This window comes from Lactuca serriola, chromosome 8 (genome assembly GCF_051521515.1).
Source record: "Lactuca serriola cultivar US96UC23 chromosome 8, Lser_US96UC23_V15, whole genome shotgun sequence".
Lineage (NCBI taxonomy): Eukaryota > Viridiplantae > Streptophyta > Magnoliopsida > Asterales > Asteraceae > Lactuca > Lactuca serriola.
This window is the reverse complement of record NC_136415.1, coordinates 321,587,877-321,659,194: the sequence shown is the minus strand read 5'-3', so window position 1 is coordinate 321,659,194 and position 71,318 is coordinate 321,587,877. Positions and strand designations below refer to the sequence as shown.

At 40.8% G+C, this 71,318-nt stretch overlaps 4 protein-coding genes, 3 non-coding genes and 1 pseudogene across 9 annotated transcripts; 3 read left to right on the top strand and 5 right to left on the bottom strand.

The window, feature by feature from the left end:
* Window positions 1-29,792: 29,792 nt before the first annotated feature.
* On the top strand, window positions 29,793-30,446 carry LOC145068275 (secreted RxLR effector protein 161 pseudogene; annotated as a pseudogene).
* A 5,840-nt stretch (window positions 30,447-36,286) lies between these two features.
* On the top strand, window positions 36,287-37,839 carry LOC145068274 (uncharacterized). Its single transcript, XM_079015227.1, has 4 exons — window positions 36,287-36,336; window positions 36,420-36,896; window positions 37,009-37,750; window positions 37,807-37,839. Exons 1-4 carry the CDS (start codon window positions 36,287-36,289, stop codon window positions 37,837-37,839), a joined length of 1,302 nt encoding a protein of 433 aa, XP_078871353.1.
* A 27-nt stretch (window positions 37,840-37,866) lies between these two features.
* LOC145068272 (uncharacterized) lies at window positions 37,867-39,692 on the bottom strand. Its single transcript, XM_079015226.1, has 2 exons — window positions 39,643-39,692; window positions 37,867-39,559 (listed from the first exon to the last, which is right to left on the bottom strand). The coding sequence occupies exons 1-2, from the start codon at window positions 39,690-39,692 to the stop codon at window positions 37,867-37,869; spliced, it is 1,743 nt and encodes a 580-aa protein (XP_078871352.1).
* Window positions 39,693-41,712: 2,020 nt separating this feature from the next.
* TRNAQ-UUG (transfer RNA glutamine (anticodon UUG)) lies at window positions 41,713-41,784 on the bottom strand. The gene has a single exon. It is a non-coding gene; the product is annotated as a tRNA-Gln (tRNA).
* A 100-nt stretch (window positions 41,785-41,884) lies between these two features.
* TRNAQ-UUG (transfer RNA glutamine (anticodon UUG)) lies at window positions 41,885-41,956 on the bottom strand. The gene has a single exon. It is a non-coding gene; the product is annotated as a tRNA-Gln (tRNA).
* Window positions 41,957-42,022: 66 nt separating this feature from the next.
* Window positions 42,023-42,093, bottom strand: TRNAG-GCC (transfer RNA glycine (anticodon GCC)). The gene has a single exon. It is a non-coding gene; the product is annotated as a tRNA-Gly (tRNA).
* Window positions 42,094-42,730: 637 nt separating this feature from the next.
* On the bottom strand, window positions 42,731-49,175 carry LOC145071250 (Pentatricopeptide repeat (PPR-like) superfamily protein). Of its 2 annotated transcripts, none has more exons than XM_079018164.1 (4): window positions 49,040-49,175; window positions 46,157-48,592; window positions 45,544-45,924; window positions 42,731-43,176 (listed from the first exon to the last, which is right to left on the bottom strand). In XM_079018164.1, the coding sequence occupies exon 2, from the start codon at window positions 48,486-48,488 to the stop codon at window positions 46,218-46,220; it is 2,271 nt and encodes a 756-aa protein (XP_078874290.1). In that variant the 5' UTR covers window positions 48,489-48,592; window positions 49,040-49,175; the 3' UTR covers window positions 42,731-43,176; window positions 45,544-45,924; window positions 46,157-46,217. The 2 variants fall into 2 exon arrangements, with proteins under 2 accessions (XP_078874290.1, XP_078874288.1); XM_079018162.1 differs by having other exon boundaries at window positions 42,731-43,161.
* On the top strand, window positions 43,217-45,997 carry LOC145071252 (HIPL1 protein-like). 2 transcript variants are annotated; one of them, XM_079018166.1, is made up of 7 exons: window positions 43,217-43,393; window positions 43,545-43,702; window positions 43,817-44,623; window positions 44,702-44,918; window positions 44,995-45,161; window positions 45,230-45,462; window positions 45,540-45,997. In XM_079018166.1, the coding sequence occupies exons 1-7, from the start codon at window positions 43,306-43,308 to the stop codon at window positions 45,928-45,930; spliced, it is 2,061 nt and encodes a 686-aa protein (XP_078874292.1). In that variant the 5' UTR covers window positions 43,217-43,305; the 3' UTR covers window positions 45,931-45,997. The 2 variants fall into 2 exon arrangements, with proteins under 2 accessions (XP_078874292.1, XP_078874291.1); XM_079018165.1 differs by having other exon boundaries at window positions 43,219-43,393; window positions 44,992-45,161.
* Window positions 49,176-71,318: the final 22,143 nt, after the last annotated feature.

The following is a 71,318-nucleotide window of genomic DNA, read 5'->3' as shown; positions in this document are numbered from 1 at the left end:
TCTGGCTGAGCCATGTAAACATCCTCAGCCAACTTCCCATTAAGGAAAGCGGTCTTGACATCCATTTGCCAAATCTCATTATCATGAAATGCGGCAATCGCTAGCATCACTCTAATAGATTTTATCTTCGCAACTGGTGAGAAGGTCTCGTCATAGTCAACTCCGGGAGTTTGAGTAAAGCCCTTCGCAACCAATCGCGCTTTATATGTGTGTACGTTTCCATCCATGTCGGTCTTCTTCTTGAAGATCCATTTGCACCCAACGGTCTTACGTCCGGGCACATTATCAACCAAATTCCAGACTTGGTTCTCATACATGGATTGGATCTTGTTATCCATTGCCTCTTTCCATTTTGCAGACTCCGGACCTGCCATGGCTTCCTTATAGCTATTAGGTTCATCAAGATTTATTAGTGTACCATCATTTATATACGTGTCCCCTTCGATAGTAATATGAAAACCATAAAACTGGGGATGAACTCTAACTCTATCGGAACGTCTAAGAGGTAAGGACTCGTCAATAGGTTCAACCGGAGTTTCCTCCTCGGGTTGAGTGCCAGCGGTAGAGGTTCCGTCATCTATCGACTCTTGAATCTCTTCAAGCTCGATTTGCCTCCCACTGTCTCCTTGGCCTATGAGTTCTCGCTCTCGGAAAACTCCTCTCCTCGCAACAAAGACAACATTGTCCTTCGGTCTATAGAAGAGATATCCAAAGGGTTTCTGTGGGTAGCTGATGAAAACGCATCGCTCACTTCGAGGTTCGAGCTTGTCGTGAGTATCTCGTCTTACGAAAGCCTCGCAACCCCAAACCTTGATATGTGCCAACGAGGGAGCTTTCCCTGTCCACATCTCGTGAGGTGTTTTAGCAACCTTCTTAGTAGGGACTCGGTTAAGGATATGGGCGGCAGTCTCTAAGGCATACCCCCAAAAAGAGATAGGTAGCGAATCACGACTCATCATAGAGCGAACCATATCTAATAAGGTTCGATTACGCCTTTCTGCCACACCATTCAACTGCGGTGTCCTAGGAGGCGTCAATTGTGAAACTACTCCACACTCCTTGAGATAATCGTGGAATTCAAGACTTAGGTACTCTCCTCCTCGATCGGATCGAAGCATCTTGATTTTCCTGCCCAATTGATTCTCCACTTCATTCTTGAACTCTTTGAACTTTTCAAAGGTTTCTGACTTTTGCTTGATTAAATAGATATACCCGTATCTACTATAATCATCGGTAAAAGTCACGTAGAAGCGGTTCCCATCCTTCGTGGTTGATCTAAACGGTCCACATACATCGGTATGTATTAGGTCCAATAGACCCTCACCCCTTTCACACGTACTCGTGAAGGGTGATTTAGTCATCTTTCCAAGCAAACAAGATTTGCACGTGTCATCTTCCCTAAGGTCGAATGACTCCAACACTCCATCCTTTTGGAGTTGGGCTATGCGTTTCTTGTTGACATGTCCAAGACGACAATGCCACAAGGATGCTTTATCCATACTAGTGGAAGAATCTATGTTCAAAAAATCATTTCCTAAGTTATCAACAATCATAACAGTTTCATAAATTCCATTACATGGTATAGCTTCAAAGTAAAAGACACCATTTAGATAAGCCAAAATAGAACCATTCTCATTATTAAAAGAAAATTTAAAACCTTGTCTATATAAACCATGAAATGAAATGATGTTTCTAGCCATTTCTGGCGAATAGAAACAATTGTTCAAATCTAAACATAAATTATTCCTAAGCACTAAAGAATACACTCCAATCTTGGTCACAGACGACGATCTTCTGTTCCCCATGATTACATTGATCCTTCCTTGCTCCACATCCCTACTTCTTCTTAGTCCCTGCACATTAGAACAAATGTGGTAACCACAACCGGTATCAAGAACCCAAGAAATAGCATGATTAGAATCGTTAGATTTAATTGTGTATATACCTGCGAAAGATGGCTTGATCTTTCCTTCCTTGATGGCTTGCAGGTACTCTGGGCAGCTTCTCTTCCAATGTCCTATCTTGTGGCGGTGGTGGCACTCTGCCTCCTTAGGGTTAGGGCAGGGCTTAGCGGGATCAACTTTGGTCCCACTAGAAGAGGCACCATCTCGGGCTTTAACCTTGTGATAGTTCTTAGACGAAGCCTTCCTCTTCTTTCCCTTTCCTCGACCAATAGCCAAGACAGGAGTAGCAGGTGGATTGGGAGTTGGTGCAACAGACTTGTCTTTGAAGTTGCTCTCAGCGACCCTCAAGAGACCTTGGAGTTTGCTTAGGGTGACCTCCTCTTTGTTCATGTGGTAGGTCATCCTAAATTGATTTTACATCGGAGGCAAAGAGTGAAGCACCATGTCGATCGCCAAGTCTTCCCCAAAGTCAACATTTAACTTGCGAAGGCGGTCGACATACCTTTGCATCTTTTGCAGGTGCACGGTAAGAGATTCTCCATGACCCATCTTAGCGGAAATCATGTTAGTGAAAATCTCATAACGCTCTTGTCTCGCATTCTGGTGGTATCTCTCCAATAAGTCTTGATGCATCTCGTACGGGTACATGTCCTCATAGGACTTTTGGAATTCGGAGTTCATGGTGGCTATCATGATGCAATGTACCTTCGTTGCATCTCGCTCATGAGTTTCAAAAGCGGTAATTTCAGCCGGAGTAGCGATTTCAGGGTTGATCTTCTCGAGCTTCTCATCGAGGACATACTCCTTATCCTCATAGCGAGCAATGGTGCGAATGTATCTTATCCATTCGCTAAAGTTCGTTCCATCGAAGGTGACCTTTTGGCAAAGGCTCATCAACGTGAAAGAACTAGCAGCAACGTTGTTTGCATTTGACATCTACAAAAAGGAAAAGGACAAAGATAGATTAGAATAAGAATCCCTAATTATCACCCAATAAGAAAAATTAGGGCTAGGATCCAACAATAACATTTACATATTAGAAAAGGGATGCCGTAATCTAAGATGCAAATAAATTGAAGGTAAGTGAATGACGATTCACTAATTCTCCACCATAAAAACTAACTATAAGTCCTAAATGTATTGAGAATTCATAGGTTCGGATGAGATTCATTGAAACTATTCAATGGCATGTTTAAATCTCGATATGCCCCTCTTGTTTGTGACTGGGATACCGAGGATCACAAAGCGGGTGTGAATTACCATGCAAATTCACATGGTGCCTTCATTGTAACGATCACCTATTCGATGTGCCGGTAAACCACACACGCTCCATCGAACTATGATAAACAATGAATCACCCTTTGCCACCTTTGCTTAGAATCAATTAGTGTGCCGGTAAACCACACACGCTCCACTAACTTCTTTGCAAGGGTGCAAAGTGTAATTTCATGGGATTGCATCAATTCACTTTTCTTAAAGTAACTAAGATTGGGAAATTTTTAAAAAAATGTGTAGTTACTTTGTATTACTTATTATATTTTTAATGAGAGGATGAGGTTGCCCTATCCTACCCGTTCGGCTAACGACCCTCCACCGATCAAGCAAGCGGTGGGTGTGACTGTACACCCATTAAGCGCCATTTTATAGGCCGCAACCTTATACCCACCTTATAGATTGGCTTCGTGAATGAGGCCTACTAACGGTAAGACTAGCATTTTAGTTATACATATATATATATATATATATATATATATATATATATATATATATATATATATATATATATATATATTATTCTTGTAATATTATATTAGTATAGGGTTGTATTTTAAACCTTTTTAAAATCTAGTGTATGAAATTTAAATTGTCTAAATTAAAACTTTTAATCACAAATATAAATTTCAAAACTTGAGGACAAGTTTTAAACATTTAAAACATGGAGGATCAAATAAAAAATAATTTCAATTAACAATTAATTTCCTAATTATCTATATTTGATTTATTCAAGATTTCTTTCAAGATAATTACCAAAATAATCAAAATAATTAATTAATTATCATATAAGGAAATTAAATATTTTATTAGTTAATAAATATCTTTAATTAGATCAAGATAATAGTCATATATATCAAAAAATCGGATTAGGGTTGATCTAATATGATTAAGGTAAGTTTCCATAAGATAATTATGAAGAAATCCCGAATCTGGCCATTCCTGACGCTTGGACTCGCCGAGTGCACCAAGGGACTGGCCGAGTCCATGACTCAGAAACACAAAAATCGAATTTTGCAGTTAAGTTTCAAACAAATAAACAACAATTTAATGAAAACCAAGCTAGGCTCTGATACCACTGATGGGTTTTAGCCATAAGAACTTTCCTATGTGCGCATGCAAAACCCTAATGCTTGGATCTAGGCTTTCTAATTAAACATGCTTTGAATCCAAGACTTCTAATGACTATTTAGGAATAATAACAATGTTAAAACAAATCTAGAATCATACCTTTGAATTTCTTGTTGATCTTGTTGTCTTGGAGCTTCTAGAGTCACAATTGTCACTCCTCTAATGGCTTACAAACACCAAATAGCAAGGAGGATGATTTGGGAGAGAGGAGAGGGGAGGAAATCGTCCAGGGCTTCTCTACTTTTGGTGAAGTGTCGATTTCCTTATGACATAGGGTCTATTTATACTTGTAGACTCCTTAAGGGTTACAACCTAAACCCTAATTGGATAATCTTCTCTTAAAGCTATCCAAATCCATTGCTTAGATAACCCCTTGGACGATTTGAAGCTATCTCTAGCTTCTAGAATCCGTCCAATACATATCTATATGGATTTACAGTCTAAAGTTTAACTATCAAACAATTAACAGTTTATACCCTCTTATTTAATTAATCTCTTTAAGTCACCAAATTAATTCCAATTAATTCTATGACTTATGTTAATCAAATAACAATATATTATTCTTTATATTATTCTCATAATATATTAATAATATTTACTCTCTCTTAATAAATCATCCTATCAAGTTGCTATGGTGAAGGCAACCCAAAAGGACCATGCACCACCGAGTCAGATACTTGCCTAATATAGTTGCAGCCTTAGACACTATTCCAACAACACCTTCAAAGCCTTCTTTATTTCTCTAGAATCTCTCTCTAAGCCTTCCAAAGTCTAGGGTAACTCCCTAGCACGAGGCGGAAGCCCCGGAGCTCCCGACGGCTCTGAGAAAAAAAGATTTTCGGCTCGGAAACTCTGCCCCAGCGAAGCCCAGTTTTTAATAAAAATCTGTTGTAAGTGAGATACGTATACCATACTTTAAATATAGCTTATATATATATATATATATATATATATATATATATATATATATATAATATCGTTATAGGTAAGATTTATCAGTGATTCTGTGACATCCCGAAAATTTAGGGTAGAATCTGTAAACGGTCAGGTCACCGCGAACCTTTTCGTATCTTGATCGATAGAATTTTAATACATATTATAGTAAAAATATTTGTAAAAGTCAGAAAAATCAGACGTTCCAGACCAATTATGAGTGAAACTTTAAACGTAAATTCTCGGAGTTCAACAACTCGTAAAATTTATCCGTTCGTGTAACAGCCCGGAATTTCAAGTATTGTAATAATTATGATTTTGGGTGTTTTAAGAGGGGACTCGGCGAGTTGGAGCCCAGACTCGCCGAGTAGGATTGCGGATCTGGTCGCGGGTTCGCGACTGGACTCGACGAGTCCGGATATGGACTCGGCGAGTCTGCGTTGTTTAGCGAAAACCCTAACCGTTCAAGGATGGGACATATATAAGGGGCCTTATGGCCGTCATTGTTCACCCTAGTCCTGTGAGTGAAACCCTAATCCGATTGTGAGCACCTGGAGCAAGGAAGAAGACCATTATTGATCTTGGAAGTGTTATTTTGCAAGAAGAAGGAGGCTTGGTTAAGGGAACAACAGGAGAAGCCACATTCTGAGGATTGAGGACACAGAGCAACATTATTCAGGTAATAATTTCGAGTTAATCCCTTCTATGTCGATGTGTATATGGATTTAGGGTTTATTGAACCCTTTTGTGGCTAGATTGAGTGTCTCCTTAGTCCCCCAAGCGATTGGAACCTTTCATTGGGACCTTTGGAAGTCCAGAGTGTCCCATGCCTAAGCATTTCGGGAATAAATGGAGGTTTTGGATTGGAATCCTTATGCCTTAGGTCAAAATGTAAATTATGAGTCATGGGGTGTATTATGAGCACCGAAAGGAGGACCTTACGTGATGAACCAGTATAGGAAGGCCAGACCTATGAATTGTTGGAGCAGATCTGACCTTAGAAAGCAGTTTGAACGGTTGCATGGCATGGACTCGCCGAGTCCGATGAACAGACTCGGCGAGTAGCTTGAAGATTAACTGGGACTCGACGAGTTGTTCTTCAGACTCGGCGAGTTGAGTCGGGGTGGCCCCGTGATTCTTCCAGGAGGAACTCGTCGAGTCAAGGGGGATACTCGACGTGTAGAAAGGGAATCTTAGAGAATCGGTGAGTTGAGGACGAGTGGACTCAGAGTTGTTGAACTCGGGGTGATTCGGCGAGTTAGATCGCGGATTTAGTGAAGTTCGGAGTATGGGGACTCGGCGATTCATAGGGTTGACTCGGCGAGTAGGGTCAGTCAGGGGTTGACTTTGACCTTGTCCTTGACCAAGGGTTGACCAGTGGTTCCAGGGGTATTTTGGTAATTGTTGTTTATTGTTTGAGTTCAGTGCATTGGTGGCTGTCCAGAGGGGGAGATCGTATCAGTGATCGGAGCAGCTTGAGCCATCTGTTCAGTCGGCAGTTTCGAGGTGAGTTATCCTCACTATATCGCTAGGGTTTATGGCACCAAGGCCGACCCTTTTATCGGATGGAAATCCGGGTAGTTGTCATTACATGTTATGGGCCAGAAGGCATTGCTATGTGGACCGGAAGGTTATGGCCGGGAAAGGCGTATGTATGCATTTAGTATGTTGACTGATTCGTAGGGTAATGTTATGCTAGTGACCGGCTAGACCGGTATCTTGTTTAGAGTAATGCTATGATATGTGATTTGTTGATCGATTGTTGTCTGTGAACTGTTATATGAATATGTGTTATGATTGCTAGATCTGGGGTGTGATCCGATATGTAGGGTCGTCCTATGATTTGTTATGTTATGTATGCATTATATGTTATGGGCCGGAAGGCAATATGTTATGGGCCGGAAGGCAATATGTTGTGTTGTGGACCGGAAGGTCGGCGTGGGTAGGACCGGAAGGTTTACCCAGCAGGGACGGAAGTCCCCTGAGACACATGGACCGGAAGGTCGTGGCCTGGAAGGGCGTTTATGTGGTTGGTATTTTGGGGGTATCTCACTAAGCTTTCGGGCTTACAGTTGTGGTTTTATGTTTCAGGTTCTCAAGAGTCTGTGGCAAGGCAAAGGCGTGATCGTACCGTTCCTCGCGTTGATGTTTTATGATATGAACCTGGGAAAATACTCTGTTAAATAATGAATTGAAAACCTTTTGTAACAATGTTATTAAAATGAGTGGTTTTTGAAAAGTTTTAATTGTTTTGAAATTTTGGATGTTACAAGTTGGTATCAGAGCCTTGGTTTGAGTGAATTGGGGGTACATTCGTGTGACTCCAGTCTCAAATCGAGGAGGATTTTAAAAAGAGAAATTAAAATGGTTTTCAAATTTAGTAAAAGGAGGACGCAGAGGTACGATCAGCCGGAGCCAGTAAGTAACCCCAAGATACCATACATGATATTTGTTTTATTGAGCTTGATAGAACAGCATGCTAGAGTTAGGCTAGGGATCTTCAGGAATTCATGATAATGTTGCCTGATTTGTGATGCCTGTAGCCTAGGGTCCCTTGTGGGATATTCTCAGTGTTCCTCTAGTGGTGAGGGTTGATAATTGTTATGCATGTTCTCTAGGGTATTGTGGTAGTACTTCATACAAATATAGGTAGGTGTGGAAGGTAGTATGGGCCCGTACTACTGAAAGCACAGGACCCATACGCGTATCAGGGAAACCATGATCTCTAGGGTAGGGTTGCGAGAGTTGGATCCCAGGATTGTGAGAAGTGTCTGAGATTGCTATGGTGTCTTCGATATGGAGATTTCGAGGCATGATGATAGTGGATCCGGATCAGGGTCGGGAGCTGGAGAGCGAGTTCCAGGTGGATCGGTGCTGTCGGAGGTTATCGATCAGACGAGCACGAGCGAGCGGGATGCGAGGATTCGCGAGATCCTGCGTGATGGGGTTGCTGCATTGTTCCGGGCTGAGTTGCCGGAATTGTTTGGGTCGATCAAGACCACCATGATTGAGTATTTTGATGAGCGATATGCGGCTCTCGCAGAGACGGCTGCCGCGGTGGCTACAGCGGCTGTAGCAGCGGCAAGGGGAGGAGCTAGTCGGAGTTTTCAGTATCGGGACTTCTATTATACGAAGCCTCCCACGTTCGATGGAGTTCAGGACTCGATTGTTTCCATGAGATGGTTATCAGACGTGGAGGGGTGTTTCTTCACGAGTTTATGCCCTGCTGGTCAGAGGGTGAGGTGTGCTCTGGACCTATTGGGGCTCGGGGCGAAGGATTGGTGGAGATTGACCACGGAGTCATATTCCGATGCGCAGAGGGCTGCGGTTTCACGGGATTAGTTCAAAGAGATGTTCAGTACTCGCTATGTTCCGCGGGATGAGAGGGAGAGATTGGCTCGGGAGTTCCTTGAGCTGAAGCAGGATTCGGAGTCGGTGACTGAGATCACCAGGATGTGTATTGAGAGGGCGATGTTTTGCCCTGAGTTCGCTTCGGAGCAGGCTCAGGTGTCCCGATATCTGAGTATGCTCAAGGGGGATATCAGACAGTTCGTGTCTGCGCAGAGGTACGAGACCTTGTTGGAGTTGCAGGAGGCCGCCATGCGGCGTGAGTTAGAGGTTGAGTTGCAGTTGCGTGAGCTGAGGCAGGCTCTGAGGCAGTCGCAGCCGGCGCCGAAACGGTCCAGGACCGTTGATGTTAGAGTGGGAATCGGAGCGGCCACACTTGTGGGAAGTGTGGGAGGGGTCACACCGGAGTTTGTTGGTCCGGTGGTGCATGCCGCAAGTGCGGAAAGGAGGGGCACTATGCGCGGGATTGTCGGCAGTCAGTGCCGATTCGGGATTTGAGGATTTGTTATCATTGTCGGCAGGTTGGACACTTGAGGGTCAACTGTCCACAGCTTTCTGCAGGACCGGTGCATGCCCTAGCACCGGCCACCTTGAGGAGTCCAGGAGGAGGACAGGATGGAGCGGAGCCCCAAGGGCTCAGGGTCGTGCTTATCAGCTTGCAGCAGAGGGAGTCGGAGTAGTGCCGGAGGCAGCTGCGGGTATGTTGCTTTCTTGATGTCTTGTTATCTTACGGCGTATTGTTGGTGCTGGTATCTTTGTATGGAATTCGATGCGGTATTCATTCTTTTGCAGGTTGTGGGTTTGGTTATGGGTTATTGTTTGGGAATTCCGTTGGTTATCATTCGTGAGGGTTGATAGTGGAGATGCGGCACTGGGTTGAATGTCGGGTAGCATCTGCAGTCGTGGAGTGGATAATTGAAAGACCGGATTCTTTTGAGCGGATTGATCAGAGAGGAGATGTGTTTTGCTGAGGGTTGCTTATGCTTGTGGGAAGCAGTCAGTGTGTAAGTGTTCTCTTTGTGCGGGGTTGTTCTGGAAGGTCGTTAATGGCGATCGGTGGCTGTTAGTCAGTGCTTTAAGTGAGGGAGAATTGGAGAATTCTCCGGGAGATCGATGAGTATGTGAGGGTGCTTAGCTGTTGGGATTCAGCAGTGTTCTGTCAGCTCAGTGTATAGGCTGACAAGAGCGAGTGACGGGTATGCGGGGCGGGATACAGACCTAGGGCATTTGATTGTGGAGGCCTGGGAGTAGGCCGGGATCAAGTTTGAGTAGGTAACCGGGGTTATGCGATCAGAGTATTTGTATGCTTGATGTACGTGATGGGTTGAACTGCATTTATCCCACGCGATTTATGTTGTGCATGTTTCTAGAGTTGGAACCGGAAGGTTCCCAGAGTTAGAACCTGAGGGTTCGCAGAGATTGGGTGTACGGACCCACAGAGATATAGCCTCGAGTGGCTAGTGTGTGTTATGAGAGTCGGTCCAGTCACGCTGGAGACTCTGTTGGTATTGCTGGATCAGTTTGAGATTGCGGATTGTGTATGTTGCAGTGTGATTGCATTGGAAGGTCTGGCCCTGGGTTAGTGATCTTGTTTAGCTGAGGTAGTGATTTTGATGAGTGGAGAGAGTGCATGGGATTGAGAGCCCCTGCAATGAGAGCCAGAGTATGTGAATAGCGGTTACGCAAAAAGGGTGGTGCCGCTTGGGGCGAGCACCGTGGCACCGGTTGGGGTGGCATTATGGCCAAGAGGGTTCCTTGGGAAAAGGAAAAGAGAAAGGTGTGTAACTCCGAAGGGGAGTGCAAATTCACGAAAGTGAAAGCTGCAGAGCAGAGTTATGGTTAGAGTATTTCGAGTATGGTTTTGAGCATCGTGTTCGCGGCAGTAAAGTAGGAACTCATCCGGTTTGGGATGTCTGTTGAGGCTCAGAAGGGAGGCAGGGGGAGAGAGAATCTTGAATTTTCAGTGTGATTCTGATCAGGGTATAGGGTGGATATTAGTGGTTCATCCTGGGAGATGTTCGAGGATATCATCAGTGTATCGGGTCTTCCAACCTGTGGTGTAGGGGCTAGTTCAGCATGTGTATGTGATTGCAAGAGGAGAACTCATGAGAGTTGCTTTGGGAGTGAGAATGGGCCTCTCAGTCGGTCCGGAATGGACAAAGTGGGCTTTGGATCGGGGATCCGGTGGTTCATGGTTTCCTAACCCTTATGGGTCGAGTGATCGTTGAGATTCAGAGCAGAGTTGCATCTTGGGTAATTTTTGGTTACAGAGAGTGATGGGCAGTACAGAGATTGTGCTTCAGTCGATAGAGCAGATTCAGCAGGTTAGACAGAGGTTATTGACCGCCTAGAGTCGACAGAAAAGTTATGCAGTCAGACGCCGGTCCGAGCTTGAGTTTCAGGTCGACGACTTCGTACTCCTGAAGGTCTCTCCTTGGAAGGGAGTGATTCGATTCGGGAAGAGGGGAAAGTTGGGGTCCCGGTATATTGGGCCTTTTCGTGTGGTTGCGAGGGTAGGCCGGGTGGCCTACCGTTTGGAGTTGACAACGGAATTGAGACAGATCCATGACACTTTTCATGTGTCGAAATTAAGAAAGTGTATAGCCGATGAGACGGCAGTAGTTCCATTAGAGGACATTCAGGTGGATGCGAGCTTGAATTATGCCGAGAGACCAGTGGCCATCAAGGATCGGAAGATCAAGGTTCTGAGGAATAAGGAGATACCTCTAGTGTTAGTTCAGTGGCAGCATCGGAAGGGATCGGAAATGATCTGGGAGCCGGAGCGTGAGGTGCGGGAGCAGCATCCGGAGCTATTTTCAGAGTAAGACTTCGAGGGCGAAGTCTAGTCCTAGTGGGGGAGAGTTGTAACAGCCCGGAATTTCAAGTATTGTAATAATTATGATTTTGGGTGTTTTAAGAGGGGACTCGGCGAGTTGGAGCCCAGACTCGCCGAGTAGGATCGCGGATCTGGTCGCGGGTTCGCGACTGGACTCGACGAGTCCGGATATGGACTCGGCGAGTCTGCGTTGTTTAGCGAAAACCCTAACCGTTCAAGGATGGGACATATATAAGGGGCCTTATGGCCGTCATTGTTCACCCTAGTCCTGTGAGTGAAACCCTAATCCGATTGTGAGCACCTGGAGCAAGGAAGAAGACCATTATTGATCTTGGAAGTGTTATTTTGCAAGAAGAAGGAGGCTTGGTTAAGGGAACAACAGGAGAAGCCACATTCTGAGGATTGAGGACACAGAGCAACATTATTCAGGTAATAATTTCGAGTTAATCCCTTCTATGTCGATGTGTATATGGATTTAGGGTTTATTGAACCCTTTTGTGGCTAGATTGAGTGTCTCCTTAGTCCCCCAAGCGATTGGAACCTTTCATTGGGACCTTTGGAAGTCCAGAGTGTCCCATGCCTAAGCATTTCGGGAATAAATGGAGGTTTTGGATTGTAATCCTTATGCCTTAGGTCAAAATGTAAATTATGAGTCATGGGGTGTATTATGAGCACCGAAAGGAGGACCTTACGTGATGAACCAGTCTAGGAAGGCCAGACCTATGAATTGTCGGAGCAGATCTGACCTTAGAAAGCAGTTTGAACGGTTGCATGGCATGGACTCGCCGAGTCCGATGAACAGACTCGGCAAGTAGCTTGAAGATTAACTGGGACTCGACGAGTTGTTCTTCAGACTCGGCGAGTTGAGTCGGGGTGGCCCCGTGATTCTTCCAGGAGGAACTCGTCGAGTCAAGGGGGATACTCGACGTGTAGAAAGGGAATCTTAGAGAATCGGTGAGTTGAGGACGAGTGGACTCAGAGTTGTTGAACTCGGGGTGATTCGGCGAGTTAGATCGCGGATTTAGTGAAGTTCGGAGTATGGGGCTCGGCGATTCATAGGGTTGACTCGGCGAGTAGGGTCAGTCAGGGGTTGACTTTGACCTTGTCCTTGACCAAGGGTTGACCAGTGGTTCCAGGGGTATTTTGGTAATTGTTGTTTATTGTTTGAGTTCAGTGCATTGGTGGCTGTCCAGAGGGGGAGATCGTATCAGTGATCGGAGCAGCTTGAGCCATCTGTTCAGTCGGCAGTTTCGAGGTGAGTTATCCTCACTATATCGCTAGGGTTTATGGCACCAAGGCCGACCCTTTTATCGGATGGAAATCCGGGTAGTTGTCATTACATGTTATGGGCCAGAAGGCATTGCTATGTGGACCGGAAGGTTATGGCCTGGAAAGGCGTATGTATGCATTTAGTATGTTGACTGATTCGTAGGGTAATGTTATGCTAGTGACCGGCTAGACCGGTATCTTGTTTAGAGTAATGCTATGATATGTGATTTGTTGATCGATTGTTGTATGTGAACTGTTATATGAATATGTGTTATGATTGCTAGATCTGGGGTGTGATCCGATATGTAGGGTCGTCCTATGATTTGTTATGTTATGTATGCATTATATGTTATGGGCCGGAAGGCAATATGTTATGGGCCGGAAGCCAATATGTTGTGTTGTGGACCGGAAGGTCGGCGTGGGTAGGACCGGAAGGTTTACCCAGCAGGGACGGAAGTCCCCTGAGACACATGGACCGGAAGGTCGTGGCCTGGAAGGGCGTTTATGTGGTTGGTATTTTGGGGGTATCTCACTAAGCTTTCGGGCTTACAGTTGTGGTTTTATGTTTCAGGTTCTCAAGAGTCTGTGGCAAGGCAAAGGCGTGATCGTACCGTTCCTCGCGTTGATGTTTTATCATATGAACCTGGGAAAATACTCTGTTAAATAATGCATTGAAAACCTTTTGTAACAACGTTATTAAAATGAGTGGTTTTTGAAAAGTTTTAATTGTTTTGAAATTTTGGATGTTACAGTTCGGGGTTTTAGAATCTTTGAATTAAAATCTATCATCCCGTATTATCATAAAAATTTCCCAACATCGAAAATCGGACATGGAAAACAAAAATCGTTTATAAGACAAATTAATTGCCTAAGGAAATATTACAATTTTTTTGGTAAAGTAATAATAATAATAATAATAATAATAATAATAATAATAATTATAATAATAATAATAATAAACAAAAAAAATAAATAAAACCTGATGATAAGCTCTCTCTTACGTCTCTCTCCCCATATGTCTCTCTCCCATCCTTTTCTCCCTTTCTTCTACCTTGGACTTTAGTTGAAAGTCAAAAGTCAACTCACCACTCAAATGAAGAAACTGTAAAACTTCTTTCCCTCCTGATCAAAGTAATATACACGAAAATATATAGATTTCGTTTCTACACAATCCTCATCTTTCTTTGACTAATACACCATTAACACCACATCTCCTCCACCCTTAACCATCACACATCACCTTCCCTCTACATTCACAGCCTCACTCGATCCTTCTCCCTCCCTCCTCTCTTCTTTCTCTTGGTTTTAAACCTCTTATGTGGAGTCGTGAACCACTCTCAAAACACCATCCAACCTCATCCTACCTCCTACTCCCTCCCTCTCGACGACCTGCTGTTCATAAAACAAAGAAAGATACAAGAACCGCTAAGGGCTGCCACCTATTAGAATGAGAAGGGTAATTCAGTAATCTTTTATTTAGTATGCACGTTGTGTTAGGGAGAATAAATCAAAAGGCACATGGTACTGATTACCTGGTCTTTAGCTAGTTCAGTTAGTTCCTATTTTCATGCTAATTTTTTGTTTAAATAGCTTAGCTGTGTACGTGATTGAGATATCACTTTCCTTTCAATTTCAAGATAATAAAGAAAAGCCTTTCAAGCTTTGGCACACCCCTGTTTTGTCCAGATTACCAAAATAGACTAAACTTTCCAGTATTGCCCCTATCTCTATTTTTGTCCCCTGCATAGGTTACTTTCCTGTCCCTAGTTCCAGCTTTAGTATAAAGCTCCAACACTTGGTATCAAAGCAAATCCTGGTATATGCCCAAGTACCAGTCCCAAGAAGAAATGACAGGATCCAGTGGTAATGGCGAGAAAGATAGTCAGATCACTCTGCACTATCCCATGCTGTCAAAGACGAACTATGGAGCCTGGGCAATCAAAATGAAGGTGTTTATGCAGGCTCATGGTGTATGGGAGGCGGTGGAGCCCAGAAATGCAAACACAGCTGTTGACACAAAGAAAGATAAGATGGCGTTAGCAGCAATTTACCAGGGGATACCAGAAGATTTGTTGATGTCATTAGCTGAAAAGAAAACGGCCAAAGAGACATGGGAGGCTTTGAAAACAAGATTTGTAGGGGCAGACAGGGTAAGAACTGCAAGAATACAAACTCTAAAGGCTGAGTTTGAGTCACTCACCATGAAAGAATCGGAAGGAGTGGATGAGTTTGCTGCAAAAGTAGATAATCTTGTGAGTTCAATGCGCACCCTGGGTGATATGGTAGATGAAGCCTATGTGGTGAAGAAACTGCTTAGGGCGGTATCAACCAAATTTCTACAATTAGCCTCAACCCTAGAACTATTTGGAAATCTAGAAGAAATGACAGAAGAGGAAGTAATTGGAAGGTTAAAAGCACATGAAGAAAGAATGAAAGGCCATACCGAAAGTGATGATCGAAAACTCCTCTTAACACACCAAGAATGGGCATAGAGAAACAAGAAGAAAAGTGAAGGAGACTCCAAATACAAGTCGCAAAGAGGAGGGTTTGGTGGCTCACGAGGACGAGGCAGAGGCAGGGGAAGAGGTAGAGGTCGTGGGGGTCGTGGAAGAGGAGGCTCACGAGAAGGCAACAATGGGGCATCTAGCAGTAAAGATAAGAGCAACATTCAGTGCTACAACTGCCAGGAGCTTGGGCATTATGCAGCTGAATGCACAAACCCAAGAAAAGAAAGGGCCCATGAGAACCACCTCATACAAGAAGACAACGAACCTGCTCTTCTGCTGATGTCCCTGGAAAACAGACAAGAAAAGGGTGAGGTGTTATTAAATGAAGAAAATGTGCATCCGAAATTAAAAACAAAAGGTGAAGTGTCAAGTCAATCAAGGATATGGTACCTTGATACAGGGGCAAGTAATCATATGACCGGTGATGAAGGAAAGTTCCATAACCTGAACAAAGAAATACAAGGTTATGTTAAATTTGGAGATGAATCCAGGGTCCGAATCAAGGGTAAAGGGTCAATAGATTTTCAATGTAAGAATGGTGAAATAAGAAGACTGGAAGAGGTGTACTACATACCAGATCTATGCAGCAACATTATCAGTCTTGGGCAGTTGTCTGAAGGAGGAGATGAAATCAAGATAAAAGAGCCATTCTTGTGGGTCCATGATAAAGGTGGGAGATTGCTAATGAAGGTGCAGAAGTCTATAAATCGTCTCTACAAAATAGAGCTTGAAGAAGTTAATACAAGATGTTTAGTTGCTGAGATTAAAGACCCAACATGGCTATGGCACACAAGGTTAGGACATGTCAATTTTACCTCCTTAAAATTGATGGCTGATAGAAGTTTGATTGAGGGAATTCCCAAGATAGTGATCCCATCTAAACCCTGTGAAGGATGTCTCATGGGGAAGCAAAAAAGGTTCCCATTCCCCCACGTGTACAAGTTTTAAGGCAAAGAGAAAGTTAGAACTCGTACATGGAGATCTGTGTGGTCCGGTTTCACCACCAACACCAGCTGGGAACTGGTATTTTTTGCTATTGGTGGACGATTACAGCAGGGTAATGTGGGTATACCTGCTGAAAACAAAAGATGAGGCATTTCAGACTTTCAAAAAATTTAGAACAACAGTTGAAGTAGAGACAGGAGAGAAACTGAAGATGTTTAGAACAGATCGGGGAGGAGAATTTCTCTCAAATCAATTCACCAAGTATTGTGAAGAGACCGGAATCAACCGCCATTATACCTCACCCTACTCCCCACAACAGAATGGGGTTGTGGAGAGAAGGAATCGAACGGTGTTGGAAATAGCAAGAAGTTGTTTAAAAACGATGAAAGTACCTGATGTGTTATGGGGAGAAGCGGTGACCCACGATGTGTACATTCTGAATCGTCTGAGTTCAAAATCCCTCAAGGAATCCACACCGTATGAAATGTGGACCGGAAGGAAGCCGAATGTCGGTCACCTTCGAGTCTTTGGCTGTATCGCGCATATGAAGATAGCCAAGAATTACTTTAAGAAACTAGATGACAGAAGCAAGAGGGTAGTATATTTGGGAACAGAAAAAGGATCGAAAGCTCACAGGTTGTTGGATCCCGATACGGGATCGATATATGTCAGTAGGGATGTGGTGTTCGAAGAAGATCAAACCTGGAATTGGGGGGAGAAAGCCAAGATTAAAGCAATTCCAGGAATGACCTTCACGGTGGAAGGAATTGATTTCGACAACTTGGGTGAGACTGAAGTCAGAGACGACGAAGTGCAAGATGATGATAGTGATCCGGATCCATACACTCCTCAATATGGTGTTGGGTCAAGCGGGTCAACCAATTATAATGATCGGAGCGAAAGTGAACAATCCAACAACCCACCACAAGGAAGCCCACTTAGTACACAACCCGGCAGCCCACAAAGTGTTCAGCCCGTTTCACCAACAACTCCAACGACGCAAGTTACGTCCCCAAACACCGCCTCAAGCTCTACAGGAGGTGGCACTCCGAAAAGGTATCGACTACTTACAGAGCTATACGAGAATACTGAAGAAATACAACTACCTCCCGAAGATCTGATGATGATTCGCAACGAGGGAGAACCGAACTCATATCAAGAGGAGAAGATTAGAACCGAGTGGGTCAGTGCAATGAAGGAAGAGTTGGCATCAATTGAAAGAAATAAGACCTGGACCTTGGTTAATCTTCCAAAAGGGCGAAAAGCAATTGGCCTAAAATGGGTTTATAAGGTAAAAAGAGAACCGGATGGGAGAATCGCAAAGTACAAGGCGAGAATTGTAGCAAAGGGATATGTACAAAAATAGGGCATTGATTATGAGGAAGTGTTCGCTCCAGTGGCCAGAATCAAAACAGTACGTGTAATCCTGGCTCTTGCAGGATCAAGTGGATGGTGGGTGCATCACCTAGATGTGAAATCGGCCTTCTTGAATGGAAGGTTGAATGAAGAAGTGTATGTGTTGCAACCTGAAGGCTTCGAGAAAAAAGGAGAAGAAGGCAAGGTATACAAGCTCTCAAAGGCCCTGTATGGACTAAAACAAGCTCCCATAGCTTGGAATGCATGTCTAGATAAGTACTTAAAAAGCCTCGGGTTCACAAGGTGTTGTCAAGAATACTCTGTGTATACAAGAAATGTCACACCCCCGAACCAGACGGCGGAAACGTCCGGGGGCTGTCGTGACTCAATTGAATACCATAACATTGAATATATATGAAACATAACAACATTCGTCACCATTCATTAACATAATACAACCAGTAGCGTTTACATATCATACATTGTTTAAACATTACATTCCCCAAAAATTAATTTGTTCAATTCATACAAAAATAAACTGCAACCGTCACTGAATATGATTTCCCTTGATTCACTGGTTCCCTGAGAATACAAGTATTTTGAAAAACGTCAACATATGAAATGTTGGTGAGTTCATAAGTAGTGTTTGAAATCGAATGTTTGTATTGTTTGAAAAACCACCAGAAAATCCGATATTTTCTGAAAAGAAAAGCCTTTGAAAACATTTGTGAAGATCCATAGGTATGCTTGTTTGTTTCTATACTTGTAAAAAAAATGTTCATTTAAAATGTATGCATTTCAAATCTGTACGTATTGAAAACCCTAGGAAAACCCGATGTTCTCCTAGTTCCTTGAATTACGTGATGTTACATTGAAACCATTGCATAGCGTATAGTGTCAGTCCCAGGCGACGTTGGAAGGTTCTCGAGCAGGATTATTTACTACAAACCCGCGTTACACAAACGCCCAGTTTATAGTTATACTAACGAACCCGAAGGCGTCGTCAGTACTAATCGCGTTATCCAATCGCCCTGACTAGGTGTAGTCCCACATCCGAAGAGAAAGAGGTCACGAAGACCCCGGTAACTCCATTAGCCGGTTGGGGATAAAATGTACGAGGGGTCCCAGACCCGCCTCGCAAAAAGGCAGACTCCACTGGCGATACTAAAGGACCCTTGGGGACCAGTAGTCTACAGCCATTGAAAGTCCGGTTACGTCGTGTCGGATTGGTAGAACCCAACACTTCGTAAGATAGAGGTCTTCGGGCCTTAAGATCAGGTCATTGGGCTAGCTAGGCTCAACGAACAAGATTTTACACTTTTGGGGCCCAAAGATGGTGCGTAGACGTCTGTGCACACTCGCATGTATAGTGAATTCCAAATCGTTAGTTGTATGAATCGTAGTGTCGTAGTGTCATAGCGTCATAGGGTCGTAGTGTCATAGTGTCGTAGTGTTAGTAGTTTCGGATTTTATTGGTTCGAGACCGAACCAATTCGTTTAACAACGACTTTTGGTATTGTAGTGTATTGTATTTCGTCGATAGCCGCGATGCCATTATTTAATCAAATTGTGTATATTGAACTAGCCTTGAAATATTCCTGTTTTCAGCCCCTCATTATTTGTAAAATTTACATTTTCAACCCTTTTTATTAAATACTTCCCGGTTTGGTCCTTAAACTATTTTTCTTGACATTTTAACACCAAAAATTATTGAAATTAATATTTTTCAGCATATTTTTCATAGAAAACAGTTTAAGTCCCTGAAAATGCAATTTTCTCGGTTTTGGCCCTCCTTTTCGCAATTTTGACAATTTTGGCCCAAATTGGAAAATTTTTGCAACTTTGGTCCTTTTTAAATTTAAAAAGCATTTTAAACCTTTGAAAAGAATTTGGGACACTTATAGTCCACTGTTTTACAGAAATTCACAGTTTTGGCCCTCCAAAACAGAAAAATTCGCATAATGGGCCTCATTGGGCCGAAATTTTCATTTTTAGCCCATTAAGCTTGAAATTCATGTTTTTAGTCCTCTAATTAAGTGTAATTCCAGAAATAGTTTTATGGAAACTGTTTTGGCACACTTCATCCATCAGAATCTGTGAAATGTCAATTTGGGCCCTTAATTTTGTATTTTTCACATTTTTGGCCCAAAATTTGTGTTTTTAGCTTAAAGAAAATTGTTGCTAACCACTTAGCTATTTTTCTTGTAACACTTTATATGTAGAAATATATTTGAAGCTAAAATCATAAAACATAAGTTATATCTCGGTTTTGAGGGGTTTTATGGCTAGATCCAACATTAAAACACATAAAAGCATACATATAAGCATGGAAATCATACAAGGCATACAAAACACATATAGATCTACACTTTCACTTGTATTCCCCCCCCCCCCCCCCCCACAAAACTCATAAAAACAGAAAATAGGGGGTATGAAGCTCACCTTAGGGGGTAGTTTCGGTTCTTGAAGAAAGATTGGAAGAAATGAAGTGATTTTTGGCCTTTGCACTCCTTGATGAACTTTTCGAGTTTATGGGGTTTCTAGAGTGCAAGATCATGATTTTTGCATGGATTAGGAAAGGATTTTGATAACAAAAAGAATCTAAACCATAGATCCAAGCAAAACCTTACCTTAGATGATGATTTTTGTGGAAGATCTCCTTGAAAGCTTCTTGAAATCTCGAATTTATGGGGAGGAAATAAGAGAGTTTTCTTGAATGTTCTTTGAGGGAATTTGTGAAATGTGTGTGTGTGTTTGAGATGTGGCCGAGAGTGAGAGAGATAAGAAGAAGAAATGACTTTTGAAGTGATATGCATGGAGATATGGACTAAGGTGCATGGAAACATGTTGGGTAATAATGAGGTGGCAAGCAAATAGTCAACTCTTCCATTTCTCTTTGGGTGTGGGCCTTGGGCCGAGAATTTGAAAGAGGAAAGAAAAATTTGGGCTTTTTCCCCTTAAGCCCAAAATTAGAGTTAGTTAGGGTGTGTTTTATGCTTAAAAGAATGTAGTATGATTTTTCTATTTTTGATGAACTAGTTTAGGGTATTCATGGCTCAAAGCTTTTAAATTCATTTCATTATAGGTCCAACATGGCCCAAAATGTTGAAATAAATTAGTGTGGTTCCAATTAGAGCCCAATTAGGGTTCTAAGCCCATGATAGTCTAGTTAGAAGCTTATTGGTCCGTTTGGATCCAATAAGGAAGTTCTAGTCCAAAATAGACTTAACAAGAACTTCTAGGGTTTTCCAATTGTTTGATGACTACTTGTAGTACTTGTATGATGTATTTGATTGAAGTTTTTGATTCACATTTACTTGAATGTATAGATTACATAGCTCAAAATTTACAGTTGTGACATCATCCCCCCGTTAGAGGGAATTTCGTCCCGAAATTCTGTTTGAAAGCTAGATTTAAGAATGCTAGAATAGGTGAGGGTACTTCTGCTTCATTTGATCTTCGCGTTCCCACGTGAATTCTGGCCCACGCTTTGCGTTCCACCGTACCTTCACGATCGGGATGCGACTCTGCTTAGTACGCTTCACCTCCCTGTCCATGATTTCGATTGGCTCCTCGACGAACAGGAGATTCTCGTTGATTTCGATTTCGTCAAGAGGAATGACAAGGGTTTCATCTGATAGGCACTTTTTCAGATTAGAAACATGAAACACGGGGTGTACACCGTTTAGCTCCGCGGGTAGTTGTAGTCTGTATGCTACTGGACCTATTCGGGCGACGATTTCGAAAGGTCCAATGTATCGCGGGTTCAGCTTTCCCCGTTTTCCGAAACGTATAACCCCTTTCCAGGGTGAGACCTTCAACAATACTCGATCACCGACCTGGAATTCTAAGGGCTTTCGCCGTTTATCAGCGTAGCTCTTTTGCCGGTCACACGATGCCTGTAATCGAGCTTTGATCTGGACAATCTTTTCTGTGGTCTCGCGAATGATTTCCGGTCCTGTCATTGCCCTATCCGACGTATGTGTTCTTGCTAGCTGGGTGTCACCTACTTCAGCCCAACATAACGGTGATCTACATTTACGCCCGTACAGTGCTTCGAAAGGGGCCACCTTAATGCTCTAATGATAACTATTGTTATATGAAAACTCGATCAACGGTAGGTGGGTATCCCAAGACTTTCCGAAGTCTATCACACATGCACGAAGCATGTCTTCAAGCGTCTGAATGGTTCGTTCGCTTTGACCGTCCGTTTGTGGGTGATACGCGGTGCTCATATCAAGATGAGTTCCCATGGCCTTGTGGAGCGACTGCCAAAAGCGTGACGTGAACCTACTGTCCCTATCCGAGATGATAGATTTTGGCACTCCATGAAGTCTTACAATCTCTCGTAGGTACAAACGCGTCAGCCTCTCCATCTTGTAGGACTCTTTGATGGGCAGGAAATGGGTAGATTTCGTCAGTCGGTCGATTATTACCCATATGGTGTCCAATCCGTCCGACGTCTTGGGCAGCTTGGTCACGAAGTCCATAGAAATCCCCTCCCATTTCCACTCAGGGATTGCCGGTTGCTGTAACAATCCGGAAGGTTTCTGGTATTCCACTTTTACTTTGGCACACGTAAGGCACTTACTAACATAAGTTGCGATTTCCGCCTTCATGTTAGGCCACCAATAGTGCTGCTTAATGTCCAAATACATCTTGTCCGAACCAGGATGAATGGAGTATCATGTCTTGTGGGCTTCCTTCATAACGGTCTCCCTGAATCCTCCGATTTTTGGAACCCAAATACGGTTCATGAAGTAGTATACCCCATTCTCTTTGACTTCCAGGTTCTTCTCCATTCCGCGTAATGCCTCGCTAGTTCTATTTTCCGCTTTCATAGCCTCTGCCTGGACTGATGCAATTTGAGCGGTCAGATGAGACTGAATGGTTATCGAGTGCGTTTTCGTACGGCGATTTGTGTACTCCTTCCGACTTAATGCGTCAGCTACCACGTTGGCCTTGCCTGGATGGTACTTGATCTCGCATTCGTAGTCGTTTAACAACTCCACCCATCTTCGTTGTCTCATGTTCAGCTCCTTCTGATTCAAGATGTGCTGGAGGCTTTTGTGGTCTGTGAAGATGGTGCACTTTGTACCGTACAGGTAGTGCCTCCAAATTTTTAGGGCGAAGACCACGGCTCCCAGTTCTAGGTCATGGGTTGTGTAATTTACTTCGTGCGTCTTTAGTTGACGGGACGCATATGCTATCACTCTTCCACGTTGCATGAGAACGCAACCTAAGCCTTGATTTGACGCGTCACAGTAAACTACAAAATCTTCCGTTCCTTCGGGTAGAGATAGTACAGGAGCGCTACAAAGAGCTTGCTTCAAGGCTCGAAACGCAATCTCTTGTCGGTCTGTCCACTTGAATGGCACACTTTTTTGCGTAAGCAAGGTAAGTGGCTTGGCGACTTTAGAGAAGTTTTGGATGAATCTCCTATAGTAGCCTGCTAGGCCTAAGAACTGACGAATTTCGGTGGGCGTAGTCGGAGTTGCCCATCCTTCCACAGCTTTGACCTTAGAGGGATCCACATGAATTCCATCTTGGCTAACTACGTGACCTAGAAAATTCACGCTCCGTAGCCAAAACTCACACTTAGAGAGTTTGGCGTAAAGCCTTTCCGATCGCAGCGTTTCTAGGACTTGTCGGAGATGTTGGCCATGCTCCTCTTTGCTTCGAGAATAGACGAGGATGTCATCGATAAACACAATGACGAAGTTGTCCAAGAACGGTCGACAGATTCGGTTCATTAGGTCCATAAATGCGGCGGGTGCATTTGTTAGACCGAAGGGCATTACGACGAATTCATAATGTCCATAGCGGGTTCGGAAAGCGGTTTTAGGAATATCTTCTTCTCGGACCTTGAGTTGATGGTATCCGGACCGTAGATCTATTTTAGAAAAATAGCTAGCTCCTTGGAGCTGGTCGAATAGATCATCGATTCGCGGGAGTGGGTAGCGGTTTTTAACAGTGAGTTTATTCAACTCTCTGTAATCGATGCACATTCTGAAAGATCCGTCCTTCTTTTTGACAAAGAGCACCGGAGCTCCCCACGGCGAGTAGCTAGGTCGGATAAATCCCTTGTCCAGAAGCTCACTGAGTTGGCTGGACAATTCCTGCATTTCAGCAGGAGCCAGTCGATATGGTGATTTAGCGAGGGGAATTGCTCCTGGGACGAGGTCGATTCGGAACTCAACCTGTCTCTCTGGGGGTACTCCTGGAAGATCTTCAGGAAACACGTCCGGGAATTCACACGCTACCGGAATGTCTTGGATGTTAATTTCTTCTTTGGCCTTGTCTACTATGTGGGCCAAGAATGCTAAGTTGTTCTTTCGCAGATGTTTTTGTGCTTTGATGCACGAGATAAGATGAAGATTCGTGCTAGGTTTGTCTCCGTAAATTACTAGGGTTTCGTGATTCGGGAGACGAAGGCGAACGGCCTTCTCGTGGCACAAAATCTCAGCATGGTGGGGGCTTAACCAATCCATGCCGATAATCACATCGAAACTCCTAATTGACACTGGCATCAGATCTATTCGTAAGACGTGTTGGTTAAGGGTTAGGGTACATCCAGTGTAGATTTCCCTAGTGGATTCGGTCTTCCCATTGGCCATTTCCACCGTATAGGTTTCATTTAGCTTCTGGGGTTGTTGTTTTAATAAATGTTTAAACTTCTCGCTTACGAAACTTCGCTCCGCTCCGGTATCAAATAAGATGCATGCATAAGTGTGGTTTAGGAGGAACGTACCGGTCACAACTGCGGGGTCCTGAACTGCATCACTCTGACCCATAGTCAGCATTCTTCCTGCTCCTCTGTTTCCTGAGTTGTTGTTGTTAGGGCAATCTCGACGGAAATGTCCCGTCCTTCCACACCCAAAACAGGTGTGGCTAGGCCCTGCATTGTTGCCGCCGGCATTGGTGTTGTTGGTATTGCGGTGGTTGTTGTTGTTGTTCTGGTTGTTTCCCTGACTCTGGTTCTGAGAAGGATAAGTCCTGCAGAACCTTGCAGTGTGTCCCCTTCGGTTGCAACTGGTGCAATGGAACTCCCTACATTCTCCTTGGTGATGGAAACCGCACTTGTTGCATTTGGGAAGATTACCGGAATAGGGTCTTGAAGCATTTGAAGCAGCTGAGGCTGGAGCATGTGATGTGACTGGTACCGGCGCAGTGACAGCGTGAACTGCCACCGTTTGCTGCTTTTTAGAGGTCTCGGGACCCTGACGCCCCTTTCTCTTGTTGTTCCATCCTTTCTTACCATCACTCTCCTTTTTCTTCTCAGTCTCTACCGGTTTCTCGCCCTTTTTGTGGTTATGATCATATAGCCTCTTTGCCAATCTCTTCGCACTGTCAAAGGTTTCAGGGTTCGCAGCTATCACATTCCCTTGAATGGGGGATGTCAGTCCCCAAATGAATCGTTCAATCTTCTTTCCCTCTGATGTGATCATACCCGGGCACAACAGAGATAGTTTGCTGAATCTCGATATGTAAGCATCGATGTTCCCATTCTGCACCGTGAGATTCCATAGTTCCTGCTCCATCTTCTGTATTTCGCCTCGGGGGCAGTACTCAGCCGTCAACATCTCTTTCATTTCTGCCCAGGGAATAGAGTTGGCGACAGGGAGTGTCATAGCTTCCACATGACCATTCCACCAAGTGAGTGCTTGGTCCACAAAAGTGCAGGCCGCGAACTTCACTTTCATCTGCTCGGGGCACTCGCATATCTCGAATACCGACTCTACCTTCTCGATCCATCGCTTTAGGGCGATCACTCCTCCGGTACCGTTGAAAGTTCGGGGTTTAGCGTTCGCAAAATCCTTGTAGGTGCACGTTTTAGTGAGTCCTTGGTTCGTCCCGTTGTTCGAACTTCCGGATCCTTGCCCGTTACCTCCTCCGTTGTTCCCTCGGTGAAGTTGTGCCATAGCCGCTGTGACTGCAGCAGACACGGCTGCCTGGAAAGCAGTGGAGTCAACTTCCGGCGGGGTTGGTTCCGGATTTCCGCGAGTAGCTGGGCGAGGCATCTTTCTGTCATGAAACGGAAAGATGTTGAGTGTACGTGGTTTCTGTGAGGTGGCGACTCTACTAACTAGGTGTATGGTGCGAACCTAAACATTACTATCATGAAATGTCTCAACACATAGCAACTGAGAATAATTTAGCAAAACACACAAAAGTTTATTAATATTATCCGCATTTAGTACAAGAAAATTCGCTCGTAGGAGCATACATAAGTAACACTAATCCGACAGCATAACGGCTCCATGAGTAGTGTAGTCACTTAAACATAGAGCCGGAGTACATAACATAGTTCCTAATAACCTACTATGATAAGTCTATCCCTAACCGCGTTGAGCTGCGTCAGGAGGTGGTGCCGAAGTCATATGTCGAAATGTTGTGCCAGTAGCCGCGCCATCTCTGCCATGTCTCCTATAACCTCATCCCTCTCATGCTCTGCTTGCACTGCCCGAGCCTCCATAGCATACAGCTGTTGTCGCAGTGCAGCGATCTCAGCTTCGAGGGAACGGTTCTCTCTTGGGGGGTTCGCTGGTGGGGCAGGGTGATCTGGTTGTGCCTCGTCCTCGCATGGCGGGATGGGGTCCTGGTCCCCGACCCGGCCGTCTTCGTCGTCATCGTCGAGCTCTCCAAATTCGTAGTCAGTGTCTACGTATTCGTCGGGTCCGACATCGTGTGCTTCGCCTGGATTCCCTCCTGGCTCATCCACAAGCATCCCGTGAGCTACTAAGGCCTGATGAAACTGGATACCATGCTGCTCCTCCTCGGGCTCCTCCTCCTCCTCTAGCCACCCGTTGTTTCCCTGATTAGGGAAGTAGGGGTCTCCCGGGTGATGAAAGCCAGCCATGTTGTCTGCGCGAGTACGTAAATATGCTACATTATCCTAGGATGCTATGTCTATCATACATACTAAGCAAACATTCTCTTTTTGGGTGATAAAAGGTATAGTGTTAGGTTCCCTGGCTATCCCGATCTCATCAAGACGTGTGTTAATTTTACCTTGGAGAGAATGTAGTTGATCAGGCTACATTCACTCCTTGGTATCACTAAGAACAGTCCCGAATTAACTGAGATACCAGTGTTATTGTGTTTGATTCAGCGTTGGATCTTTATTCCTAATGCAAGCAAGTGTGTTTTATTTACTTGTTCTGTTCAGAGTTATGTTAGTCCCTCTTTTTGGTTTATAGTTGCATATCAATGTATGGCTCGACATGCTAGTTCACTATAAACAAAGCTCTGATACCAACCTGTCACACCCCCGAACCAGACGGCGGAAACGTCCGGGGGCTGTCGTGACTCAATTGAATACCATAACATTGAATATATATGAAACATAACAACATTCGTCACCATTCATTAACATAATACAACCAGTAGCGTTTACATATCATACATTGTTTAAACATTACATTCCCCAAAAATTAATTTGTTCAATTCATACAAAAATAAACTACAACCGTCACTGAATATGATTTCCCTTGATTCACTGGTTCCCTGAGAATACAAGTATTTTGAAAAACGTCAACATATGAAATGTTGGTGAGTTCATAAGTAGTGTTTGAAATCGAATGTTTGTATTGTTTGAAAAACCACCAGAAAATCCGATATTTTCTGAAAAGAAAAGCCTTTGAAAACATTTGTGAAGATCCATAGGTATGTTTGTTTGTTTCTATACTTGTAAAAAAAATGTTCATTTAAAATGTATGCATTTCAAATCTGTACGTATTGAAAACCCTAGGAAAACCCGATGTTCTCCTAGTTCCTTGAATTACGTGATGTTACATTGAAACCATTGCATAGCGTATAGTGTCAGTCCCAGGCGACGTTGGAAGGTTCTCGAGCAGGATTATTTACTACAAACCCGCGTTACACAAACGCCCAGTTTATAGTTATACTAACGAACCCGAAGGCGTCGTCAGTACTAATCGCGTTATCCAATCGCCCTGACTAGGTGTAGTCCCACATCCGAAGAGAAAGAGGTCACGAAGACCCCGGTAACTCCATTAGCCGGTTGGGGATAAAATGTACGAGGGGTCCCAGACCCGCCTCGCAAAAAGGCAGACTCCACTGGCGACACTAAAGGACCCTTGGGGACCAGTAGTCTACAGCCATTGAAAGTCCGGTTACGTCGTGTCGGATTGGTAGAACCCAACACTTCGTAAGATAGAGGTCTTCGGGCCTTAAGATCAGGTCATTGGGCTAGCTAGGCTCAACGAACAAGATTTTACACTTTTGGGGCCCAAAGATGGTGCGTAGACGTCTGTGCACACTCGCATGTATAGTGAATTCCAAATCGTTAGTTGTATGAATCGTAGTGTCGTAGTGTCATAGCGTCATAGGGTCGTAGTGTCATAGTGTCGTAGTGTTAGTAGTTTCGGATTTTATTGGTTCGAGACCGAACCAATTCGTTTAACAACGACTTTTGGTATTGTAGTGTATTGTATTTCGTCGATAGCCGTGATGCCATTATTTAATCAAATTGTGTATATTGAACTAGCCTTGAAATATTCCTGTTTTCAGCCCCTCATTATTTGTAAAATTTACATTTTCAACCCTTTTTATTAAATACTTCCCGGTTTGGTCCTTAAACTATTTTTCTTGACATTTTAACACCAAAAATTATTGAAATTAATATTTTTCAGCATATTTTTCATAGAAAACAGTTTAAGTCCCTGAAAATGCAATTTTCTCGGTTTTGGCCCTCCTTTTCGCAATTTTGACAATTTTGGCCCAAATTGGAAAATTTTTGCAACTTTGGTCCTTTTTAAATTTAAAAAGCATTTTAAACCTTTGAAAAGAATTTGGGACACTTATAGTCCACTGTTTTACAGAAATTCACAGTTTTGGCCCTCCAAAACAGAAAAATTCGCATAATGGGCCTCATTGGGCCGAAATTTTCATTTTTAGCCCATTAAGCTTGAAATTCATGTTTTTAGTCCTCTAATTAAGTGTAATTCCAGAAATAGTTTTATGGAAACTGTTTTGGCACACTTCATCCATCAGAATCTGTGAAATGTCAATTTGGGCCCTTAATTTTGTATTTTTCACATTTTTGGCCCAAAATTTGTGTTTTTAGCTTAAAGAAAATTGTTGCTAACCACTTAGCTATTTTTCTTGTAACACTTTATATGTAGAAATATATTTGAAGCTAAAATCATAAAACATAAGTTATATCTCGGTTTTGAGGGGTTTTATGGCTAGATCCAACATTAAAACACATAAAAGCATACATATAAGCATGGAAATCATACAAGGCATACAAAACACATATAGATCTACACTTTCACTTGTATTCCCCCCCCCCCCCCCCACAAAACTCATAAAAACAGAAAATAGGGGGTATGAAGCTCACCTTAGGGGGTAGTTTCGGTTCTTGAAGAAAGATTGGAAGAAATGAAGTGATTTTTGGCCTTTGCACTCCTTGATGAACTTTTCGAGTTTATGGGGTTTCTAGAGTGCAAGATCATGATTTTTGCATGGATTAGGAAAGGATTTTGATAACAAAAAGAATCTAAACCATAGATCCAAGCAAAACCTTACCTTAGATGATGATTTTTGTGGAAGATCTCCTTGAAAGCTTCTTGAAATCTCGAATTTATGGGGAGGAAATGAGAGAGTTTTCTTGAATGTTCTTTGAGGGAATTTGTGAAATGTGTGTGTGTGTTTGAGATGTGGCCGAGAGTGAGAGAGATAAGAAGAAGAAATGACTTTTGAAGTGATATGCATGGAGATATGGACTAAGGTGCATGGAAACATGTTGGGTAATAATGAGGTGGCAAGCAAATAGTCAACTCTTCCATTTCTCTTTGGGTGTGGGCCTTGGGCCGAGAATTTGAAAGAGGAAAGAAAAATTTGGGCTTTTCCCCTTAAGCCCAAAATTAGAGTTAGTTAGGGTGTGTTTTATGCTTAAAAGAATGTAGTATGATTTTTCTATTTTTGATGAACTAGTTTAGGGTATTCATGGCTCAAAGCTTTTAAATTCATTTCATTATAGGTCCAACATGGCCCAAAATGTTGAAATAAATTAGTGTGGTTCCAATTAGAGCCCAATTAGGGTTCTAAGCCCATGATAGTCTAGTTAGAAGCTTATTGGTCCGTTTGGATCCAATAAGGAAGTTCTAGTCCAAAATAGACTTAACAAGAACTTCTAGGGTTTTCCAATTGTTTGATGACTACTTGTAGTACTTGTATGATGTATTTGATTGAAGTTTTTGATTCACATTTACTTGAATGTATAGATTACATAGCTCAAAATTTACAGTTGTGACAAGAAAGAAGATGGGCAACACTCTAATAGTGGGAGTATACGTGGATGATTTACTAGTCACAGGTAGTTGTCCCAAAGATGTGAAGGAATTCAAAGGTGAAATGAAGGCTAAGTTTGAAATGAGTGATCTTGGGCTATTGAATTATTATTTAGGAATTGAGGTCAACCAAGATGAGACTGGAATCACTTTGAAGCAAGAGGCATACGCTAAGAACATCTTGAACAAGACGCACATGATGGAGTGTAATGCAACAAGAACCCCCATGGAACACAAGTTAAAACTGCTCAAAGATGAAGAAGGAGAACTAGTGGATCCTACAGAGTATAGAAGCATAGTTGGTGCACTCAGGTACCTCACACACACACGACCTGATCTCTCATTCTCAGTTGGTATAGTTAGTCGTTTCATGGAAAGACCAACTGTCAAACACCTCCAAGCTGTGAAAGCAATTCTTAGATATATCAAAGGTACCTCAAACTATGGATTGAAGTATACCAAAGGAGAGAAGCAGGTCAGCCTCACTGGATATTCTGATAGTGATTTTGGAAAGGACATGGAAGATGGGAAGAGTACAGGAGGAATAGCATTCTACATGAATGGAAACCTAGTGACATGGGCATCACAAAAGCAAAGGAGTGTGGCTTTGTCATCCTGTGAAGCATAATTTGTGGCTGCAACTCAGGCAGCCTGTCAAGGCATATGGCTTCGCAGACTCCTTGCTGAAATCACTGGACAAAAGGTACCCCCAATTGACTTGTTTGTGGACAATAAGTCAGCTCTTGACTTAATGAAAAATCCAGTTTTCCATGGGCGTAGCAAACACATCAACATAAGGTATCATTTTATAAGAGAATGTGTAGAGGATGGGGAAATTGTGGTCAGTCATGTGTGTGGGACAAAACAAAGAGCAGATATCCTTACAAAGTCAATGGCAAGGGTAAAGTATGAAGAAATGAGAGACTTGATTGGAATAAAGATTCTGAATTAGGGGGAGAATGTTAGAATGAGAAGGGTAATTCGGTAATCTTTTATTTAGTATGCACGTTATGTTAGGGAGAATAAATCAAAAGGCACATGGTACTCATTACCTGGTCTTTAGCTAGTTCAGTTAGTTCCTATTTTCATGCTAATTTTTTGTTTAAATAGCTTAGCTGTGTACGTGATTGAGATATCACTTTCCTTTCAATTTCAAGATAATAAAGAAAAACCTTTCAAGCTTTGGCACACCCCTGTTTTGTACCAAAATAGACTAAACTTTCCATATTGCCCCTATCTCTATTTTTGTCCCCTGCACAGGTTACTTTCCTGTCCCTGGTTCCAGCTTTAGTATAAAGCTCCAACACCACCCACGACCATCTACCGCCGCCTTGCTGTAGAGTCCGGCTGCCACCGCCAACACCGGAGCCATTGCCCCTGCTGCTTTTCATTCACGAACTCCACTGTTTTCCGATCATCATCAACTCCTCCACCTCCCCATGTCATGACCCACCACCAGCAAACACCCTTCCCAAACACCTTCAGACCATAACCTTGCACCTCCCTGCCCTTTCTCTTGTCGAGCTCACCTGAAAAGAAAGGAAGCGAAGGCAGTGAAGCTGCCACTGCAGGTCCGTCACCACCCACCGTTGGCAAAACCCATTTCACCTCCAACCACCGCTGTGACTATTGGAACGCCTCCATACCGACGTCTACCGCCTGGCGTTCTTTCCCTCTCGTCAAACCCGCCTGAACAAGAAAACAAACGCAGCAAGGCAGCCATCGCCACCCTCCGTCGCCGTTGTTGTGGAGTCCCGGATGCCACCGCCATCACCGAGCTGCTGCTGCCCAGTCACCCTAGCCATCACCGGCCACTGTAAGTCCAAATCACCACCACCATTTGTAACCTTTGTATATGATTCCTCCGGTAACGACACATCGACGCGAACCTGAAGTGGGTCTCGTATTTTTTTTCGCGTTCTGTAACATGAACTGGGGAAAAACACGATGAAACACAAACATGACTTAAAGATATTTAAATAAAACCCTAAGCTTAGTGAAACTTACGACTTTAGCCCCTCCTATGACATAAGTCAGCAGTAAAGTCCAGACTTACTTTTATATTAATCAGGATTGCCCCCTCCAGCAGGAACCATAACAAATTAAGTCCTAAAACCCCAAATCAGTTTCGAACGTGCACATTTAGCCCCTGGTTTTGAGAATCATTTGCAAGATCAGTCCCTAGTGTATGATTTTGACAAAATCAATCCCTAGAGTTTAATTATTTAAACCAAGACCACCCTATACTTAATAATTAATACCAAAATTACCCTTTTTGGTTTATTAGGTAATATAAATAGACCCGGTCATTCGTTTTAAGGGCATAAAACGTCACGGAACGACATTCACGACAAATTCACTCTCGAGCCTCGTTCACGCTTCAAGGGTGAGTGTTTACGGCCCTTTTTTAATATTTTTACGCTTTGGGGGAGAATACATGTGCTATATATATTTATTGATCTTGACAAACACTTACCGATTTCAAAACTAGTTTATAAACATTATTTCATTAAATAATATTTTATTTACAAATAAACTAGTAATGTGACAACCCGAAAAACTTCTCGCATGCACTCTTCAATTCTTTCCAATATTAGACTTATTTTGCTATATAGTAGTACCCTTTAGAGTCTAATGAAGCGTTCTAAATGTGATATAATCAAGGTAGAAGTGTTAAAAAGGGTTAACTCGAAGTGTAGGAACCAAAACCGGGTCAAACACTCCAACATATGGAGTGTGCGGCCATACACTTGAGTGTGCGGCCACACACTCTTGTTTGCGGCCTCACACCTTCCCAACCGCACACTCTACCTATATATGCCACACATAGATCATTCTTGAACCCTTCCTTCACTTCTTCAAGCATAGAACACGAAAATCCTCTCAAGTATCATCCATTCTCCTTGAAGATCTTCATAAAAGGTACCAAGAACACCAAGAACACCAAGATCTTCATCTGGCCGCACACATGGCAGCACACACCACCTGGCAGCACACATGGCCGCACACAGGGCCGCACACATGTGCTGGCAGCACACTAGGTCGCACACCTGGCCGCACACACACATATGGTGTGTATTTTGGCCATACACCCTCTTGTATAGCTTTATAAACCCCCATACAATCATATATGATTATAACACTTCATTATAAGTATTTACTAGTCCCTAAGGTGGTCCCAAAATCATCAATTAGTTGTTCATAACACTAATTAAATCCATATATGTTCCTATATATGCTAAATAGGATTCGTGCGTGTTCTCAAGTCACCACTTGACACCTAGCACCAAATCCAACATTGTCATCAGAACCACTCACTACAGGTGAGTTCATACCCCTAATCAATATTTTAAATGATTTTAAATGCTTTAATGGGGGGGGATACAAGTAGAAACAAACATGTTATTGAATCATTGATATGTATTTTATAACTATGTTTGTCATTTAACAGATTTCACATGCTACAAAATGTGATGCATGAAATGGTTTTACATCTTAAAAACACATTGTTACTAAATGTTTTACCTTTGAAATGTTTATTAAAATGACATCAAGTCATTGCTAATTATTGTTCAAAACCCATACGATGTCTTACAAAACCATTTTACATTCTTGAACTAAACTATGCATATACACTTATATTCTTATATGGGTATTGATGTTATAGTTTAAATCTTTCATTTAGTTCCCCACACCCTTGAGTAGTAAGAGTGTATAAACCTACATGATCAACCAATTACATTACAGTAAATTATCATAGGGATAATTTGAAGATATCAAACATTACTTCTATTACAAGGAATCACACAAGAGTCAGTTCATTCATGAGTCTATACTAGTACATTACCTGATACATGAGTACTTACAGATGTTTACCTGATACATGAATATGTTTACATATACTTACCTGTTACATGGACACACATACTTGAATACCATACAGGAACACTTTTACATAGGTGCATTATCCTGTATTCGCTTACCTGGATACTTGTACTTAGGACTACGAGGATGATTTATTAGTACTTACTGTGTAAATTATCTTTCCTATCTCGGTTCAATGAGATAGCTTGGCGGGACTTACCATTCCGAACCCCACTGATTAGCACTAGTGGTCGATGACCATCTACGGAGGTCTAAGGTTACTACTTATATTAGGTAGATCGATCGGGACTAACCCTTCCACCCACCTGCTGCTGCTACAGGGGACAATTGGACAATCTTCGGATGTTCATCAGGTTACATATTTCGCTTATTGCGATGATTGTGTTACTCCTAGTACCCAGCGATGACACTTACATTAATACTTGTTTTGGACAATTTTCGGATGTTCATTAGGTTACATATTTCGCTTAATGCGATGTTGTGTTTGTCCTAGTACCCAGTGACAACACTTACAGTAGTACATTTTCCTGTTTACACTACAAGAAAAAGTCGAAATAACTACGGAAATTCGCTACGAACGTAGAAACCATAGTTATTCTGCTATGGAATATGCTACGGAATGGCTTGTCGTTGCTATTTTGCTATGGAATTTGCTACATAATTACATTCCGTAGGTAACATTTGGATAACTACGGAATTTTGCTACAGAATTTAAAATTGTAGCTATTCTACTATGGAAGATGCTACGAACAAGTTAGACATAGGTGTATTGGCTACGGAATTAACTATGGAATTGCATTCTATAGCTAACATTTGGATAACTACAGAATTTTGCTACGAAGTCGTAATCCGTAGTTTTCATGCTACAAAATTTGCTACATAATTATGAGGCGTAGGTATTTTGCTACAATTGTTGCTACATATTAAATTTTGTAGTTAGTTTGCTACAAAAATTGTTACGGGGTCAAAATCTGTAGCTATGTCGCTATAGAATTTGCTACAAGATCGAAGGTCGTAGCTATTATACTATAATATAAAAACCTTAAATATTATACAATAGAAGTTTCCAATATGCAATTTTAAGTGTTTGGAGGTTTCTCAAGTAAAGTTTAATCCCTTAAAACTGAAATTCGAATTGCAATTTCTAATTACTTAATTAAAAATTATTTTTATATTTTAAACATTAAATAAAAATATAAATAACCAATATAAAGTAAAATACATTTTAGACCTTAGACCGATTTATGGTTTTTATAAAGTAAAATACATTTTAGACCTTAGACCGATTTATGGTTTTTAGTATTCACACTGAGGAAACCGATTCAAGGAAACCAAACCATCAGATTGTTTATGCATTTGTGTATACCAAACCAGATTGTTTATATATGCAGGTGTGTTTGTGTATAATGCGTGGTAAGGGCAAAATAAATAGAAGTGAATGTAAGTTGCTTTTTCCTGCCAGGGGTATTTAAGTCTTTTTATAGTTTTTTGAAGCCTTTAGTCCTCAATGGTCTAAAATCTAAATTAATAATCATAAAATTTGTACAACTAATTTTTTTATTTGAGCATTAATGTCGTTAATTTGTAGATTTTAGTATTTTTTTTCCTGCCAGGGGTATTTAAGTCTTTTTCAGTTTTTTTTCGAGCCTACAATTGTCAATGGTCTATAATTTGAATTAATAATGATACAATAAAAAATAAAAAAATATAAAACCCTAACTTAATTACCAAATCCTTTTTTTACATTCACATTCCCGCTCAAGATTTCCAAGCTTCCAATCTCCTTTGCGATTTTATCTCTGACGAAGGCAAGTACCTGCGATAATTCCTTTGATCTCTGGCATATTCGACGATGTCTCTCTTATCCTATGAGATTGACGATAAATTCAACCAACAACAATTCTTACCACCTCAATAATTCTGTGCCGCCCCTCAAAAATTCCCGAGAAGAAGGGATTTAATCTAGTTCTGGTACCAATTAAATTTCACACGAACTTGTTTTCTTTACATCCGAATTCTATAAAGCAAGGGCTTCAGTCAATTTCCAGGTTAGCATCCATATTACATGTAATGCTGTTTAATCACTTCCTTTGTGTAATATTTTCTTTCTTCTAGTTGTTTTGCATCTCCTGTGAACCTTCCAAATAGCCTCATGATTTCCTTATTTTCTTTCTTCCTCTGTGTACACTTTTCTTTCTTTGACATTTTGTAATTAAGTGTTAGCAATTGCACTTTTAGATCAGGTGCTAGTGATTTACATTTGTGTTTTCTCATAATATGAGTATTTTTTTTATATTAGTGAAATTGCCTGGAATACTCATTTTCTTCATATGTACATGTAATCTTAGTTGTTTGGTTTTCCTATTTTCGTTTCTGGACTGACTAAAATGCGCATTATATTTGGGAAAATTTTCATTAATGTTGTTGATGTGGTGATGCTTGCATATGTTTGCTACTTTACTACTATTTCTTAAGTTTTGGTGGGGTTTTGACTTATATTCCTATGATATAACCATGTTGTTTCTAATCTTTTGGTCCGGGTTTTGACTAAAATGCCCTTCATGTGTGGGCAAAATTTCATTAATGATGTTGATGCTATGGTTTCCATTGGACTTATGCCCAGATGTGGCTGGGTTCGTTAAGTGTCATTGTTAGTAGAATAATTTACTGTCTATTTTCGCATCTAACTTTTTTTTGTTATTTTGTTTTTTTACAGTTTTGGTCTACATACACGAATATTAGAAATGAGCAATACTGATCGGAATTGGATGTATGAAAGGCTAGACGCAGATGGATTCATATCTCCTATTTTCAGAAAAGGATTGAAGAATTTCATCGAATTTGCTTGTAGCAATCCAAGTTTTATGGATGGAGAAAAAATTAAATGTCCGTGCAAAAAATGCCTTAACAGACCATATCGAGAAGTTGAAGATGTAATGTTGCACTTGTGTAAGTTTGGTTTTATTCCAAACTACTATTTGTGGGATAGACATGGAGAAAAAACAACGGCTTGCACTTCATCACAGAAGGATGACACAACCATGAGTTTGAATGAACAACATGAACCGTCTTATAGGGAAATGGTTTTGGATGTTGCAGGCCCTGATTTCATGACAAGGCATATCGATGAGGAGCCAAATCCAGAAGATAAGAAATTTTTTGATATGCTTAAGGCTGCCGATAGAGAGTTGTGGTATGGTTGTGAAAAAGTAACACAATTGTCAGTTGTGGCTCGGTTATTGAATATCAAATCAGAATATCACATTCCTGAGCAATGTTTTGATTCAATTTGTCAATTGATGAAGGATAGTTTACCAAAAGGCAATACCATGGTTGATAGTTTATATGAGACAAAAAAAATTAATACAAGGACTTGGTTTGCTTGTGGAATTGATTGACTGTTGTATGTATGGATGCATGTTATATTGGAGAGGCGATAAAGATCTTGATCAATGCAAATTTTGTGAAGCGCCAAGGTTTAAAAAGTCAAGAAATTCTTTTAAGTGTTCACGTGTACCTTTCGCTCGAATGCATTATTTACCTTTGACTCCAAGGCTAAAGAGATTGTATGCTTCTCAAGCAACAGCTGCTTTTATGCGATGGCATGCTCAAGATCATGGACATGATACTGGAGTTATGTGTCACCCGTCTAATTCTGAAGCTTGGAAGCAATTTGATGTTATCCATCCATTATTTGCAGCCGAAAAGCGTAATGTTAGGTTGGGACTATGCACAGATGGATTTCAGCCCCATGGAACCTCAGGCTCACAACATTCAACATGGCCCATTATAATTACACCCTATAATTTGCCACCGTCTATGTGTATGAAAGAGCCTTACATGTTTTTTACTGCAATTGTGCCCGGACCTAAAAACCCTAAGCAAAAGTTAGATGTTTTCCTTCAACCTGTTATAGCAGAACTAAAAGATTTATGGGAAGAAGACACCGTAACTTATGATGTATCACTTAGACAAAATTTTCAAATGAGAGCCGCTTTAATGTGGACAATTAGCGAGTTCCCTGCATATGGCATGCTATCTGGTTGGGCAACTGCGGGTAAGCTAGCATGTCCACACTGTGGAAAATATTCACAAGCATTTAGGCTGCCAAACGGTCAAAAGATATCTTGGTTTGATTGCCATAGAAGGTTTCTTAAATTTGATCACCCATTCAGATTTAATAAGACAAAGTTCACCAAGATCCATATAGAACGAAGGGATCCTCCTCCAATTTTGAATGGCGCAAATATTTTAAGAGAAATTGAAGACTCGACATTAAGTTCTGTCACTTTTAACAAGCCAAAGTCTTCAATTTCTCTTAAAATATTTACGCCATTCAAAATTGGAGGAGGATCCCTTAGTTCTATATGGTTCTTGGTGAACTTTGTCTTATTAAATCTGAATGGGTGATCAAATTTAAGAAACCTTCTATGGCAATCAAACCAAGATATCTTTTGACCGTTTGGCAGCCTAAATGCTTGTGAATATTTTCCACAGTGTGGACATGCTAGCTTACCCGCAGTTGCCCAACCAGATAGCATGCCATATGCAGGGAAATCGCTAACTGTCCACATTAAAGCGGCTCTCATTTGAAAATTTTGTCTAAGTGATACATCATAAGTTACGGTGTCTTCTTCCCATAAATCTTTTAGTTCTGCTATAACAGGTTGAAGGAAAACATCTAACTTTTGCTTAGGGTTTTTAGGTCCGGGCACAATTGCAGTCAAAAACATGTAAGGCTCTTTCATACACATAGACGGTGGCAAATTATAGGGTGTAATTATAATGGGCCACGTTGAATGTTGTGAGCCTGAGGTTCCATGGGGCTGAAATCCATCTGTGCATAGTCCCAACCTAACATTACGCTTTTCGGCTGCAAATAATGGATGGATAACATCAAATTGCTTCCAAGCTTCAGAATCAGACGGGTGACACATAACTCCAGTATCATGTCCATGATCTTGAGCATGCCATCGCATAAAAGCAGCTGTTGCTTTAGAAGCATACAATCTCTTTAGCCTTGGAGTCAAAGGTAAATAATGCATTCGAGCGAAAGGTACACGTGAACACTTAGAAGAATTTCTTGACTTTTTAAACCTTGGCGCTTCACAAAATTTGCATTGATCAAGATCTTTATCGCCTCTCCAATATAACATGCATCCATACATACAACAGTCAATCAATTCCACAGGCAAACCAAGTCCTTGTATTAATTTTTTTGTCTCATATAAACTATCAACCATGGTATTGCCTTTTGGTAAACTATCCTTCATCAATTGACAAATTGAATCAAAACATTGCTCAGGAATGCGATATTCTGATTTGATATTCAATAACCGAGCCACAACTGACAATTGTGTTACTTTTTCACAACCATACCACAACTCTCTATCGGCAGCCTTAAGCATATCAAAAAATTTCTTATCTTCTGGATTTGGCTCCTCATCGATATGCCTTGTCATGAAATCAGGGCCTGCAACATCCAAAACCATTTCCCTATAAGACGGTTCATGTTGTTCATTCAAACTCATGGTTGTGTCATCCTTCTGTGATGAAGTGCAAGCCGTTGTTTTTTCTCCATGTCTATCCCACAAATAGTAGTTTGGAATAAAACCAAACTTACACAAGTGCAACATTACATCTTCAACTTCTTGATATGGTCTGTTAAGGCATTTTTTGCACGGACATTTAATTTTTTCTCCATCCATAAAACTTGGATTGCTACAAGCAAATTCGATGAAATTCTTCAATCCTTTTCTGAAAATAGGAGATATGAATCCATCTGCGTCTAGCCTTTCATACATCCAATTCCGATCAGTATTGCTCATTTCTAATATTTGTGTATGTAGACCAAAACTGTAAAAAAACAAAATAACAAAAAAAAGTTAGATGCGAAAATAGACAGTAAATTATTCTACTAACAATGACACTTAACGAACCCAGCTACATCTGGGCATAAGTCCAATGGAAACCATAGCATCAACATCATTAATGAAATTTTGCCCACACATGAAGGGCATTTTAGTCAAAACCCGGACCAAAAGATTAGAAACAACATGGTTATATCATAGGAATATAAGTCAAAACCCCACCAAAACTTAAGAAATAGTAGTAAAGTAGCAAACATATGCAAGCATCACCACATCAACAACATTAATGAAAATTTTCCCAAATATAATGCGCATTTTAGTCAGTCCAGAAACGAAAATAGGAAAACCAAACAACTAAGATTACATGTACATATGAAGAAAATGAGTATTCCAGGCAATTTCACTAATATAAAAAAAATACTCATATTATGAGAAAACACAAATGTAAATCACTAGCACCTGATCTAAAAGTGCAATTGCTAACACTTAATTACAAAATGTCAAAGAAAGAAAAGTGTACACAGAGGAAGAAAGAAAATAAGGAAATCATGAGGCTATTTGGAAGGTTCACAGGAGATGCAAAACAACTAGAAGAAAGAAAATATTACACAAAGGAAGTGATTAAACAGCATTACATGTAATATGGATGCTAACCTGGAAATTGACTGAAGCCCTTGCTTTATAGAATTCGGATGTAAAGAAAACAAGTTCGTGTGAAATTTAATTGGTACCAGAACTAGATTAAATCCCTTCTTCTCGGGAATTTTTGAGGGGCGGCACAGAATTATTGAGGTGGTAAGAATTGTTGTTGGTTGAATTTATCGTCAATCTCATAGGATAAGAGAGACATCGTCGAATATGCCAGAGATCAAAGGAATTATCGCAGGTACTTGCCTTCGTCAGAGATAAAATCGCAAAGGAGATTGGAAGCTTGGAAATCTTGAGCGGGAATGTGAATGTAAAAAAAGGATTTGGTAATTAAGTTAGGGTTTTATATTTTTTTATTTTTTATTGTATCATTATTAATTCAAATTATAGACCATTGACAATTGTAGGCTCGAAAAAAAACTGAAAAAGACTTAAATACCCCTGGCAGGAAAAAAAATACTAAAATCTACAAATTAACGACATTAATGCTCAAATAAAAAAATTAGTTGTACAAATTTTATGATTATTAATTTAGATTTTAGACCATTGAGGACTAAAGGCTTCAAAAAACTATAAAAAGACTTAAATACCCCTGGCAGGAAAAAGCAACTTACATTCACTTCTATTTATTTTGCCCTTACCACGCATTATACACAAACACACCTGCATATATAAACAATCTGGTTTGGTATACACAAATGCATAAACAATCTGATGGTTTGGTTTCCTTGAATCGGTTTCCTCAGTGTGAATACTAAAAACCATAAATCGGTCTAAGGTCTAAAATGTATTTTACTTTATAGAGTTTGAACTTTCATCCCAATATTAGATTTTGATATTCAATTTTTGAGGCTTTGTTCAACAATTTCCTGATTTAGCTAACAAACTTCTTTCTGATCTTATTTATGTATTCGGTTTCTAGAATTGATTCAAAATTCCCCTTCCTGTTCTTACATTTTAATTTAACAATTTGATTTGGGATTTCATTTCAAATTTTCATTGCAAATTATTATTGAACTTTTTTATGATTTTGATGGATCCGAGTCGACACGTCACTTATGTTTGTCTATGACTTTAATCGAACTTGGTGTCATTTTCTTGAGGCCAAATCCACAAATCTGAGATGGTTGTAATTAGCTAAATACAACATTGTCTTTATCCTCCCAATAAGAAATTGTCATTCAAAAAACTGTTATTCATCTCCCTAAATGAGCTCCCATTCATGGTATTTAAGGTGAAAAGCTATTTTATTTCGTGTGGGAGAAATTGATGATCCACATACTCAACTGGATTGATCCATGATATCCATACTTAACATTGCAAAAAATTTAAGGACGAAAGTCAAAGAATTCAAACGTTTTTTAGAATCTTTCGACAAAATTAAGAAAATGTACCACCGCAAATCAATGTTCTCCTCGTGTTATGAGTCCCTAACAAAGAAAATTTTATCAGAATCTTCAAGAGTGCAAATCATATGGTAAAACAAAAATAAGGTCCTACCGGGAGTCGAACCCAGGTCGCTGGATTCAAAGTCCAGAGTGCTAACCACTACACCATAGAACCAATTTGTGACTTAAATCCAGAATTTATCTATTTAAACTAGTATTATACCGATAAAATAGGCAATTTTTTGGCGAATTTTTTATGCATCGGAAAATTAAAAAGGTCCTACCGGGAGTCGAACCCAGGTCGCTGGATTCAAAGTCCAGAGTGCTAACCACTACACCATAGAACCGAACTTGTTATCATCTCCGAGATTATTTACTAAAACACAAAGTACTTTTGATATAAAAAAAATAAATGCACCAGCCGGGAATCGAACCCGGGTCTGTACCGTGGCAGGGTACTATTCTACCACTAGACCACTGGTGCTTCTTGCATATTTTCCTGAGCCATTTTTTTAACTTACTAATGTGCAAGCTTTAATTATTGTTTTAAATGTAAGAATAGTTCCACTTAAACATGCTTGTTATGCAACAGAGGATATAATAAGTTATACAAGGCAAGTACTAATATCAATTAGACAAATAAAAAAACAATTTTATCACATATAAAAAGATTGAACGAGGAATCGCTCTATTGCTCTATAAAAGCGTGAATACCTTCTTTATTCTCATAAAAAAATAGACATTCAAATCATGTTCTCCCATGTAAACACAGCCTTAAAACTCTAGGATTCGATTCTTTAAAATTGTTTACATTTTCCTAATCCTACTGGAGAAAAGCTAAAGTTTGTAGACCTAAAAACACAAGTGGTTGAGAATTTTTTTCACATAACAAAATGCTACTTTCGAGTTGCTTTTCGTTCATCTCTTTTCTCCAATAGTCAATAAAGTATTTGATATCATAAGAAAAACTTGTGGTGTTTGAATTAACCAAATTTATTACCAACCCCAACTCATTTTCCCCCTTCTTTCAAAACTTACTTTACTTTTTGTAATTATTGACCTTCGCATTCACTTCAATTAACCAAATAGTAATATAATTTAACTTCACATACAGTAGAATATGTTATAAAATGCATAGAATTCAACCACAAAGCTAACCATAATTCAATTTCATATAAAATATAACAATTATCGTAAAAAAAAAAAAAAAAAAAAAAAAAAAAAAAACCCAACTTTCTTAGTGCATGTCTGTCCACCATTACCAACTAAATATCCCACTAAGATCTTAATCTTATTAAATTAATATAAACAATTTAATTATATTTGTGGGGTGGGGGCCCACCATATCTCAGTTAATTACTGTCTTAATCCATAATTTCTTGTTAATTTTCTTCCGCCTCAATTGTCAACCAAGAGAGAGAAAAAAGACGACCGTTGTTTCAACTTTGCTAAATTTAGCTACTAGATATAAAATGTTAGTTGCAGCCTTTCGGGAATGGGGGCATTTTTGTCTTTTTCCCCCTCCATGATTACCCCAATCTTTAAAGCTGCCCTGCAGCACAACCACCTGTACAAGTTAGACTTTGTTCATATTTATCATAAAGACAGGACCCATAACCCATAAATACATACATACACACATATATAAACACACACACACACAGATTAATAGATTATCTCTGTACATGTGACAAAAATGGAAGTTTTTTTCAGCTTTCTTCCCCTGTTTTTTTTACTGGTGTTCCCTTATCCTTCTTCTTCACTACCCATGTGCACCAACATGAGTTAGTCTCCATTCTCTCATGTATATATATATATATATATATATATATATATATATATATATATATATATATATATATATATATATATATATATATGTAACTATGTATGTATGTATATATGTATGATGATTGTGTGATGTTAATGTTTTAGGGGCACCTGTTATTCGAAATGAACCTCTATCATTTTGTCCATACAAAGGAAGAGTATGTTGCGACACAAATAAAGACTCAGAGTTACAAAAACAGTTTGAAGCTATGAACATCTCAGATCCAAATTGTGCTTCTGTTATCAAATCAATTATATGCGCTGTAAGTTTATCTCTACTACTATCATACAAAGTCTGTTATTATTATATTATTAAAATTCCATATAAACATATTTTGTGACGTGGGATCACCAAATGACGTTTTTACCCTCCGCAGACATGCGATCAGTTCTCGGCAAACTTATACACGATCGAATCACAAACACAAACACGTTCGGTTCCATTTCTTTGTAACTCTCCGAATTCACCCAATTCTTCAAAACTATCCTCCACAAGTTTCTGTACAAAAGTATGGGACACGTGTCAAAACATTCCGATACAAAATTCCCTTTTTGCCCCTACCCTACAAGGAACCACCGGATCATCACACAACACCTCAACCAAACTCACGGATCTCTGGCAATCAAGGTCCGATTTCTGCACCGCATTCGGTCAAACCCAAACCGAAAAAAGTCAAAGTCAATGCTTCAACGGGACACCGATCCAACTAACCGAAACCGAAACCCCGGGCCCACCAAAAGGTCTGTGCCTTGAGAAACTGGGAGACAAAGGTTACATAAACATGGCGGCTCACCCAGACGGGTCGAACCGTGTGTTTTTATCGGACTTACCGGGTAAGATATGGATCGTAACGGTTCCTTCTCACGGGTCGGGTGATGGGTTAGGGTTTGATGGGTCGAGCCCGTTTGTGGATTTAACGGATCAGGTTAAGTTTGATACGGTTTTTGGGTTGATGGGGATTGCGTTTCATCCAAAGTTTGTGGAAAACGGGAGGTTTTTTGCTTCGTTTAATTGTGATAAAGAAAAGTCGGCTACATGTTCCGGAAGGTGTGGGTGTAATTCGGATGTCGGCTGTGATCCTTCCAAGATTGTTGGAGCTGGAAACGAGCATCCGTGTCAGTATCATACTGTTGTTGCAGAGTATACGGTTAATGGGACGGGTTCGGGTTCTGACCCTAAAAGGGTAAAACGGTCATTTTATTTGTTCCTTATAGCATTTAATAGTACTAGTTTAGTTTCTAAAAATTGTATTTGTTTGTAGGAAATAAAAGGGAAACCTACGGAAGTGAGAAGGATATTTACAATGGGGCTTCCATTTACAAATAATCATGGGGGACAAATTCTTTTTGGACCTAACGATGGGTATATGTATATAATGTTGGGCGATGGTGGAGGGCGAGATGGTCCTTTTGGTTTTGCTCAAAATAAAAAGTCATTGCTTGGAAAGATCATGAGGGTGGATGTAGATACATTTCCTAGTAAGTACCGTGTAAAGTGTAATTCATTTTGTTTTCAAGTTTATAAAAATCCTGATTTTTTTTTTTTTTACAGAAGAGGATGATTTGAATCTATGGGGAAATTATTCAATCCCACGTGATAATCCTTACTCTGAAGACAAAGAATTGTTGCCTGAAATATGGGCTTTAGGGCTCAGAAATCCTTGGAGGTGTAGCTTTGATTCAGAACGACCTTCTTATTTCCTATGTACAGATGTCGGACAGGTTCGTTCATATTGTTGTAATGACCATTTTACCCTTATGTAGTATGAAAATAATGTGTGATTGATTAGGATCGTTATGAAGAGATTGATGTGATTACAAAAGGTGGAAACTATGGGTGGAGTATATATGAAGGACACCTTCCTGTTAACTCAAAAGAAAATATAACATCTAATGATTCTAAAGATGTTATATTTCCAACAATGGGATATAATCACTATGATGTAAACAAAAAAGAAGGTTCTGCAGCAATTACAGGGGGGTATTTCTATCGTTCTACTACAGATCCATGCTTATATGGCAGGTAATAATAATAATAATAATAATTAAAAAAAATGAAAATAAAAAATGTAAGGATTGTTTCTAACTATGAAAGTTCAGTTACCTGTATGCAGATTTATATGCTACTGCTTTATGGGCAGCTTTTGAAACACCATCAAACAGTGGGAATTTTACAACTACTTCAATCCCTTTCAGCTGTGCTCATGATTCACCATTAGAGTGCACTTCTGTTCCAAACACTAACTTGGCTTCTTTAGGTTACATATACTCTTTTGGAGAAGATAACCAAAAAGACATATATGTCCTTGCAAGCACGGGTGTTTACAGAGTAGTTCGCCCAAGTCGTTGTAGCTATAGTTGCTCAAAAGAAAACGCAACAGAATCTGTTACTCCTCGTGGATCTCCACCTTCTTCAAAGGGTAATCATGTCATTAGCAAATGTATGGAGTTTGTAATTTGTCTCTCTTTGATGTTGTTGTATTTGCTGTGAATGTGTAAATGCAAAGAGTATCAAAAACCATGTTTTTTTTTATATATTTTAGATCGTTTATATGAAACTGAAATCGGTACTTAGTTTTTTTTTTATAATGAAAAGTATTTCAAGGCTTTTCATTCTTGTACAACAACAATGAAATGTGATGTTGAATTTCTATGAGAATATGAGTAAGATGATAAAAAGAAAAAGCTTATAATATACAGAAGAACATATTACATACCAGATACATGATTCATTTGTTGGAAAATCAACAATCTTGACTTTTTCCAGAAGGTCAAACTTCAAACATCAGTCTTATCAACAATACCTTTTTCTATCATTTCATCACACAGCTCAAGAGTTAAATCCAGGTTTCCTTCATGATAATTCATATCCATAAAGAAATTGTATACTTCTCTATTTGCAACTAAACCTTTTTTCCTCATTTCATCAAACATACTTTTTGCCTCTAAATATTTTTTCCTTTTAATGAACCCTTTGATGAGAGCATTATAACCATTTACTGTGAGATCATATCCCTTCTCCACCATTTCTTTATACAAAAACCATGCCTCCTTCATATTCCTTGCTTTACAGTGTCCTCTTATTAAAACATCATATGTGTTTGTATTTGGTGAAACTCCTTTTCCCAACATACCCTTGTAGATTTCACTTGTTGCATGCATATCATTCCGGATGCAATACTGTTTCATAAGCAAATTGTATGTGGTGGCATTTGGCATAATACCATTTTTACCCTTTTCCAACATCCATGTCAGTAGCTTCTCTCCATCTTCTAACATCCCATACATACAAAACCCATTCATTAAAACATTAAAAGTAACAACAGTTGGCTGAATCCCTTTTTTCAGCATTTCACGAAGAAGCTCATGAGCTTTAACCATGTCTCCTACTTTACAATAAGCATCCATTAATGTCGTGTATGTATATGTATCAGGATGCACCTCTGCCACTTTCATATCTTCCATTAACTTTATTGCTTTTGTAATGTGACCAAATTTACAGAGGCCATTAACAAGTGAATTGTATGTGTGTATATTCAATTCAAGACCCTTTGAACACATTTCTTTAAGAAGTTCATTTGCTGTATCGATTTCTCCTTGTTTGCATAAACCATCAACCAATGAAGTGTAAGTTACAACATTTGGAGTTAAACCCATTTGAACCATTTCATTATGAAGTGAAAACGCCTCCTTTATTTCACCATTCTTGCAGTACCCATCAATAAGGGCTGAATATGTAAATTCATCAACAACCATTTCTCTATTACGCATTTTAACAAAGAGATCATATGCTTCTGATATCTTCCCAATTCGACAAATACCAGATATAAGAGCAGTGTATGTTATGTAATCAGGTAAAATGTTCCTTCTATGCATTTCATCAAACAGCTTATATGCAGCAGTGACATTCCCAGTTTTGGAAAAACCATCAATTAGTGTTGTATACACTACTTTATCAGGAACTATATTTTGATTTTGCCATGTCATCTCCCTGAGAATCTTTTCTGCATCCAACACTTTGCCTATCTTACACAAAAGAAAAATCACACTGTTGAAAGTAAACTTGTTTGGTTTCAATCCTTTTATTTGCATTTCTTCCATAAGTTTTAAAACTACATTATACTCTCCAATCTGACAATACCCATTTATGATAGTGCTATAAGTAATAGCATCAGAGAAATAGCCTCGCATCTCCATTTGGATGAGTAAGTTATGAGCTTCTTTGACTTTCTTCATTCGACAAAGGCAATGAATCATTATGTTATGTGACACAGTGTTCCATTTAACACCAAGTTCTAAAAATTCAGTAAAAATTCGTGGTGTTGTCTTACACGTATCGATATTCTGTGATAGATGTGAGAGAAGATGATTGCATGAATTGACAGATATCACCACTCCATAGTTTAACATCTTGTGGAATAGCTTTTTGGCTCCATCAGGTATTCCAACTTCAACAAGGACTTGAAAGAATATATCAAATACATGGGGATTAGAGCCCCAATCTTTGTAAGTGTATATCAACTTTTCCATGAAAAGGGTGAACGGAAGAGTAGCATCTACATTGGGTTTACTCCAAAAGTCATGAATAAGTTCATAAGCAACTTTTGGGTCTTTTGCAGCAACAGAGATTTGAATGATAATGCATCTCACCTCAAGAGATGGAGCTCTATGTAAGCAGAACCAGTCAAAGAAAGTCAACACTAACGTGTACTCATTCTTTATGCCCATCAAAACCCAAATAAAGTGGTCAGACCTAAGCCTTGATTCAAATGGTTTCAGAATTCGTTCTATGGGTTCAAAGTGGCGCTGCTTAATGGTGGTGGAGATGGTGTAAACAAGTTCAGAATCTTTTATGGTGGGCTTTTTGGGGGAATAATCAGGGAAATGTCTAGCACTAGCTGAACCAAGTGATGAGTATTTTCGGGTTGAAGGATTTGGTATGACAAATGGGAGAGAAATGACAGAAGAAACCATTTGATGATGATGATGATGATGATGATACAATGTTTGACAGCAATACCTTGGGACAAAGGTAGCAAACCTCTTCATGTCTTAACATCAAACCATGTCCCCTGTTTCCATCTTTGATGTTAACATGACCCTTCTCCATATAGAAGGACTGAAGCATAAAGAATTCTTCCTCAATGCATCACCTGCATGATGACAATCACATCATAATTACTAGCCGTTAACCAATGTATAAAAGAATACGTCATTTTCTAGTTTTGTTGAAAGTGACATTTTATCAAACAGGTGGTGGGCAATGTACCCAAGAGTGTAAATTCAACCCAATTTAACGAATATTTGCATCTAAAAATATATAGCATAGGTGGGCAGAAACTAATAAGGTCAAACGAAGAAATAAACTGACTATTTTGCACAGTGCCTCTGTTTACTAAACTAGAGTTTGCATGTTTGAATACTGAAATTGTTTACTTCGCTCATGAAGCCCTTCCCCCTACTATAGATGCTACATTCATAATCAACAGACTGAAAGAAATAGAAACAGAAACATCTACAAAATGATGCACGAAACAAATATGAACTGAAAAAATCTGATTACTTTTTGTCATTAACCTAACATGAAGAAAGCTTCGAACCTCATTCAAATAATCAACATATTAAAAAATATCCCTCTGATGTTGACACATATACAACCGTATCGGAATATGGCAAAGCTCCGGGTTCAGGGGCGCGGCGTTGTTTCCGGTCCTCTTCTACGGTAGCATAAACGGATGGCTTCGTTTAGGGGTTCTTTTAAATGTTGGTTGAACTGCAGAAAATACCCTTGATTTTTACCTAAAATTGTAATTTTTACCTTCTACTTATGTTTTATTCTTGTTTTGTCCTCCTAATTCATATTGCAATATTTACCATCATGCAAGTAGCTGGCCAAATTTCAAAATAACAAGAAGTTGTGTTTGGCAAATGGGTGGTCATTGTGTAATATCCTATTTATTTATTAGATAAATCAATAAACTAATGAACAAATGGTAGCCCTAAAATAAATAATTATATATCAAAGGATGGTCTCGAAGAGCTAATTGTCACAAGTTTAGCAGATGGGGGTTAAAAGTGTAAATCTTGGACTTGATTTGTAAGGATTCTCAGAAGGAGGGGTTAAATGGTAATTTATGGATCTTAATTGAGAATAATTTGTAGAGGAATGGTTATTTTGTAACTGTTGGACTAGTATTGAAAAGAGTTACGGGAGCAAGGGTTTAAAGGGTAAATTAAGGATTTGTTTTGTAAGAAAAAGAGAGGATGAGGGACAATTTCCGTCAATATGGTTCCTTGTTTGGATGGAACGGGTATAATTGTTCCATTGCTCATACCCTAACCCTAAATGATAAGCAGCCGTCACCCCCCCCCCCCCCTTTCCCTCTTGTGCCTCCCTCCAGTCGGCACCGTTCGTTGAAGGCATTCCTGTCGTTATTGAAGCCCACCTCCGTCACCAATATCTCAACATCGTAGCAGCACCACCATTGCTGGGAATGCAGTGTACATCCGGGAAGTCCACTAGAAGCCAACGGCGGAACGCGGAGCGAAGATGGGTCGTGAACCGCCGTTAGAAGCTGTTGTGACCACCACGGAAAACGATATGCGTGTGTTTGTTGTCGCTGATGTGCCCCATCGTCAAGACATTTAGCCGCCACTGCTGTTGTGTTTCTTCCTCTATGTCGTCTTCTTCTCTTCTCTCTTCTCCGTTTGACTGCCTCACGCCACCATAAGGGTGGCTGGGATTGGATGATTCTTCCGTTAAGAAGCCACTGTGGTTAGAGGGATGCGGGTGTAGATTCCGTTTGGCCAGAAAAAGACCCGAGAAAAACCACCATGGTTGTCGGCCATGGTGGTTGTCGCTGATAACGTTGTTGTTGCTCACCACTCCGAGTCGCCGTTGCCGTCGTACGCCACCAGGTGGGTGGCTTGGGTTCGTTTTCAATTAGAATATGTGTGGCTAGTTGATCGGATTTCACTAAAAGGCCACCACCACCACCGTGAGGTGGTGGCTGCCACCATGAACCACCACCGGCCACCCATAAGGGGTGGCTGTGTGTGTGTTTATTTTAGTGTAGTGGGCGTGTGTTTATTTTTTGGTATTTTTCATTATAATTGTAAATGGAATAATGAAAGAAATTGAAAACCACCACCTTAGGGTGGTGGCTGTCGCCTCCTACCGCCACCGGCCGCCGTGTCGGGTGGCGGTGTGTTTGCCTTATGAGTTGATTCGTTTGGGAGGGGTGCTTGAAACCCTAATGGGCCTTGTAAGCTCAAATGGGCCCAATAAAGCTTAATGGACTCTAATGGGCTTAATGAAAACCCTAATGGGCTTTAATATTATTCTAGTGGGCTTAATAGGCCCAATAAAGCCCTAATTGACCTAAAAGCCCAACAAATTAATAAATGGACTAGTATTTGGGTTTGGAACCCTAATGGCGATAAAACCTTAATTTTGAGAATTAATCGGGACACGCACGGGAATTATTTAATAACTGGAGATATTAAATAATAACCATTGGCAAAAACTAATCTAAGCAATATTGGACTTAATGGATTAAGTCCTTAGTGGATTAAGTCCTTAATGGGTTAAATAGGAAACTTAACCCTAATCGACATTTTATGAGAAACCCTAACTCCACTTGGGTTTATTGTTGGTCCTTTCTTTTGGGCCTTGATGATTGGATTATTAATGGGCCATCCAAGAATAATTATGTGGACTAAAATAATTTAATGGGCCTAGGGCAAGGCCCATGTAAGTGGTTGGGCCCAATTTGGAAAATTGGGCCATAGTTGGGCCTTAATGATTAAATGTGATGTTGGGCCTTAGAATAAAGTCACGTAAGGGGTTTGGGCCCAATTTGGAAAATTGGGCCATATGTTGGACTTTGAGTCCTATTCGACTTTGGGCCTATGAATTGGGCCTTGGGCTTGAATAAGCGAAGCTGGGGGTAATATAGTAATTACCCAAAGTATGTATTTGGTTAGGTAGTGGAACCCAATCGCTAATTGGGTGATGTTTTGATATTTGACAAATCGGGAATCTATCATCCAGCAGCTGGGGTTTAGTCTGCGAGACTTCAGCAATGTGGGATTGAGTCTTCGGGACTTCAGCAGTATGAGGTGAGTTACCTTCCAATAGGGGTGGGTCTAAGGCCACAATGCCGGCCCACCAACAGGGGTAGTTAGTAGATCATTGTCTTTGTGATAATTATCTTGGTATGCTTATGTGATATGCTTATGAGATATGCTTATGTAATGTGCTTATGTGATATGCTATGTGTGTCGGTGGTAGTAGCAGGGAATAATTCTTCCCTGACTCGGTCGTTAGGATCGAAGGGTAGGTTAGTACCCCAGATATTCCTAACTGTATGATTATATCATGTTATTATATGATAGTGGTAGGGGTGAAATAGTCCTTGGTTACCGGTTGAAAGATACCGATGGCGGATACCGGTTGAAAGATACCGATGGCAGATACCGGTTGAAAGATACCGATGGCAGTTACCGGTTGAAAGATACCGAAGGGGTATACATAACCCATGCAACGCTTATCTGTCTGTTTATGATATGTTAGTATGTGATCAGCATGTTTATGATGTTAGTACGTGATCTGTATGTTTATGACATATTATTATGTGATAGTGGTAGAGGTGAAATAGTCCCTGGTTACCGGTTGAAAGATACCGATAGCAGTTACCGGTTGAGAGATACCGATGGTGTTATGTGGTATGTGGTATTGTAACAGCCCAAAATCTCAAGTATTGTTTAATTGCATTTTGGGGTGTTTTAAAGGGGAGACTCGGCGAGTTGGAGCCAGACTCGCCGAGTAGGGTCGCAGTTGTGGTCGCGGGTTCGCGGCTGGACTCGACGAGTCCAGGTATGGACTCGGCGAGTCGACGCTGTTCAGCGGAAAACCCTAGCCGTTCAGTTTGGGACGTATATAAGGGATCTTATGCCGTCATTGCTCGTCTTTTGGCCGATTGAAGAGAACCCTAAACGACTGAGGCGTCTAGAGCAAGCTTGAAGGCCATGGGTGACCTTGAAGGAATTGTTGTGCAAGGAGGAGAAGGGTTTTAGTTAAAGGAACTGCAGGGAGTTCGAGTTTTGAGGTTTGGGGACATGGAAGGTACATCATTCAGGTAATATCTCGGATTACATTCTCCTGTGATTGATGTGTATATAGATTTAGGGTTTATGGAACCCATTTGGAGTCTAGATGGTTTGTTGTGTTGTTATTCAACGTTTATAACCTTGTATTAGGACCCTTAGAGGTCCAGAAGGATCCATGTTTGTATAATCGGGAAAATATGTACCTCAGGAAGCAGTTCGATCGACTGCATGGCGTGGACTCGCCGAGTCGGATGATCAGACTCGGCGAGTAGCTTGAAGATTCACTGGGACTCGCCGAGTTTGTTCTTCAGACTCGGCGAGTGGAGTCGGGGTGGCCCCGCGATTCTTCCAGGAGTGACTCGTCGAGTCAAAGAGGATACTCGACGAGTAGAAGGGGAATCTTAGAGGATTGAAGGACGACCAGACTCGCCGAGTCGCCAGGGAACTCGCCGAGTCCAGTCGAGCTGACAATGGACTGTTGACCAGAGTTGACTGGTGTGATTTCTTAGGGTCAGTTAACGTGGAAGATAGAAGTATTAATAAGGGATATATGATGTTACAGGGAGCTTGTAGCTCGGAGGATCAAGTGCAAGGGATTTCAGGAGTTGCTATCTTCCAGTGTCCGCGAGGTGAGTCTTCTCACTATACTTCGCCCGGAAGGGTTTGATTGTGTGACCGGAAGGTCAAGTATGTTATGTGTTATGTTTATATGCTATAAATGGAAAGTTAGCTGCTACGCGTGATATACATGCTTATATATGGGCCGGAAGGCAAAGTATTATGTGACAGAAAGGTCAGGTATGATATATGGTGTATGTGCTTTATGTGTTAGAATATGTTACGGGCCGGAAGGCAGGTTGATATATGATATATGTGCTTTATGTGTTAGAGTATTTGTATTATGTGTTATGTATGTGTATGGGCCGGAAGGCAATTATTTTATGGGCCGGAAGGCAATTATCTTATGGGCCGGAAGGCAATTATTTTATGGGCCGGAAGGCAATTATCTTATGGGCCGGAAGGCAATTATCTTATGGGCCGGAAGGCAAATATCTTATGGGCCGGAAGGCGAGTATCTCATGGGCCGGAAGGCATTGTGCAGTTGACCGGAAGGTCAGGGCCTGGAAAGGCGTATGTGCGTAAGGTATATTGGGGAACTCACTAAGCTTCGTGCTTACGTTGTTTATGTTATGTTGTTTCAGGTTCTTACAGTAACGCAGGATGGCAACGGCTCGATTGTACACACCGAAGAAAGAGTTGTGTTTTGGAGGATCCTGGTCTTCTATTATAATGAAAATGAAACTATGTTTTGTAATTCGGATGTGAATAAGATTTTAAACAAGTGTTTTTAATATTAAATTGATTATTTAAATGAAAATTTTGTTTTTGGAAATCACGGTGTTACAAATTGGTATCAGAGCCTTGGTTTGAGGGATTCGGACGCGCCTACGGGTAAATCTGGACTCAAACTGAGGAAGTAAGAAAAGTTTTCAAATAAATGGTTTTCTAAAAGTGAATAAGAGTTCAAAGAGAAAGCAAGAAAGAGCAGTGTGTACAATCAGCCAGAGCCAAACGGTGATTTCCCAAAATACCCTTACTTTTGTGTTATGAAATATTTATTATGCACTTTATGAGATACTATTGCATGCTAGAGACAGGCTAGGTATTTCATATCTTAGGACTAGAGTGGCCTAATTTGTGATGCCTTAGTCTAGGGTATGTTGTTATAAGTGCGTTATGCTTTTGTGTGTATGTGATGAGTGAGGGTATCTAGTTAGAACGCACGAGGGGTAGAGCTACAGAGTACAGTGGTACTTCCGAGGACGAGCCGAGAAGGTGGAACTATCACAGCTAGGGAGTCCTATGTATGCTTCGATGCTCGAATGCTGCTTGCTTTGTGCTTTGTGGAGTTCTCGATGATGGGAGTCAGCTACTAAGTGAGTATGACGATACTCAGGAGGTAGATGGCTGGCATCATTAGGAACTCTTCAGCAGCTGATAGCAAAGAAGTGGGGGACGGCGGAAGGGACTAGGGAGTAAACCTAGCCAGATGAGTGCGCTGGTAGAGTAGAGGATTTCGCTGGGGAGCGAGCACGCGTGAGGGGATTGGTGAAAGAGTAGCTCGATCAGCTACTTAGGAACTCTGGGATGGTCCGTGTGGAAAGTATGGGTAGATGTGGCAGGTAGTATGGGCCCGTACTACTGAAAGCAGAGGACCCATACTTGATACAGGGAGCATTCTGAAGGTCCTAATGAACGGAATGAGGAGTGATGTCATGGTTCGAGCACCATACATCGGAGCAGATTGCGGGGCGATGTTATGGTCCGGGCACCATACATCGGAACAGATTGAAATAGATGTTGTGGTTCGAGTGCCATACGTTGGAGCAGATGGAGGGTGATGCTATGGTTCAGGTACCATACACCGGAGCAAATTGAGAAGGCATGTCATGGGATGAGTACCATGGTTCGGGTTGGATGATGCTGGTGACTACCTTGTTATCCGGTTATGATCGATGAGGTAGAGATCGGACGCTATGGGTTTTAGGCATGTGGACCATGATTGAGGATGGAGAGGCGTTCCTTGAGGGGAGGAAAGGCGGGTACCTATCAGAGTATTGTGGTAGGGAGTTAAAGGAAGAGGGAAATTTCGGTCTGAGTCGAGAAATCAGTCGATAGAGGAGAGGTCACCTTTTAGGTGGGTAGTGCCATTTATGTTCGTGTGCAAGACACGAGGGGTCTGGTGTTTCAGTTCTGGATTTGGGAGTACACCCTGCAGGAAATTTTCAATAATGACTTCCCTCAGAGCATCAGGTAGCGGGTGTACCGCGAGACAGTGATTTACCGTGAACAGACAGTCAGTTGGGACTGAGGTAGTCGAGAACCACACCACACCTAATTGAGAATGACAGGTTGTGTTATAGTGGTAGCAGTGAAGAATTCAGTTGAGTTTTGCAGTACAGAGAGTTTCGTCTAGGTTGAGAGTGAGTTCCTGTCCTTGGGACAAATCCGGCGTTGGATATGGGTTGATGAGTTGAGATGAGAGGAACGATGATTTTGCGGTGCAGTCTACGAGTCAAAGATGTTATCGAGCAGTGCAGGTGCTTAGTATGAGATTGGTATGGGATTTGGAACGATCAGAGGCAGCCGTGATGAGAAGTTCTTGGAGAGTTAACCAGAGGTTCAGAGTATAGAGGGTTGATTGACTTCATAAGGGGAGGGACTATTGGGCGTTGCATAGCACTTTCCTGGAGCAGGTACGATTTCGCTGGTGAAAGATAGTCGTGGGTTGATGGTATGCTAACTAGTGACGGTTCGAACCCTAGTGGGGGAGAACCGGGTGCGGTACGTAGAAAACAAAGAGTTGGCAAGAGTAGTTATAAACGGAGTATAGAGATATGCAGTAAGAAATCATGAGACCAGAGGTGTCGATGATCGAGTTAAGGGGTCAGAGTGAGTTAATGCGGGAAGTACTTGAAGAGGAGAACGAACGTATTCATGACAGGTGATTGGTGTTGTTGCAAGAAGATAGAGAATGATTGGGCAGTCAACTTCCGGAGTCGGTATGCGTATCCTTGTTTGGATTTTGAGTGTCGGGAAAAGGGATTTGGAGAGTTATCAGCGCAATTTGTACGTCAACGTTATCTCGCATTCCAACCGAGAAATTAGATGCACCAAGGTTGTAAGGCGGGGAAAAGATAGATTTAATTATGGGGTTCAGGAGATCAATGGTGGTGGTAGTATTCTGGGATATTCGGGTATGATATCCTTATTTTGGAGTTATTCGGGAATCCCGAATTGAATCGACGTGTGGCATATCAAGTATCTGCGGATTTAGTAGGAGTCTTCGAGTATGGGCATTCGGGGAGATTATTTGAGAGGGTGGATTTCGCAAGATGGGCGTTTGTTATGTTGATTGCCTCCATAGTCTGTGGTGGATGTTCGAGTCGCAGTACTCACTAGTCAGAGGGTGTTGTGATACTGCGTGGAGTTGCAGTACTCACTGGGTGACAAGAGAATTTTTATGTTGGAATATTTTCGAGCAGTGTATGAGGTGGAAGGGTTTCGAGTTTGGGGTAGCCCTGGTATTGAGTCTTTGGAGCTTGGATGTTGAGTCGGGGCGAGACGGGGGTCTTCGTCTCTGTCGGGAGATGCGGGGCGATACGCAAGGAAGAGGCACAGCAGAAACCAGAGATTAGAGTTGAGACGAACCTCGGTGGGATTGTATTTTCTCTCACGAGGAAAAGAAGATTTTGTGACTTACGTGTCACTGGGTCGGGATAGTGGTCACGGGGAGAAAAGTCAGTGGAATAGTTGGATCGCGATATGGGTGACCGTTGGGGGCTCAGAGGTGGAGCCAAAAGTTGATCTGGTACTTAGCCTTGAAGAGGAATATGGAAAAAGGAGCTTATCATGATGACATCTGAGGACACTTTAGAGAGGGCGAACGATGCGGACGTTCGAAGACATGTTTCGGGCATGTGTATTAGCTGTCGGAGGAAGCCGCGGTACGTAATTACCATTGGTTGAGTTGTTCCATATTAACAGCCATCATTAGAGCATTAGTATGCCGCCCTTTGAGCTGTTGCATGGAAGGTGATGTCGGAATCTCGTTCGTTGAGGAAAGGTAATGCATGGACTCGAGAGTCCTTGCGAGCAGATCCAGTGCATGTGTGATACAGGGAGTAGTGTCAAGGTTGTCAAGCGGGTTTCACTGAGTGAGGGAAGGGAAAGGTAGGTTGGGGCTAATGTAGCCAGGGTAGGTGTTTGCAGGAAGAGAACTCGTGAGAGTTACCATAAGATTGAGAATGGGTCCCTCAGTTGTTCCGATATGGATAAAGTGGGCTTAGGATCGGGGAACCGGTGATTTAGAGTTTCATAAGCCTTATGAGTCGTGTGATCATTGAGATTTAGAGCAGAGTCGCGTCTTGGGTAATTCTCGGTTGCAGGAAGTGGTGGACAGTGCAGCGATCGTGTTTTGGTCAACAGAGCAGATGCAACAGGTTAATCAGAGGTTAAAGATCGTTTAGAGTTGACAGGAAGGTTGTGCAGACAGACGCCGTTACGAGCATGTGTTTCAGGTCGGCGACCTCGTATTCCTGACGGTCTCTCCCTGGGAAGGGGTGTTTCGATCCAGGAAGAGGGGTAAGTAGGGGCCCGGTATGTTGGGTCTTTGCGTGAAGGTGCGAAGGTAGGAAAAGTGGCCTACCGGTTGTAGCTGCCAACGGAATTGGGATGGATCCATGACACTTTTAGGTGTCGCAATTGAAGAGGTGTATAGCAGATGAGTCAGCAGTGGTTCTACTAGAGAACGATTAGGTGGATGCGAGCCTGTGTTACGCCGAGAGGCCAGTGGCCATCAGGGATCGGAAGATCAAGTTTCTGAGGAACAAGGAGGTACCTCTGGTAGTGATTCAGTGGCAACCTTGGAAGGGATCGGAAGTGTCTAGGGAAGCCGAACGTGTGATGCGGGAGCAGCATCCAGAACTATTTTCAGAGTGAGACTTCGAGGGCGAAGTCTAATTCTAGTGGGGGAGAATTGTAACAGCCCAAAATCTCAAGTATTGTTTAATTGCATTTTGGGGTGTTTTAAAGGGGAGACTCGGCGAGTTGGAGCCAGACTCGCCGAGTAGGGTCGCAGTTGTGGTCGCGGGTTCGCGGCTGGACTCGACGAGTCCAGGTATGGACTCGGCGAGTCGACGCTGTTCAGCGGAAAACCCTAGCCGTTCAGTTTGGGACGTATATAAGGGATCTTATGCCGTCATTGCTCGTCTTTTGGCCGATTGAAGAGAACCCTAAACGACTGAGGCGTCTAGAGCAAGCTTGAAGGCCATGGGTGACCTTGAAGGAATTGTTGTGCAAGGAGGAGAAGGGTTTTAGTTAAAGGAACTGCAGGGAGTTCGAGTTCTGAGGTTTGGGGACATGGAAGGTACATCATTCAGGTAATATCTCGGATTACATTCTCCTGTGATTGATGTGTATATAGATTTAGGGTTTATGGAACCCATTTGGAGTCTAGATGGTTTGTTGTGTTGTTATTCAACGTTTATAACCTTGTATTAGGACCCTTAGAGGTCCAGAAGGATCCATGTTTGTATAATCGGGAAAATATGTACCTCAGGAAGCAGTTCGATCGACTGCATGGCGTGGACTCGCCGAGTCGGATGATCAGACTCGGCGAGTAGCTTGAAGATTCACTGGGACTCGCCGAGTTTGTTCTTCAGACTCGGCGAGTGGAGTCGGGGTGGCCCCGCGATTCTTCCAGGAGTGACTCGTCGAGTCAAAGAGGATACTCGACGAGTAGAAGGGGAATCTTAGAGGATTGAAGGACGACCAGACTCGCCGAGTCGCCAGGGAACTCGCCGAGTCCAGTCGAGCTGACAATGGACTGTTGACCAGAGTTGACTGGTGTGATTTCTTAGGGTCAGTTAACGTGGAAGATAGAAGTATTAATAAGGGATATATGATGTTACAGGGAGCTTGTAGCTCGGAGGATCAAGTGCAAGGGATTTCAGGAGTTGCTATCTTCCAGTGTCCGCGAGGTGAGTCTTCTCACTATACTTCGCCCGGAAGGGTTTGATTGTGTGACCGGAAGGTCAAGTATGTTATGTGTTATGTTTATATGCTATAAATGGAAAGTTAGCTGCTACGCGTGATATACATGCTTATATATGGGCCGGAAGGCAAAGTATTATGTGACAGAAAGGTCAGGTATGATATATGGTGTATGTGCTTTATGTGTTAGAATATGTTACGGGCCGGAAGGCAGGTTGATATATGATATATGTGCTTTATGTGTTAGAGTATTTGTATTATGTGTTATGTATGTGTATGGGCCGGAAGGCAATTATTTTATGGGCCGGAAGGCAATTATCTTATGGGCCGGAAGGCAATTATTTTATGGGCCGGAAGGCAATTATCTTATGGGCCGGAAGGCAATTATCTTATGGGCCGGAAGGCAAATATCTTATGGGCCGGAAGGCGAGTATCTCATGGGCCGGAAGGCATTGTGCAGTTGACCGGAAGGTCAGGGCCTGGAAAGGCGTATGTGCGTAAGGTATATTGGGGAACTCACTAAGCTTCGTGCTTACGTTGTTTATGTTATGTTGTTTCAGGTTCTTACAGTAACGCAGGATGGCAACGGCTCGATTGTACACACCGAAGAAAGAGTTGTGTTTTGGAGGATCCTGGTCTTCTATTATAATGAAAATGAAACTATGTTTTGTAATTCGGATGTGAATAAGATTTTAAACAAGTGTTTTTAATATTAAATTGATTATTTAAATGAAAATTTTGTTTTTGGAAATCACGGTGTTACAGGTATGATGGGGGAACTCACTAAGCTTCGTGCTTACGGTTTACAGTTTTGGTTTCAGGTACTTTGTTTCAAAGGAAAGGAGTCAGCTTGGTCGCAGCGCATCACACTATGTTTTCCGCACACGAGATCATTGGGATTATTCTCTGATATGGTTTCATAATATTATATTTTGATTATTGACACTTTGGTTTTATGTAATAACCTAATTGAAAATGAAAATTTTGGCCTTGAATTTTGGGATGTTACAAGTTGGTATCAGAGCCTTGGTTTGAGGGATTCGGACATACTCTCGGGTGTGTCTGAACTCAAACTAAGGAATTGGTATGAAAATTTTCAAAAGTAAAACCATTTTATAAAAAGAAGTTTGAAAAGAATCTGAAAAGAGAAAAGAACTTTGAGAAGAACAAAGTGTGTGATGCGTGCAATCAGCCGAGCTCAAGTAAGTTTTCCCCAAGATACCCGTATATGTTATGTTATGGTCTGATATGATTATGAGAACTGCATGATAGATTAGGGCTAAGGATATAGGGAGGATGCCTCACATGCCTGCTGTATGTGCTATTTGAGTTGCTTGATAGTACTGATCAATTAGTGATAGGATAGCCTATTTAGGTTATGCCTGATTGCGTGAGCCTTAGAATTGCATGCTAGTATAGATCCCTGACAAGAGGATACATTGATTTGATTGGAATATGTTGGTTGGATTTTTCCATTGTCCGAATGTTGCTTGCTTTGTGCTTTGTGCTTTGTGGAACTCTTAAGTGATGGGAGTCAGCTACTAAGTGGATGTGACGACATCCAGGAGGTAGATGACTGGCATCGTGGAGAGTTCTTCAGCAGCTGATGGCAGGACGAGATAGAGAACCTAGGTAAGCCTAGGATATGTTTCAGTGGGTTAGTAGGTAGGCTCAGCGAGACTTGGGTGAACCAGTTGAGGAAGTGACTTGGAGGATCCAGGAGGATTGCTGAGGAAAGTATGGATAGGTGTGGAAGGTAGTATTGGGCCCGTACTATTGAAAGCACAGGATCCATACTCGAATCGGTGAGAGTCTTGGAGAATCTGAGAAGCTTTGGGAAGAAGTTTGTGACCCGGTTGGGGACAGAGGATGTTCCAGTGTTGCAGCTTAGCCATTGGCAAGCGAGCTAGTGAGCGTGACAGGGTGTCAGACCCTGGAGGATATGATTTCCAAGAGTTGCAGATGCAGGATCGATTTGAAGCACCCTGTAAAGAGGGGTTCATGCCAGTAGCGTATAGTAAAGGGGTCCCAGGAAGAGACCCATGACTTCTGATCATCGGGGGAAGGGCCAGCAGGGCCGGAGATAGTGCAATGCATATGAGAAAGTGCATGAGCGAGTTGTCACTCCAAAGGTTTAGGCTGCTACAGGTGTGGCAGGGTTGATCTTGATAGTTGAAGGTGATTCGTATTCCTCCAGATGAAGCGGGTATGTCGTCTTCTACTGCTGTTAGATGGACGTTGGGGATACGTATCGCTTTGGAATTGTGAGTGGGTGTGGATAATTCAGACCTCGGGTTGGTTATTCTGCTAGTGTTTGGGTTACCAAGGATCATATATGCCTTCCTGCATGACAAAATGTCCTTGATGAACCCACAGAAGGATGCATCTTGCGAAGTGGGTTCCTCGCGTACCGTTACCATTTCAGATCGTCGGGATCTATGCAGGAGTATTATTTAGAGGATATCCGGTCAGGGTTGGAGTGATAGTTCTCCAGTGAGGTCAACGTTCAGGGATTCTATCATTTGTTTAGGTATGGTCAGTAATTGTCTATGGATGAACTTTAGAGTTCAAGGCACTACCGTTGCTAGGACAGAATTGGTGACATGAAGAGGGTAGTGTCAATCGCGGGTGTTATATGCATAAGTGGTTGGTCATTGGATGTTCAAGAGGATTGTGTTTTTGTTGGATTAGTGTCTAAGTCCATAACTATTTTGGTATGTACTTGACCCGATGGTGCATGGTCCTTTTGGGTTGCCTTCACCAAAGCAACTTGATAGGATGAATTATGGAGAGAAAGGATTAAATATGATTTATTAGTATATTATGGGAATAATATATTAAAGGAGAAATCATATTGTTTAATTAATATTAGTCAAGAATTAATTGGTAATTAGTTTTGTGGCTAAAAGAGATTAATTAAACTTAAGGGACTGGAATTGTAATTATAAGATAATTGCAATTTGGGCCATGGATTGCCTTGTATTAAGGGGTGGACGAATTCTATGGGGAAACCCATAAGGAAATCGTCCAAGGACCTAATTAAAGGAGTCCATGGGTTGCTTAGGGCTTAAGCATCCAAATTAGGGTTTCCTTGTTAGATAACCCTAATTGCCTAACTATATATAAGACCCTTATGACCCAAAAACGCGTAGAAGCAACATTCTAGGGTTAGAACACGTTTTGGGGCAGCCTCCATCCTCTCTCCTCTTCATCCTCTTGCTTATGGTGTTTATGAACCATTAGAGGAGTGACAATTGTGACTCTAAGCTTTCTAAAGTCAATACAAGGAGATTTGGGATTGTTATTGCTACATAACAATCAAGGTAACATCTTAAACCTATTCTCATGTTAATATGATTACTTGAATGCTAGAATTAGGGTTTATAGTCTTGGATAACTTGCATGTACAATAGAGAAACATAGATCCAAGCATTAGGGTTTGTATGAGCACATAGGATGTTCTTAGGACCAAAACCCATCATTGGTATCAGAGCCTAGATTGGTTTCTATTGTATTGATGCTTTGTATGTTGAAAAAATTCGATTTTGTGTTTCTGGGGGCTGAACTCGCCGAGTTTTCTAGATGAACTCGCCGATTTCATGATGAACTCGACGAGTCCATTCCTGACTCGACGAGTCGGCTGGTCAGAAGGAGGGAAAACCGGGATTTCTTGCTATTTTTGCTTAAGGATAGTTGCCTTATCATATTAGATCAATATTAATCCGATTTTTTGATATATATGAGTATATTATTGATCTAATTGAAGATATTTATCAATTAATAAAATATTTGTTTCCTTATGTGATAATTGATTAATTATTTTGATTAAATTGGTAAATTGTTTTGCAAGAAATCATTAAATAAATCAAAATGGATAATTATGTGATTAATTGTTAATTAAGATTATTTGTTATTTGATCCTTATGTTATGAAATGTTTCATATTTTCCCCTTTAGGTTTTATAGTTTAAATTTGACCTCAAAAGCTTTGTTGTTTTGAAATTTAAATAGTTGAAACCCTAATGTTTTGAAAAAGGTTTCAAAACTTACCCTCAAGTTTTGGAATTTAAATTTTGATTAATTGTTTAATTTTGATTAATTGTTTAATTTTGATGTATATTTAAATTCTAAACCCTAATGTTTTGAAATGTTTCAAAACTTGCCCTCAAGTTTTGGAATTTAAAAGTTGATTAAAGGTTTAATTAGGAATGTTAAATTCTAAAACCCTAGTATTGTTTTGAAAAAGTTCAAATCACACCCTTATGGTTTTATTAATTAATTAAGGTGTATAATTAAAAGAGGTTTAATAAATCCATAAAGTTTTTGGTTTAAAATTTAATTGAATTAAAAGTATAATTGTTAAATTTGACCACCTAATATTTTAAAAGTGTAAAATACACCCTATACTATATATAACATTAAAAGTCTAACATTATATATATGTATGAGTAAAAGTCAGTCTTACCGTTAGTAGGCCTCATTCACGAAGCTGGTCTATAAGGGGTGTTTAAGGAAATTGCCTATAAAATGGCGATTGAATGAGTATACACTCTTACCCACCGCACTCTTGACTAGTGGAGGGTCGTTAGCCGAACGGGTAGGATAGGACGAAACCTTCCATTATAAGTATAATGAATTACTAAAGTAACTAAATGTTTTTCAAATTCCCAATCTTAGTTACTTAGGCAAAGTGAATTGATGCAATTCCATGAAATTACACTTTGTGCCCTTGCAAAGACGTTAGTGGAGCGTGTGTGGTTTACCGGCACACTAAATGGTTCTAAGCAAAGGTAGAAAAGGGTGACTCAATGTTTGTCATAGTTCGGTGGAGCGTGTGTGGTTTACCGGCACATCGAATAGGTGACTGTAACATGTGGGGGCACCATGTAGTTTGCATGGTTATTCACACCCGCTTTGTGATCCTCGGCATCCCAGTCACAAACAAGAGGGGCATATCGAGATTTAAACATGCCATTGAAATGCTCATTGAATCTCATAGGATCTAGGAGTTTTCATAGATTTAAAACTTAAATTTCTTTTTCGTTTTTCATGGTGGAAATTAGTGAATCGTCATTCACTTACCTTCAAATGTTCTGCAATTTGGGTTACGACATCCCTCTCCCGAGTTGTAGAATATTGTGTTGGGTCCTAGCCTTAGTATCTCATTTGGGTGGTTTACTAAGGACTCAATCAATCAACTAACTTGAGTTTGTTTTCTCCCGTTTTGTAGATGTCAAAGTTCGACAACTATGGTCTCCCCAAATCCCGTGGAACAAGCTTTCCACATGAACATGATATTCCACGATTCGATCGAGAAACAAGAAATCATGCTTCACTTCCTCCACCTCCTCCAATTATTCTCCCTAACCCACAAGTTCAAAGGCTTGAAAAGTTCAAGATCACTCAAGCTCTTTTGGCAAGTAAACATAAAGAAGGAAAGTCGGTGTGTGCACACGTCCTAGGGATGAAGTCACACATTGATAGGTTAAGAATGTTTGGATCCATTGTCTGTGAGGAGATGGCTGTTGATTGGGTTCTTCAGTCACTTCCTAACTCATATAGTTAGTTCGTTAGAGAGTACTATATGATGAACCGCGACGTGACCCTTATAGATCTCACCTATATGCTTATTGCTGCTGAATCAGAAATGGTTTGGCGCAATAGAAAAGCAAAGTTGATTGGTGAATCTGCCTTCAAGACCTCTATGGATATAGACAATGGCAACGAAAGACATGCTATGATCGAAAAGTTTGATCATAAGAGAAAGGCAATGTCTGAAGTAGTTCCATGTCCTGTTCCAATAGAGTCAATTTGCTTTTATTGCCAAGAGAAGGGGCATTAAATACGAAGTTGCCCTATTTACCTAAGAGATCTAAGAGATGGGAGAGTCAAAACGTATGGCTCTGCTTTAGGTAAAATCCATTGACTAACTCTTTTAAGCTCCTATTCTAGATTCTTAATACATAATGTGATAAGATTACAATTGATGTTTTGTAGGATCGAAGAAAAGAAAGGAAACTTAAGGGAAGAAGTGAGCAGAATCTAACCGTGAAGAAATGGATTTCGATCGCATTAATTGAAGATTAGATTCTTAAGCTACTACTTAGAGTTAGAATTAGATTGCTAAGAAAGATGTATTAGCATAGTTTTTCAATGAATTGCATTGTAAGGACAAAATTTTTCCGCAATAAAATAAATTTTGATTTTATATTATTTATTTATCCTTGCAATGGCGTGTATGAAAAATTGATGTTTGAATGTTTCTATTATTAGCAATAATGGAATTGGTTCTTATTTATGTTATTTATGGAAAGTCGAGAATTTACCAAATAGGGAGAGTTTCTCATCGCCCAAGTTTCAATTGGACAGAAATTTGGAATCACGCAACTTGGTTGCATGATGAATGAGAAATTTCATATTTGGAAATTAGACTAATTCGTCGACAAAGTGTCAAGTGAAGGACTAGGAGATCGAGCACACAAAGTTGCGTGTTGATCAAGTTCACCATAAGAGTAACAAGATATCCGTCATGGTTTACTAAAAGTTTAGTAAATATGATTACACTTATAAGATTAAGTGTAATTCGGAATTGATTAAAAGGTTTAAATCAATAGTAGAACGAATAAGAAGAATCAAGTAGGCAGAAAGATAAAAGTTTCTCCATTCTAACAAGAAGGGAGAGTACCTTTTATGCTTTATGATGAGTCTTAATGATTAAGAACCATATCTCAATTGATCCTCTAAGTGAGTCTTAGTACAATTGTATGTCTAAGAAGAGGAATCAAGAACTAAAGAAATGGTTAAATCAAGAAGTCAATCATACTTCGTTCCAAAACAAGTCTTAAAGTTAAGATTGTGACATTGAGTGAAAAGTATTAAGAAGGTTTGTAACATTCATCAAATGTGGAAAGTTGTGATGTCTTGGATAAGACAAAGACTAACTAAGACCAATTTATGAAGAGTTTTGATAAAAGCTACACTAACTCTTGAATATTTGTTTGTCAAGAAATGTTTTGACAAGAGAATCTTATATGTCAAGGAGTCAGTGGGAGTCTTAATGGTCTTGAAAGGTTTCAAGAACAAATCAAATAAACCTCATCAATCATCACTAGCACACGAGTTGAGGTTTACAACCTATCGTGTTGACATTATTTTGTTTCTATGTCGTTCCAATTGAGTTAATTATGCATATGAGTTCTATGAGTTCTCGTTCGAATGCATAAAAGGCAAGGACCTTGATCAATGAAGATTACATTGACAGGAAAGGGTGAGCTGCTTAACTACTTGGAAGACGTGGTGGGCAGCTGTGCTACCATAAGGCAAGAAATCAAGATTAAGAAAGTTCGATCCATATGAGTTTGAATTTGTCGTAAACTTTGGTTTTAACAAATTCACATGGATAGGAACACATACACCGTTTAAATCTAAGTGTCATAAGATTTCCTCCTTCATGAAAATGATTGTGAGGAAATGCTTTCACTAAGAAAGATTTTAAGAAGATAGTGATTGTAAAATTGCATTCTCGAATTCGATTATGGTTACGGTATCCCTTTCCATGATTTGAATTGTGAGGTTTGGCAATTAGTCTTAATTGTTTAGACACACATATGAACTATCTAAGGCAAAGGTGTATAAGTTTAAGAGGCCTTGATAAAATATTATCAAAGCATTAAGTATTAGAAACATGGACTTAAGATATTCAATATGTATTGTCTTTCTGGAAGTTAAGATGTTTATGAATACATGTCGAAGCTAGTGGGAGCATAAGTGTTATATTTTATAATAATCATCATGATAGAAAACAAGAGTTATACCCCGCAACGTTCATGAGTGCTTATGAATATGATTTGAGCATTGGATTAGACCCACGCTCACTTAGATCACTCCATGGATTGTGTCACGAGTGATTGGTGAGACGATAACATCTTATATTCTTGAAACCAAGATGTGTGAGTTGTATCTTACAAATCGGTTTCACATTGATAATATGTAAACGCACTATTAACTTGGTGTTATAAAACATATTGTTGTGTGTGATTCGGTGAGTGAGTGCAAGCAAGCATTGTATCAAAGTTTATCCGTTCCTTTTATTCAAAGTAGGATAAAAGCGATATCTTTGGGCCCCTCGATGATTTTGTGATGACAAACGTAAATGCTCGACCGGGCTAGGGCTAATTTGATTTGTTCAATTAGTCAGTCGTCATAAATCGGGAATCGAGATATAGTACAAAGAGAATGATTTGAAATCATATCTCATACGATATCTAGAATGGAGGAATGTATGATCCTTTATCTAAAGGACATGCGTATCTGATAGGATCAGAGTTGACAGCGGCTTTGGAAAGCTACGATTGCAGATCAGGATCTGAAGTCATACGCATAATAGTTATTAGACTTATCCAAGTGGGAGACTGTTGGATTAGTGTCTAATTCCATAACTATTTTGGTATGTACTTGACCCGATGGTGCATGGTCCTTTTGGGTTGCCTTCACCAAAGCAACTTGATAGGATGAATTATGGAGAGAAAGGATTAAATATGATTTATTAATATATTATGGGAATAATATATTAAAGGAGAAATCATATTCTTTAATTAATATTAGTCAAGAATTAATTGGTAATTAGTTTTGTGGCTAAAAGAGATTAATTAAACTTAAGGGACTGGAATTGTAATTATAAGATAATTGCAATTTGGGCCATGGATTGCCTTGTATTAAGGGGTGGACGAATTCTATGGGGAAACCCATAAGGAAATCGTCCAAGGCCCTAATTAAAGGAGTCCATGGGTTGCTTAGGGCTTAAGCATCCAAATTAGGGTTTCCTTGTTAGATAACCCTAATTGCCTAACTATATATAAGACCCTTATGACCCAAAAACGTGTAGAAGCAGCATTCTAGGGTTAGAACACGTTTTGGGGCAGCCTCCATCCTCTCTCCTCTTCATCCTCTTGCTTATGGTGTTTGTGAACCATTAGAGGAGTGACAATTGTGACTCTAAGCTTTCTAAAGTCAATACAAGGAGATTTGGGATTGTTATTGCTACATAACAATCAAGGTAACATCTTAAACCTATTCTCATGTTAATATGATTACTTGAATGCTAGAATTAGGGTTTATAGTCTTGGATAACTTGCATGTACAATAGAGAAACCTAGATCCAAGCATTAGGGTTTGTATGAGCACATAGGATGTTCTTAGGACCAAAACCCATCAGTTTTCGCATGGGCTGTGTTTGGTTAGAGTTCAGTGGTACTGCAAGATTGGGAGTGGGAACGAGGATTCGTCAGCTAGAGTGAAGATTAAGGTCTTCAATTGACAGCATGTTAGATGGATTGAGGTGTCAGACTGGATCAGATTTCAAGAGTACTCATCGAGATTTCCGAGGATGTGAGATCTTAAGGTTTAATCGGCGATTAAATGCTAGCATTGGCAGGTACAGGTTGTCATCGGTGGGATATTAGAAAGCGAGAAGGATTGGGAACCCTTCAATTCTCAATTAATGTGAAGACTTAGTCGAATCTAAGTGGGGGAGAGACTTTTTATAAAGTTCTATAACTGTGAGTTCTAGTTGCGCGAGGTGCAATCTCTTGGGCACCTTGTCAACTAGAAGGGTATTCTAGTTGATCCGGCCAAGATAGAGGTCGTGATGCAGTGGGAGATTCTGAGGTCTCCATATGAGATTCGGAGTTTCCTAGGTCTAGCAGGTTACTACCGGAGATTTACATGGGACTTCTCCGAGATTGTGGTTCCTTTGACCCGACCGACCAAGAAACCGGTGGCCTTTCGTTGGGGGCCTGAGTAGCAGGCAGCCTTCGAGACTCTCAGACAGTGGTTGTGCGAGGCACTGATTCTCACTATGCCAGAGGGTGTAGATGATTTCATGGGTTACTGTGACGCTTTGATCACGGGAATGGGTTGTGGTACTGATAGAGTGGGGTCACATGATAGCAGGTTTTGGGAACCAGGTTAGAGTTCCGGTTAGGACTCAAGTTCATTGGTGTGTTAGGTCAAATGTGTGTTTGACTAAGTTAGAAAGTGTTGTAAGACTACGGGGGTAGCCGTAGCATCCACTAGTGGTCAGTTAGTATGGAAAGTGTTGTAAGACTACGGGGGTAGCCGTAGCATTCACTAGTGGTCAGTTAGTTTGGGGAGTGTTGTAAGTCTGCGGATGTAGCCGTAGCATTCGCTAGGTTGGTAGATAACTTGAGTGCGTTGTTAGGACGCGAAAGGAGCAATAGTACCCACTAGTTCGGGTGCAGCAGTGAGGATATGGAAATCCACAGATTGGATTTCGGATTTACTCAAATGGATTAGATCTGGTTAAGCCAGTAATGAGAATGTAGGGCGTCACTACCGTTATGGGATCAGGAAGCAATGGACTGTATGAGATTGCTTGTGATTTAAGGCTACCATCGGTTAGTTAGCAATCACTATTAGCCTTGGATTTGATGATGACAGGATTCGACGCATGGACTCGATCGGTTAGATCAGAAAGTTGTTAGAGCCTCAATGGCATGATAACTAGTGGCAACTAGTTCCGGAGAAGGATTTCGTTCGAAAGTCGCGTGAGGCGACTAAGTGGGAGTCCCTTGGCTCCGCTGCCGGGCCGAAACCCGATATTTTAGATGGTTGGTGAATAAATTGAGACCATGCAGGTCTTGTTAGATTTTGGAAAGCAGCCATGTGGCAACTAATGGGTTTTGGTCATAAGAACATCCTATGTGCTCATACAAACCCTAATGCTTGGATCTAGGTTTCTCTATTGTACATGCAAGTTATCCAAGACTATAAACCCTAATTATAGCATACAAGTAATCATATTAACATAAGAATGGGTTTAAGATATTACCTTGATTGTTATGTAGCAATAACAATCCCAAATCCTTCTTGTATTGACTTTAGAAAGCTTAGAGTCACAAATGTCACTCCTCTAATGGTTCACAAACACCAAGAGCAAGAGGATGAAGAGGAGAGATGAAGGAGGATGCCTTAAAACGTGTGAAACCCTAAAAGGATGCTTAGCCACGTTTTTGGGTCATAAGGGATCTATATATATATATATATATATATATATATATATATATATATATATATATATATAGGAGGCTATTAGGGTTATCTAACAAGGAAACCCTAATTTGGATGCTTAAGCCCTAAGCAACCCATGGATCCCTTTCCTTAAGGCCTTGGACGATTTTCTCATGGGTTTCCCATAGAATTCGTCAACTCCTTAATGTAAGGCACTCCATAGCCCAAATTGCAATTATATTATAATTACAATTCTAGTCCCTTAAGTTTAATTAATCTCTTTTAGTCACAAAACTAATTACCAATTAATTATTGACTAATATTAATTAAACAATATGATTTCTTCTTTAATATATTATTCTCATAATATATTAATAAATCATATTTAATCCTTTCTCTCCATAATTCATCCTATCAAGTTGCTTTAGTGAAGGCAACCCAAAAGGACCATGCACCATCGGGTCAAGTACATACCAAAATAGTTATGGACTTAGACACTAATCCAACAACAACATACTGCTTCAGGTAGTTAAGTGTTCGGGCAGTTTCAGTGTTTGGGCAGTCTTGGCATTTGTGTTTCATGTTGCAAGTACGGATGGAATAGCCGGTTGACGGGGAAATGACAAGTCACTCCCAGCGGGATTACCTGAGCCTCGACCAAGAATAGTGGGAGCCTCGAGTTATTGAAAGTTGAGTAGTCAGTCGAGGGATAAACGGACTGGATTCATCGATGATGAATCAATATGAGTGGTCTATCGTGGAATCAGACCATCTCGAGACAGTAGATTCAAACAACGTAGATGTGAACTTGTTGTGAGGAATTCGTTCACCTGCGAATTTTAGGGCTTTACGAGGATTGGTCATGGCTACCCTGGGAAGGCTAGGGCGTGCCCAGATTGGTGACCATGTTGCTAGAGTGGTTGGGCGAGTAAGGAATGGTAAGGAATGATTTCGAGGACTAAATCTAATTAAAGTGGGGGAGAGTTGTAATACCCTGTTTATTTATTAGATAAATAAATAAATTAATGAACAAATGGTAGCCCTAAAATAAATAATTATATATCAAAGGATGGTCTTGAAGAGCTAATTGTCACAAGTTTAGAAGATGGGGGTTAAAAGTGTAAATCTTGGACTTGATTTGTAAGGATTCTCAGAAAGAGGGGTTAAATGGTAATTTATGGATCTT

Excerpts from the sequence above, each read along its gene's own strand:
- LOC145071250 (XM_079018164.1), bottom strand. The coding sequence starts at position 48,488 with ATGAAGAGGTTTGCTACCTTTGTCCCAAGGTATTGCTGTCAAACATTG.
- LOC145068274 (XM_079015227.1), top strand. The coding sequence starts at position 36,287 with ATGATGTTGATGCTATGGTTTCCATTGGACTTATGCCCAGATGTGGCT. Across the intron at positions 36,337-36,419 it reads TTATGCCCAGATGTGGCTGG|TTTTGGTCTACATACACGAA; the intron begins GTTCGTTAAGTG and ends GTTTTTTTACAG. Across the intron at positions 36,897-37,008 it reads GCTGCCGATAGAGAGTTGTG|GATAGTTTACCAAAAGGCAA; the intron begins GTATGGTTGTGA and ends CAATTGATGAAG.
- LOC145071252 (XM_079018165.1), top strand. The coding sequence starts at position 43,306 with ATGGAAGTTTTTTTCAGCTTTCTTCCCCTGTTTTTTTTACTGGTGTTC. Across the intron at positions 44,919-44,991 it reads GGATGTAGATACATTTCCTA|AAGAGGATGATTTGAATCTA; the intron begins GTAAGTACCGTG and ends TTTTTTTTACAG. Across the intron at positions 45,463-45,539 it reads GATCCATGCTTATATGGCAG|TTACCTGTATGCAGATTTAT; the intron begins GTAATAATAATA and ends ATGAAAGTTCAG.
- LOC145068272 (XM_079015226.1), bottom strand. The coding sequence starts at position 39,692 with ATGATGTTGATGCTATGGTTTCCATTGGACTTATGCCCAGATGTAGCT. Across the intron at positions 39,560-39,642 it reads TTATGCCCAGATGTAGCTGG|TTTTGGTCTACATACACAAA; the intron begins GTTCGTTAAGTG and ends GTTTTTTTACAG.